This window comes from Molossus molossus, unplaced genomic scaffold, assembly GCF_014108415.1.
Source record: "Molossus molossus isolate mMolMol1 unplaced genomic scaffold, mMolMol1.p scaffold_m16_p_6, whole genome shotgun sequence".
Taxonomy (NCBI): Eukaryota; Metazoa; Chordata; class Mammalia; order Chiroptera; family Molossidae; genus Molossus; species Molossus molossus.
Genome location: NW_023425399.1, coordinates 58,007,886 through 58,079,974, shown reverse-complemented (window position 1 = coordinate 58,079,974; position 72,089 = coordinate 58,007,886). Strand labels below are relative to the sequence as shown.

Sequence of the window (72,089 nt, the reverse complement as noted above, 5' to 3'; positions counted from 1 at the left end):
TACCAGCCATTGTAGAAAGAGCAGCCCAGCAGGCCATAAGAGTCACCAATCCCAATGCTAGGCTGCACAGTGAAGAAAATGAAGAGACAGATTGTGTACACATTATATTTGTGTTCATAAAACCATAAAATCCTGCCCCCAAAAAAGAAAATTTTCTAATTGACAATCTAACCCTACAACTTAAAGAAGTAGAAAGTGAACAAAAAGAGAAACCCAGAGCAAGTAGAAAGAAAGAAATAATAAATATCAGAGCAGAAATAAATAACATAGAGACTAAAAAAATAAAAATCAAAAGATCAATGAAACAAAGAGCTGGTTCTTTTAAAAAATAAACAAGATTTATGAATCCTTAGCCAGACTCACCAAGGAACAAAAAGAGAGGACCCAAATAAATAAAGTCAGAAATGAAAGAGAAGAAATAACAATTGACCTCTTAGAAATACAAAAGATTGTAACAAAAAGAAAATACTATGAAAAATTTTGCACCAACAAATAGGACAATCTAGGTGAAACAAATTTAGAACAAATTTCTAAAATCACACAATCTCCCAAAACTGAACTGGGAAGAGACATAACTTGAACAGACCAATAAGAGCTAAGGAAATAAAAGATGTAATCAAGAAACTCCCAACAAACAAAAGCCCAGGCCTGAAGAGCTTCACAGGAGAGTCTTATCGAACACTCAAAGAACAACTACACCCATTCTACTCAAACTATTCCAAAAAAAAAATAAGAAGAAAATTTCCAAACTCTTTTTATGGATCCAACATAATTCTAATTCCAAAACCAGATAAAGACACTACAAAGAAAGAAAACTACAGGCCAATATCCCTGATGAACATAGATGCCAAAATCCTTAACAATATATTAGCAAATTGGATCCAGCAATATGTTAAAAAAATTATTCACCATGAGCAAGTGGTATTCATTCCAGGGATGCAAAGCTGGTAAAATATTCACAAATCAAAAAATGTGATATACCACATAAACAAAATTAAAGATAAAGACCATATGATTATATTAATAGATGCTGAAAAAGTATGCGACAAAATCCAGCACCCATTTCTGATAACAATGCTCAGCAGTGTGGGAATAGAGAGATCATATCTCAACATAATAAAGGCCATATGTGAAAAACCTACAGCCAACATCATACTCAATGGGCAAAAACGAAAATCATTTCCCTTAAGAACAGGAACAAGACAGGGATGCACACTTTGCCATTCTTATTTAACATAGTACTGGAAGTCTTAGCCAAAACAATTGGAAAAAGAAGTCACATTAAAAGGGATCTAAATCAGAAAGGAGGAAGTGAAACTTATCATTCACTGATATTGTACATAGAAAACCCTAAACACTTCATCAAAAATTTACTAGATTTAATAAATGGATTTAGCAAAGTAGCAGGATACAAAATTAACATCCAGAAAGTGATGGCATGTTATACACCAATAATCAACACTCAGAAAGGGAAACAAACAAACAAAAAACAGTCTCATTGACCATTACAGCAACAACAACAACAACAAAATACCTAGGAAAAAAACTAACCTAGAAGGTAAAAGAGCTGTTCTCAGAAAACTACAGAACATTGAAAAAAGAAATAGAGGAAGATATAAAAAAGTGGAAACATATACCATGTTCATGGATCAGAAAAATCAACATCATTAAAATGTCCATACTACCCAAAGCAATCTACAGATTCAATCCAATCCCTATTAAGGTACCAATGACATATTTCATAGATTTAGAACAAACACTCCAAAAGTTTTTATGGAACTCTAAATGACCCCAAATAGCCACAGCATTTTTGAAAAACAAGAACAAAGTGGGAGGGTTCACAATACCAGATATCAATTTATACTACAAAGCCACCATAATCAAAACAGTTTGGTACTGGTATAAAAATAGATATATAGATTAATGGAACAAAATAGAGAACTCTGATATTGACCCAAGACAGTATGCACAATTAATATTTGACAAAGGAGGCAAGAGCATACAATGGAGAAAAGACAGTCTCTTCGATAAATGGTACTGGAATAAAAGCTATGTGCAAAGAAATGAATCTAGACCACCAACTTACACTATACACAAGAATAAATTCAAAATGGATAAAAGGCTTAAATGTAACCCTTGAAACCATAAAAATTTTAGAAGAAAATATAGGCAAGAAAAATTTCAGACATCTTATGTAGTGGAATTTTCATGGATACATCACCTAGGGCAAACGAAACAAAGGCAAAAATTAATAAATGGGACTACATCAAGCTTAAAAGCTTCTGCACTGCAAAAGAAACCAGCATCAAAATGAAAAGGGCACCCACTCTCTAGGAGAACATATTTGCCAACAATATATCTGATAAGGGGTTAGTATCCAAAATATATACAGTACTCATACAATTCAACAAAAGGAAGACAAACAATCCAATCAAAAAGTGGGCAGAAGACCTGAATAGATACTTCTCCAAACAGGACATATGAAAGGCCAGGAGATATATGAAAAAATGCTCATCATCTCTAATCATCAGAGAGATGCAAATTAAAACGACTATGAGATATCACCTCATGACTGCCAGAATGGCAGCCATCAACAAATCATCAAACAGCACATGCTGGCGAGGATGAGGAGAAAAGGGAACTCTAGTACTCTGCTGGTGGTAACGCAGACTGGTGCAGCCCTATCAAAAACAATATGATGTTTCCTCAGAAAATTAGTAATGGAACTGCCATTTGACCCAATGATCCCACTTATTGGAAAATATCCTAAGAAGCCTGAAACACCAATCAGAAAGAATATATGCACCCCTCCCTATGTTCAGAGCAGCACTATTTACAATTGCTAAGATCTGGAAACAGCCCAAGTGCCCATCAGTAGATGAGTGGATAAAAAACTGTGGTACATTTACACAATGAAATACTATGCAGCTGTGAAAAAGAACGTTCTCATACCCCTTGAGACCACATGGGGGGATCTGGAGAGTATTATGCTAAGCAAAATAAGCCATTCAGAGAAAGACAATTATATGATCTCACTTGTTTGTGGAACATAATGAACAAAATAAGCGGTTGACCAAAAGAGATCTAGAGTCATGGAATTAGGGAACAGGCTGACAAACCTCAGAGGGATGGGGGGTGGGAGGGATGGGAAGAGATAAACCAAAGAACTTATATGCATATATACACAACCAGTCAACATGGACACTATGCTGAGGAAGGCAGTAGGGGAGTAGAAGTGGGAAGGAGGGGTTCAGTGTAGAAAAAAGGAGATATCTGTATACTTTCAATAAAAAATAAATGAATAAATCATCAATACAAAGGTTCAATACTTTTTCCATACACAAAGGAATAAGATTTTTTTTTTACCTTTTTTTTAATTATTTTTTTTATTAATTAATTTTTGTTACAGATGTTTCTCCTTTTTCCCCCACTGATTCCCCCTCCCCCTCCCTCCTGCCCTTTCCCCAGTTTGTTGTCCATGTCCACTGTTCATGCATACATGCATATAAGTTCTGTGGTTTATCTCTTCCCCATCCCACCCCTATTTAGGGGATCATCAGTGTGTATCCCACTTCCGCGTCTCTGGGACTACTCCCTTCCTCAGACTGTTATGTTCATTATATTCCACAAATAAGTGAGATCATGTGAAACTTGTCTTTCTCTGTTTGGCTTGTTTCACTTAGGATGATACTTTCCAGGTCCCTCCATGTAGTCTCAAAGGATAAGAGGTCTTTCTTTCTTACAGCTGCGTAGTACTCCATTGTGTAGATGTACCACAGCTTTTTTATCCATTCATCTACTGATGGACACTTGGGCTGTTTCCAGATCTTAGCTATTGTAAATAGTGCTGCTACAAACATGGGGGTACATATATTCTTTCTGATTGGTGTTTTAGGCTTCTTAGGGTATATTCCCAGAAGTGGGATCACTGGGTCAAAGTTCATATGGAATGAAAAAAGGCCTTGAATAGCCACAGCAATCTTGAAAAGGAAGAAAAAGGTTGGAGGGATCACAATACCAGATTTCAGGTTATACTACAAAGCCACTGTAATCAAAACAGCCTGGTACTGGCACAAGAACAGGCATATAGACCAGTGGAGCAGAACAGAGAACCCAGAAATGGACCCAAGGCAATATGCTCAATTAATATTTGACAAAGGTGGCAAGAGCATACAGTGGAGTAAGGATAGCCTCTTTAATAAATGGTGCTGGGAAAATTGGACAACTACTTGCAGAAAAATGAAACTAGACCATCAACTTACACACTACACGAGAATAAACTCAAAATGGGTAAAAGACTTAAATGTAACTCATGAATCCATAAAAATCCTAGAAGAGACTGTAGGCAACAAAATTTCAGACATCATACGCAGCAGAATTTTTACTGACACATCACCTAAGGCAATAGAAACAAAGGAGAAAATGAACACATGGGACTACATCAAACTCAAAAGCTTCTCCACAGCGAAAGATACAATCATCAAAATGGAAAGGCTACCCACTGTATGGGAGAGCATAATTGCCAATGATATATCAGATAAGGGGTTAATTTCCAATACATATAGAGTGCTCATACAACTCCACAAAAGGAAGACAAAGAATCCAATTAAAAAATGGGCAGAGGAACTACATAGACCCTTCTCCAAACAGGACATACAAATGGCCAAGAGACATATGAAGAAATGCTCATCATCACTAATCATCAGAGAGATGCAAATTAAAACAACAGTGAGGTATCACCTCACACCTGTCAGAATGGTCACCATCAACAAATCATCAAACAACAAGTGTTGGCGAGGGTGTGGAGAAAAGGGGACCCTAGTACACTGCTGGTGGGAATGCAGACTAGTTCAGGCACTATGGAAAACAATATGGTGTTACCTCAAAAAATTAAAAATTGAACTTCCATTTGACAAATGAATAAGATATTAAACTGAACAATTTCTTCAGGCACATTATGATGTTTAGTATTAGAATAGGTTCCATTGAACCCCTAGGTAAAGAGGAAATTTTGAGTCTGAAAGAAAAGAAAATGTTACAAAAAGTAAATTGGAAATAGAAAACAAAAAGAAAGAGGTGCTTTTTTCTGGAAAACTCTGATTTTTATGATATTTACATTTATTTTTATTTACCTTTTTTTTACTATCATTATAGATACAACCGCTTCATCTTTTCAGAGCTAAAGAAAATAGTTTTAATTTGCCGGAGGACAGGTTTAGTTTAGTATAAAGGAAAATTGCCCAGTGTTTTAGTGGTTAAATTTGCCCTCAGCAGTGTCTTCCCTGAGATGCGAAGACTTCATTCTCAGATGTTGGAGTTAAATGGTTTCTGTATACTTCTATCCTTTCCAAGAGCTTTGGTCTCAGAGAAGTAATTTATTTCTTGAATCTTTTTAATGGGGCTTATACAGGGTAGGGCAAAAGTAGGTTTACAGTTGTGAGTACGTAAAACACAGTGTTTATTTATTCTTGCTTTATTATTCATTAATTATTGTATTATTTTCTATATGATCAACTGTGAACCTACTTTTGCCCCCCCCTATAGATCGAGGTCCTTCTAAAAACAGGATTTGGCTCAGGGGTCACCCTTGGACCAGCCCTATTTGGAGTTAGCCTGATTAGTGGTTAGCAGATTTTGGAGTGAGACTTTCTGGTTCAAGTTCTGGCACTGCCATTGACTAGCTGTGTGACGTTGAGCAAGTTACATAACCTCTCTGTGCCTCAATTTCCTCATTTGTAAGATTGGGATAATAACTAGTACTCATCTCAGGTGATACTTGTAAGGCTCAACTAAATGAATTACATGGTTTGGAATGCTGCCTGGCACGCGGTAAGTGCTATATAAGTGTTAGCTATTATAGTTATTATTGTTGTTATTTGGGTTAAGTATCCTTTCTATGTGCTCCTACAGGACCCCATATATTTATTCATTTGTTCATTCACCTGCTCCATGCTAAGCACTCTTCTGAGTACTGCAGTGAGTCATACCAGTCTCACTATTTCATTGGCTGTTGCTCAGGACATGAACTAGAGACATCATGGACAAGGACAATTCCTGGTTTTCCTTGTATCCTCTGTTCCCTTACAGTGAGTGGCACATAGTAAGTGCTCAGCTCTAAAAACTGACATAAATGAGAATTCACTTCATGTTTTCAAAGGCTGAATTCAGTACCAGAGAGCAGTGATTCTTGTGTTTAAAGTATATGTGTACTAGACGAGTCTTAAAGTGCCAAACATGAAAAGAGTATAGTTATATAGCTCTGGCATGATTTTGGATTACCTTGGATTTTTGGCCTGTGATTTTTCTAGTGCTTGCCTTAGCATATGCTCTAATACACTAACTAATAATACCTTTGAATGTGCTTGATTTTATCTCAACTTATGAAGAAATTAATGCTTTTGAGAAAGACAGGAATCTACAGGCCTCAGAATTAACTGGATACATCCTGGAGTTTGTAAGCAAGACAAAGAGATGCTCCAGAGATGATAGTGTGACTGTTCCTCCACAGTCAGATTATTCAGGAAATGGGTGTGATTGCAAAGGTACCACTGCCTTAGAATCTTCAAGAATAATAGTCAGAGTTGTTCAATAATTTAGCAACAACACACACCAAATATGGATGCCATATGTGTGCCATATACTGTGTGTGTACAAAAATACACAATGTTTTCCTGGAGTACAGTGCTAATATAAGTGTGGTTTACATATCTCAAGGGGTGGTTAAAGTTTTTAAGGGGTTAAGAACTGGTAACTGGAATAGTAGTATCTAGGATCTGAGTTAAAACATCTGAGCCTCATTTTTATGAGCTTCCTAGAAATAGAATGACTTGTGAAGGTTATTCAGCCTTCCAGCTTTTGGATGAAATGAAGAAATGTAATATATTTGAAAAGCAGAATAAAATACTTTTTCTAAATAACCACATTGAATGTTTTAAGTATTTAATATTCAGTGTGATTTATATAGAATAAGTGTATATTTTACATGAAATACAAAAGGCCTAGAGTAGATCATTTCTACCACTCCTTTAAAGGGCTTCCTCTTGCTGATGATGTCAATTTTGTGAAGGCACCATCAATAGCCTTGTTGATAGGGAAAATCGTTTGAAGCTATCAGCAGCTGACCACTGGCAGAACACATGTAACAGAAATGGAACGCTGTTTCCGGAACTCTCCAGTGCCATGACTTTGCTTTTCTATCATCTGACTCTCTCAGAGAGCAGGGAGGCCAGAGAGGACATGAGAGAGTTGGGCCAGGTCCATAGCGGTGGACCAATGGCATCTTCATAATTCTGTCTGCTCATAGCATTTGAGTTTTTCCAAAAGGTAAACTTAGAATTCTTTCTTAACATATAGTAAACAGAATTCCTATGAGACTTCTGGAGTTTTTATAAAGAATGCTAAATATCCTAGAAATTATATTCTGACACCAGAGCCTTTGTTAACATAGGTTGGTTGGCTTTGCCATTCTTGTGAGCCCTGACAGCACCATCAACCCTTACTGTTTCTTCTAAAGGGTGTGGATGGATTTGTAACAGCCCATCAGCACAGGTGGGAAGACAGCAAGAAGCACCTTTGCTGTGTGGTACTGGGCCCTGCCCTTAGCCCAGAGGGCAGCATTATAATTTTACACACATGTGCACACAAACACTTGAATGCTGAGAACCATTTGACAAAGTCATTGTTGAGTAGCAATCACTTTGGCTCAAAACCAGAGACTTAGACTCTAGTCTTATTTCCTCTGTGTAATGTGCAAAAGCCACAAATTCTCTGAGCCCCGGGTTTGCTCATTTAGTCCAAATGAGTAGTTTAAATTAGACTGAAGTTTCGGAAGAAGCTTTCATGTGCAAATGAATCACCTGGGGATTTTGTTCAAGTACAGGCTCTGGTTTAGTAGGTCTGGGGTTGGGCTTAAGAGCCTGTCGTTCTAACCAGCTGCCAGGTGAAACTTCTGCTGCTGGTCTTTGGACCACATTTTAAGCAGCAGGATTATATGTGTTATTTAGGGTTATATGTGTTATTTATTTTATCCTCCTAACCACCCTACGATATGGATATTCTTAGCTTCATTTTAACGGAGGTTTAGCTCAAACTGACATAGTCAGATAGCAGGACTAGAAACTAGACTTGGGTCCATCTGGCCCCCTAATTTAGCCACTATAAAAACTCTATACTGCCTTTCATTTTCTTCTGAGACTTGGAAAAGTAGCTGCAGTTTTAAAAGGTGTATAATCCCCTTCTTAGGAGTAGCTTAGCCATTATGAAAATCTATATTGCCATAAACAAAGAATAACATAATTCTTTTTTCCATTAGAGGAAAAAATACTGTAGTGACATAGATAATGCATAAGGGAAACTTCAAACTCTTAATATAGGGATTATTGTTGCATATTAGGAACCTATTTCAAAGCTATTTAATTTAAACTAATTTAATAAACTTTTAATCCACCTTATCTTTCTAGCTCCATTGTGTCTCATATTTTATATTTGCAGGGATTTGTACACAATGATGCCATGTCAAGCGCTGTGTTTCAAGCACATCCAGAGCATTTACATTTCTACATAACAACCTCTCTGTGTTAAAATCTTTAAGCACCAAGAATACATTAGTAAATCATTTTATGCTATAGGCTAATGTCCACAAATATACCACCAACTATTACTGTGTTTTGAGTATATAGGAATGCAACGTTTGTGTTCTTTTAAAATCCTCATTCATGACTTTAAGCATAGCAACCTTACTTAAAATATACTGTTGTGTTTTCTAAAGGCCAAATTCCAGGGCTTAATTTTTATGTGGAAAATTTTATCTCAGAGCAGAATTTTACAGCATAGTTATAAACCTTATAGAATGAGAATATGTAAGGGGCAAGGCCATCAATTCTTAACAGGAGTCACATTAACAGGCACAGGAGACATATAAAATGGCTCCAAGAGCCTCTTGCAACATGTGAAGATATAGAATCTTTAACATGGATTTGCAAGTTAGTGCTTAAAAAGAATCAGACGTCAGGCTAAAATGATCCAAATAAGTCCATATAAATCGACTAACATCCTTTGGTTAGCTTCAGATTTTAGTTTGTTGGCTGTCAGATAATTCTGAGTCCACTGCCCACTGAGCAGAATGATGAGTGGTGGGTAGGAGCTTCTGAGTCAGACTGCTCAGGGTTCTGACTCCCATCCTGCCTCTTAGCAGCCATTTGACCTTGGACAAAATACTCACCCTCTCTGAGACTCAGCTGCCTCCTGTATAAAGTGGGAATAAGAAAGTGTGTCTCACAGTGTTTTAGTGCTTGAAAGTGTCTAGAACGTAACATTAGATCTTTATATCCTAATTCTATGCTGTGTGACCACTGTGAAAGTATTTCTAACTCGCCATATCATCTGTATCTGTGAAATTTTCTGTTTTGAGTGTGATACCTGTTGAAGGTGAGAGAATGGGCAGGTGGACAGCAGCACATGATCAAGAAGCCCATTGTGATTAAGTCAGGGGTTTGGACCAGGCTAGATGCTAACCCAGGTTATATGTGACAGAGAAAGATTCTGGTATAGCAGAGCACCCTTTACCACCCAGAGATTGTTTTTTTCTGAAACTAATGAGCTGTGAGTAGCCCTGAGCTAAAATCCCTGCCCTGTGCTGCCTCTTCTGGCCATTCAGGCCACAAGAACTTCCAGCCACCTCAGCTTGTCATATTCAGATCTTGGCTGGAAGCCAATCCTTAGAGCCTGTTCAGTTCCTTAAATAAGCAACTTTCTACAGATGGAACCTGAGGCAAGTTCAACTCTACAGTAAATGCTTGTCTGTCAGATTACATTGAAGGATTACATTAGTATATTTCCCCCTAAAGACTGTAACCGCTTAGTAAACATTTATCAGATGAATTAGTGAACTGAGACCTTTGTATAGGAACCCTGGAAGATGTTGGTAGAGTGAGCTTGTGAAGGCAGAAGCTCTTTAGGTCTTTGTTGCTATCACAGACCCTTGTGAAATGTCTCTTAGTTGTTACCCTTCCTTGCACCATCTCCAAAGCCTCTGCTGTACACAGGGAAACCTCGTACAGCTTGGGGACATTTTATTAACTACACAAAACTTACATTAGTTAAATCAGCCATCAGAGTAGTCATTTTAAAGATGCATGTTTAAAGACCAGGAGGGAGGAAAGAGTTCTTGAATGCAAATGTTTTTCTTACACTTTCCTGCTTGTATGTGTTTGTTCAGCAAACATATTACTTCCCATACCCTTCTACTGTGTGTGCTACTGTTTTCTCTGAATTAGGGGAAAAGAAATATTGGCACATATCTTTTAAAAAGCCCCAGTGATCCATATATTATTAGGGCCAACTAGAATAAGATGTTTAGAGGAGTGAGGGAAGATGGAGGAGGGTATGAGGGGATAAAGGGTGATGAACAGAGACTTGACTTGGGGTGGTAAACACATAATACAGTGTACAGATAATGTGCTGTAGAATTGTGCACCTGAAACCTGTATAATTTTATTAACCAGTGTCACCCCAATAAATTCAATAAATAGTAAAAAAAAAAAATAAGAAGTTTATCATGAGCTTTCTTCCCAGAGCATCCTCTTCAGGCTAGTGCTTAAAAGGAACAAAATTAAAACCATCACTTGGTGACTTAGCACCCGCAACCTTTCAGTGAATGCAGAAAAATGGTGTGGTCCCTGAGTTAAGCAAGCAGCATGGCAAACACGTGTCAAACACAGGCCAGGCAGCTCTGATGGACACTCACCTCAGTCTTGAGTACAGCATACATTGTAGAAATGTGTGCCAGCCGGCCTGTGTGAAGTGTGGGCAATATTTTCAAAGTAAGCTGTCATCCATACAGTCAAAGGCTTTTAAAGTGATTTTTTAAAACAGATTAAACATTGAGAATGATTAAACAGAATGAACAAATAGCTTAATTAAGATTGGTTTCCCATAGCCCAAATGCCCAGACGATAAGGAAGCCAGCCAAACAAAATAAGTGTGTCAAGGCAAAGTGGAATACCCTACAGCCGTTAAAAATGATTTATTTTATACATGAAACATGCATTTTAGATAATAGTCCCCAAAGAGGACTATTTGCCACCACGTTAAAATGCGAATATGTCTATTAGCAAATGACAGAACAGATTTTCAAGTCTCCTATGTTAACTAAACATCGTTTTCAAAAATAGACCTGCATGACAGTCATATGCAATCTTGTGAATATTCCTCTTGAAAGACCTGATTTTAAAGAGATCCTACCACCATGACTAAACAGACGAGAAACCACCATCCCTACACTGCAAGAACCGCAGAGCTGCGGGAACAAGGGAGAACTGAAGACGCCCAGCTCGAAGTAGGAACATCTCTTAATGCTTTCTGAAGCAGGCTCTTCTCTGAGGAGGGTTTCCTGAGCTGGATAACCGACCGTGTCCCAGCCCAATAGCTGGAGACTTGTCTTCTTCATTTACCCAGCTGTATGACCCAGAAGAAATCTGGGGAAACTATAACATAAGAGAGGGGACTTACATTTTAAATGTGGAAATTGCTCAAGAAAAATCAGGTTGTGTTGACTGGCACATGCAAATGTATACAACTGTTAATTTTCCTGCTGAAATTCCCATTTCTTTCATCCTCATGAAATTTCTAAGAAATCTCCTTGATGATTCTTTTGTTCCTTGCCTGCCCTCTTCCCCAGTCCTCAGTAATTAGAACATGAGATAGTGATGTCTTCTGGCTAACCTGAGAACCCAGAGGTGACATCAAGCCCAGGCGCTTTTCTTGGCCCCAAGTGTCGTGCTGGGGCAGACAGCAGGGACTGGCTGCTGACGCAACTATTCTTGTTTCTAATGCCGGTAGTAACCAACAGTTTAGTTTTGCTTTGACAACTCCTCCTACAGCCAAAACTATTGTTAAAGCCCACATCATTGCTATTTACCCTGAATAAGGAAAAACAAAGGCTATTTTGGGCACAGAGCAGTGCTTGTGGCTGGGGTTATTTGCAATATTACCATGGCATGCTGCCCTTTTCACTGAGGCCACAGCGTGACTTTTTCTGTACAGTGCTGTGGCAGACACTCAGCCTTCTCTGAAGTCTCTTCACACAGCCCCAGGGCATCAGAATGCACCGAAGATGTTTTATGCACAAATGAAACTGCTTAGCTCTCAGGGGAAAGAGGCTGTGCTTGCACAAAATGAACCAGGAAAAAGCGCCCTCCTGAGATATGTCTCTACTTTAGTATTTGAATTGCGTTTTCTCATTACCTGAGATTGTTTTCTGTAATTTCTGCACCTTGTAAACTAAAATTGCAGAGTAAGATTGAGAGTCCTGACTTTATAGGATTCTCTGGGGTATATTTGTAGTACCATGCATTGAGAAATAATGATGACAAGGGAGAGTGAATGAGGGAGGGAGAGAGGGAGTTAGAGAGAGAAGGGAGAGGGACCGCGGAGGGAGAGAAAAGACAAGGCAAGGGGAAGAACAGACAGGGAAGGGAGAGTGGGAGGGAGAGAAACTATGAGTGTTTCCTGCTGTGGTTATTACTTTGCCAGTTGCCAGTGCAGAGCTTAGCTGCAAGAGCCATGCAAGCTGCTCCCATCTGTGAAAGACTTTGGGGAGAGGAGGACCTAGAGGACAGCCCACGGCTTCCCTTCTAGTGTGAGGGACACTGTGCGCTCTGAGCCTGGACATGCTCTTGAAGCTGAATCCATAGCAGAGAAGCATGAGTAGCTAAGCATCCCTGACTGTTTACACATGCTGCATGCTGCCTCGGTAAGCTCTCTCCCCATTTCTTCAACTCTGAAAGCTTCTAGCAGAAATCATGGGAAGAAATATTGTGTTGCGATTTATAGATTTTCCCTTTCTCTCTTATCTGGCTTGATAGTTGCCTGTTAAAAATATTATTGAACATAATAGAACAAGAAGATGATCTGTCTCTACATTCTATATATCTGTGTGTGTAGCATGTCCCATCTGAGGCCAGACACAGAAATGCACGCTAGTCATTGCTCTGTGTTACAAAAACGCTGGGTGTTCAGATGCTCTCGGGATTTCAGACCCTGGATTTGTTACCTGTTGTGACATGACTGGCTTCCTGCCACAGGGCTCCTGGTTTCTGTGGATAGCAGTTGATAATTGGTAGCCACAGTCTGCGGTCTGAGCCACAGCACTGAAGTCTAGCACCTGGGCTGGGTCCCGCTGACATAGTAGAGAGAGAAACAGAAACACACACACACACGCTGACATAGTAGAAAGAGAGAGACAGAAACACACACACACACGCTGACATAGTAGAAAGAGAGAGACAGAAACACACACACACACACACACACACACACACACCACGCTGGCTATAACTGCACCTCTGAGTTGCCAGGAGAGGAGATTGCCTGAGGCTGAAGGGATGCTTTGAACTGGGGGGTGGGGGGCAGCGTCACGGTTGGACCTTCCCTTGCCAAGGACTCGATTATGTCCAGTGATCACCTGAACAACAGCACACTGAAGGAGGCCCCGTTTAAAGACCTGTTCTTGAAAAAAGGTACACTTCCAAAGGCCAGCTGTGGGTGATACCTGCTCCCTGGGGTTTGTTGTGGTTGTTCTTGGAATTTAGTCTGAGGATGGAGTTGAGAAAAGTTTGTTTCCCTAAGAGGGGTCTGTCAGCTCTGAGAATACTTCAGGGCTAGACTCTTTAGGAAGATGTATTTTAGGCTTTTCCATTTTTTTCTCATCTGTAATCATTTTGTTTGTGTTGGAGATATTATGCATAAATATAAATGTTTGTTGTTTTGGAGTTTTTGGTTCTCAAGTGCTTTGTGAGTGAGGCTATAATCTCCCCTGGATATTCTGTTACTCACTTATGGGTACTTTGTTTTCATTCTGAGTTACTGAAAACAGCATTTTAAAGAAAAGATGTATTTCTCAGGATGTGGGTGGTTCAATGGGTAGTTTCTCAGGTCACTCGTGCAGTAACTGTAGATGTTAGGAAAGAGAACTGTGACTCTGAGAGGGACAAGGAAAATGAGAGACAGACAAACTGACTACTAGCCAGGGAGCACTCACAAACCACTGCTCTTAATTGTGAATAAGACAGTTACTTATGCAGCTGTATTTTTTCTGACACACCTTTTCTAATTTAATAATGTGGGGGTGGGCGAAGGTGGACTTTGAATCATATAGAGGGAATTATGTTTTTATGCAGGTATGTTTTTCCATTTATAGCATGGCAGAGGGATAGACTTTTAAAAGGTTTGTAATTGCTTTTACTGCTCTGCTGTGTTTTCAGAAAATCCTGCCAGTTATCCTCGATTGGAACATATTTAGCAAAATTTCTTTCTGAAAAGATCATAAAACTCTAGATTCTAAAATGCATGGTGAAAATTTGTATTGGATGAGTGCTTAGACCTTAGTAAATTAAAAAGATGTTGTTCTACCTAGATGGACTCACAGTATCTGCATTCTGGGGATTGTATAGTCAATCTAATTATCTGTGACTGCAACCTGCTTGCCAGTGCCATCAAAGGCACCTGGCCTTGAACTGCAGCCCCGCAGATGTGCCTGGGCCACACCTTGCCCTCAGAGGGCCCTGTGCCATTTAACTATGCTCTGCTTTCATCTCTCCTCATGAGGATCATAGGTACATCTCCCACTTTTATTATCATACAAAACATGTATATGTTACTATAAATAGGATTCTATAAACAGGTAACTTGTAGCAACCATGAGGCTCTTTCCAGTGATAATTCACAGGGACTAGAGTAAGTAGTAATAGTTGAATAATTGTTACAGAATATGAAAACCTTTAGCAAAACTTTACCACTGAAGTTACTAATATATATTTGGTGGAATGTGGTTCTGTGCTAGACACTGTTCAAAGCAGATCAGGTCATTGGGGCCCCTTCCTTCCAGAGATTTCTTCATCAGTTATCTATCATGAACACCAAATTTGTGCCAGACATGCAGTACCTGCTCAGGATACTACAGAAGAACAAGATATTGCCCTGGAGCTCACTACATAGGGAAAGAAGACCAGAAAATAGGCACTAACAAGACAGTGATAAGTGCTGTACCAGGGTTCAGATACATGTAGGGGAGACCCACAAGGGTAGCGAGCCCATCATCAAGGGGTTAGTAAAGAACTTCTAAAGGAAGATAAAGCTGGAAGTGATACAAAATCTGGGTATTTATAAATCTGGGTGGCTCTTTTTTTCTCGTTGTTTTTCTTGTTGTAGGATTGATCAGAGTAGCCAACCCACCCCAAGGAAAAGAAAGTTTAGCATACAGGATTAGGCAAAAGTAGGTTTACAGTTGTTTATATGGAAAATAATACAATAATTAATAAATAATAATACAGGAATAAACTCTGCTTCACATACTCACAACTGTAAGCCTCCTTTTGCCCCACCCTGTATATAATATAGTCATTGCGATTACAGCTCTTACTGTTTTGCTTTTTGACCTTCAAGCTGCGAAGTTATTCATATAATACAGGCTGAATTTTCCCCCCTCAACCATGATGTTTAATGAGTGTGAATTTTCATTCAACCATTAAAGTCTCCAAGAGTATTTTCATACTAACAGTTCACAGACTTGAGACAATTACCATCTATATAGATTCCAACTTCTGCCCCCCCTCCATCTTCCTGCTCCCCCCACCCCGCCCAATATCTGTAGGATTTGGGAAAGGATATACCAGCCTTTAGGAACATTCAGCACTTTAAAAGTATCACAGAGCCATAAAGAGTAAGACAGACCAAGGTTGTCATCTTCTTACCACACCCAGATTTGACCAGGAAGAAGGAGAGGAAGGAAACGCAAACATATATTCGTGGTGCCTGAGCTACAGTGAGAGGGCCTGGGAGAGCCCTGGAGAATGGGGCTGCCTGCAGGGTAAGGTAGCCCTGGCAACTAACATACCCTCCAGTGGTCTCAGTGTTCCCAGCCAATTCTAGCACTTCAGGGAGTGCTGTGATGGCTAGGGTGGGAGAGGAACCACTCTTGGTGGTGTGCAGGGATTTATGGAGAGTACTCAGCCCTTTCAGTGCTGTGATGGTTTTCTCATCACAGCTTTTCCAAATGCTTCCAAGGTGTTTACTTGACCTGGTGGAAGGAGGAGGCTAATGAGAGGCACAGAACCTCCCCCATCACAGGGTCAGAAAGGGCATAACTTACATATCTGGAGCTTTAAAATAATTAAACATTAGAAAGTAGAATTTCTGTGAATGATGTTATATTAATGGAGGAAAGGCCAAATGGAAGATGGTGTTAACCATACCACAAATAGAAATGTTATATTAGGAACCTAAGGTGGTAGAACCACACTTCCCCCAGAGTTCTTTAAAAATAGTACAGATACTCATGCCTCTAGTATGAGTCAGTTTAGCTCTCCATTGAACCAGGGAATAGATCAACAGCCTCACACAATTTCTTCTGTTTCTGTAATTCTCTACTGCGCATCTTGGAATTTCTTGGAGGTGTTTCTATAAAAATACAGAGATGCCATTATCACTGTCGGCACTGTCACTGTTTTTACAGTAATAAAATAAGGTGCTGTGATGTCTTCCTGTAAATTTTAAACTAGATTTACTATAAATTTTCTTATGTGTGCATCATACTGACTCATCCATTACAACATCATGAACTATACAGCCCCATGAGAAGAAGGACAGTGTGAAAATTTGAGTTTGACCTAATACTCTCTGCTTGTGTGGCCTCCTTTTTTACATTCTTCTGCTGATATCAGTAGCTATTGAAATCAAGAACAACTGACCAGTGGGCTGTGATCAGAATCCCTCTCAGCACATGAAATTTTGGAAACCCTAAAGTATCCCTGTTATTCTTTCAGAACTCTACCATTACTGTAAGTTTTTAAAAAAAAACAAAAACAAAGCTTGAATAGGGTCTTAAAGGGAGAGGTTATTGGCATTTTTCCTTTCTATGCACTATTGCACATAAGGACTCCTCTATGACATGAAAATAGACAACATCTTGTAGGGCCAGACGTGAGCAGATCCAGTAACTTTTAAGAGTATAGAGGGGTCCTGAGACCAAAGTATTTGAGAGCTGCTGGTTTAAGCATATCAGGAGGGTAGAGCTGAGGAAGGGAGTGCAGCAAGTTTGGACACATAGTAGGGTAGATTGGGCCTTCCAGGTGCCAGCACCTCAGCAGGGGCAGGGCAAGGCCCAGCAGGCATGGCGTGTTGACAAAAAAGCTGGAGAAGTGCTGCTTAAGAGCAAGTAGTCCCCTGTAAAAGAAAGATGGTCGGCCTGGCCAGTGTGGCTCCCTGGTTGAGCGTCAACCCATGCACAAAGAGGTCACCGGTTCAATTCCCAGTCAGGGCCCATGCCCAAGTGGGGGACATGCAAGAGGCAGCTGATCAATTTTCTCTCTCATTGATGTTTCTATCTCTTTGTCCCTCTCCCTTCCTCTCTCTCTAAAATCAATAAGGAAAAAATATATTTAAAAAAAAAGAAAGAAAGAAAAATGGTGGGACTCTATACACTATTTCCCACAGCTGAGATCTTTTTTACTTACATTTGCTTTCAGTGAACTTTTTAATATGATATTAGATCAGAGGATTTGTGCTCTACAGACCATATTAAATGCTCTATCTGCTGGCTCAGACCAAAAAAAATCAAATGCAGAGTGAATAGAGATCTAAACACAAAAATATTAGCTACAGAAATCTTTGAAGAAAAATATTTTTTAAATATTGGAGAAGACCTTCCTAATCAAATAGGAAACTTAGAAGCCATAAAGGAAAAAGAGATAGCATTTAATGAAATAAAATGTATGTTTTCTTTTTTTTTTTTATTGTTGAAAGTATTACAGATGTCCCCCTGTATTTTTCCCCCATTGATCCCTTCCTTCCCTTCCCACCCTCCTCCTGCTTTCCCCAAACTATTGTCTGTGTCCACTGGTTATGCATATAAGTTCTTTGGAAAAATTTATACTTTCTATAGGGAAACTTATAGCAAAGTTTAAAGAAGTGTAGACTAGGAGAAAATATTTGCACCACATGTAACAGACAAAGATTTATAGCCATAATATGTAAAGACTGTTTACAAATAAATGAGAAAGAAATAAATGGGAAAACTACAAATAAACTAAAGGGATTATGAAAAAGAAAAATAATTACCAATAACTGTAGGGAAAGATCTAAAATTACTAGTAATTGGGGAAATTAAAACAACATACATATTTTTGCCCATCAGATTAGTACAAATAAAAAGGGTGAGTGTTCAGTATTAATGAAGGTGTAGAGGAGCATGCCCTCTCTTTGGCAAGCACCTTTTTAGAAAGCAGGGTCTTGGTAGCCATTCACCATTTAAAAGGATATATCCTTGACCCAGAAATTTCAATATTAGGAATCTTTTCTATAGAGATACTTACAAATATGGGGCAGAACACACATTGATACACACATACATCCACATGCACACACAATCTTTTGGTCATAATAGAAAAAAACACCTAAACATCCATCACTTGGAAAATGTAAGTTCTTCTGCCTAGCCAGTGTGGCTCACTGGTTGAGCATTGACTTATGCACCAAAAGGTCACTAGTTCGATTCCTAGTCAGTGTACATGCCCAGGCCAAATCTCCAGTGGGGGGCATGCAGGAGGCAGCCAATCAGTGGTCTCTCTCATTGATGTTTCCATCTCTCCCTCCCTTTCCCTTCCCCTATCTCTAAAAATCAATAAAGAAAAAAAAAAGATTTTTAATTTAAAAAAAAAAAAAAGAAAGAAAATGTAAGGTCTAGTATATTTGTATTCTGGAATAAATAGCCACAATAAAGACTGAGGTTGGACCCTGGCTGGTTTGGCTCAGCAGTAGAGCATCAGCCCATGGACCAATGAGTCACCGGTTCAATTCTGCCCAAGGGCACGTACCTCAGTTGCGGTTCATCCCCGGCCCTGGTCGGAGTCATGCAGGAGGCATCAGTCGATGTGCCCTTCTCAGGTCAATGTTTATTCTCTCTCTCTTTTCCTTTCTCTCTCTCTCTCTCTCCCCCTCCCTCCCACTTTATCTGAAGATAAATAGAAAAATATCCTTGAGTGAGAATTAAAACAAAAAAATTAAAGACTGAGGTTGGTCTACATATATTCTTGTAGAAGATGTCTGTGAAGTATTAAGTGAAAAAAACTAGAACAATATGTTTGTACAATGATTCCATTCATTAATAAAAAGAAAGCCCTTATTCAATACGCACATGCACAAATACACACAATGAGTAAACTGTGCTCCCCAGTCCCAGGACATCATGGCCCATAAAAGGAAACTTTTACTTTATAGACTATTTTCTTCTATATTGTTTAAATTGTCAAGGTCATTTTTATAAGAAAAATTATTTTCAAATGGAATACAAATATACCCAAATATGTCCATAAAGTTATGAAAATATAATTAGATTACTCGGCTATAAATGTTATCTGCATAGCTTTCTGTGTTCAGAAGAAGATGACCTAGGAAGACATTCTCCAAGTGAATAATTAAACCATGAAGACTTTGTGTAGGATCCCTCACTGTAGTTATCACTTTCCTCTCTTCCCATGGCTATAAAGCAATGAAGTTTTCTTGAAAATCAAAAACATTTGTCAATTTCAGGGCATTTTTTAACCTGAAAGGCAATTTATGAACACTCTGCTGTTCATCCACAAAATAAAAATAAAGGACAGTAAAACAACACATTATTTTGGGTTTGGTCTCTAGAGAAAAACATGATCTCTTGCCTCCCCAAACACACCCAATCTGGGATCTAACCCACAATCTAGGTATCTGCCCTGACCAGGAATCGAACCTGCAACCTTTTGGTATACAAGATGATACTCCAACCAACTGAGCCACTGGCCAGGGGTGGGTTCAGTCTTCATGCTACATCGGCCACCTTTGACCTAAGCAAAATTAACTCCCTGCTTAGGTCAGTGACTGCTCATCACTGGGGTATTGATAGTCCTTGGAGTGGTAGCTTATCCCTCTGCACAGATACTCACAGCTCCGCTGAGTCAGACTCCATGTGTTCTTCAGCTGCAGACTGCAGTCCTGTCAGCAGTAGCTGTCCTCACAAGGAGCACACCTGTGCAGGTGGAGCCATGCATCCCAGAAGAAAGGTCTTGGCCTTGACATATGTGCTCCAGAGTCATTCATTGATTCCCCTCTCAGTGATTAAGTCACTAACTACCTGCCAGGCACCTCCCCATGCCTGACATCAAAAATACAAAATAAATAGAAGTAGTTTTCTGATCATAGTTTCATGTGAGAGACAGACTGAAAAAGTACAGTCAACATCTCATGTCATAAGTGATGAAGAAAGGGATCCAACCACATGGCCAGGAAGGCTTAACACAGGTACTATGTAACATGGGCACCAAAAGACACAGGGTGTCCTGGACATGATGCAAAGGCAGAGTCATGAAGGCAGTGTTTATAGGTTAACAAGCATGTCACACATCCCACAGTCTGTGAGTATAAATGAGGTCACTTTTATATCTGTATCCTAGATGCAAAGGTTCCCAGCCTATTCCCTCTGATTGGGAGAAATTTCAGTCTTTTCCAGGAGGTTCCCATCATGAAGATTTCTGATAGTCCCTGGGAGGAGTTTGAGTATACATAACTTTGGTAGCTCCCTGGGGGCTTCCTCCCCATAGGAAGTAGATGCTCAAGCCCTTGGGGATGAACTGGGCACCCAGGCTCTCTGGAGGCCTTGCCTATCAGCCATTAGAACTCAGGGATATCCATGAAGTGACACTAGGAGGGGGTGGTGGGGAGCCCAGCACCTGGGTCTTGCTGACTTCCAATCTCTAGAGCCACTTGAGGCATTGCTGCCTGAGCTTCTTCAGTCAGCTGTGCCCACTGGGATCTGCCCTTTTACTGCCAGCTAGAGGTGCACCCAGCAAACCTACTTGGCCTCAACTGCTCACCATATGGAGCTCAACAGTTCAGTTCCCTCACACTCAGCTCTCCATTCTCCAAGGCACACCTCTGGACCAGTGCCCCTACAAGCCCAGTGCAGTCCAGCCCAGTCCAGAAGGTACTACATAAATCTTTGTCCCTCAGGTATGTAGGGTCCAAGGACAGGAGTAGAAGACAGTGTTACAGGACAGGACAGGACATGGTGGAATTCAGGAAGATGCTCCATCTACCCCCATCCCAGTCCCTGCCCCTCTGTTCCCAGGTTGTGGATGGTGGAGGCACACAGCATCATCCCAAGTGTGAGCCTATAATGCTTCCCCACTGGCCAGCAGCCTGAGTCCTGCTGCAGCAAGAGGGTCTGCATTGTGTGTACATGTACATGTGTGTGCATGTGTGTATGTGCGTGTTCATGACTTGTGAATGTGTACCCATACGTGTGTGTTTATATGCATGTGTGTATATGTGTGCATGAACGCTTTCTACCCATGTGTGTAGGTGTGTTTACATATGTGTTTTTGTGTGCGTGCATTTGTATATATCTGTATGTACATATATGTGTGTATGAGTGTACATGTATATATTTGTTGCAAATTTGATCCAGCAGCACAATTGAGAGAATTCTTCCCTCTTTCTCTTGCCCTTCATTATATCACCTCACAACAAAAGTTCTTACCATCTTCCTTAGCCTCTCACTGTTTTACTGTATGGGAAGACTGAGAGGAAAACAGATAGCCGCACTCAGCAGAGCCATGAGCTGGAAGCCAGAAAGCATAAAATCTGGGTTCTAGAGCTGACCTTGAGCACTGAACCTCTGCTTCCTCCCTGCAAAACTGAAGGGCTTGAATCACCTACCTCTCTAATTGCCAGTTCAGTGTGCTGTTATTCTAGAAGCAGCTTCACGGCACTTTACTTTTGTGTGAAGCATGTATTAATGGAATTTAGAAAAATATTTTGCAGTTTCTTTTATTAATTTCTTTTTGTTACAGATGTTTCTCTTTTTTCCCTCATTGACACCCTCCTCCCTATTCCTCCCTCACTGCCCCACCCCTACCCCCACCGCGTTGTTGTCTATGTCCACTGGTTACGGATATATGCATATAACTTTGGTTTATCTCTTTCCTTCACCACCCATGTCCCCCTCTTCTGAGGTTTGTCAGTCTTTACACTACTACTATGACTCTGGGTCTATTTTGTTCATCAGCTTATTTTGTTCATTATATTCCACAAATAAGTAAGATCATATGATACTTGTCTTTCTCTCTTTGGCTTGTTTCGCTTAGGATAATACTTTCCAGGTCCTTCCATGTTGTCTCAAAAAATAAGAGATCTGCCCTGGCCGGTTTGGCTCAGCGGTTAGAGCGTTGGCCTGCGGTCCGGAGAGACCCGGGTTCGGTTCCCACTAAGGGCATGTACCTTGGTTGCAGTTTGTCCCCGGCCCTGGTTGGTCGTGCGGGGAGGCAGCCACTCGATGTGTCGCTCTCACGTCGATGTTTCTCTCTCTCTTTCCCTCTCACTCTATCTGAACAAAATATCGAAAAATGTCCTCGGGTGAGGATAAAAAAAAAAAAAATAAGAGATCTTTCTTTCTTACAGCTGCCTAGTACTCCATCGTGTATATATACCACTGCTTTTTTATCCATTCATCTACTGATGGACATTGGGGTTGTTTCCAGATCTTAGCTATTGTAAATAGTGCTGCTATGAACATGGGGGTACATATATTCTTTCTGATTGGTGTTTCAGGCTTCTTAGGGTATATTCCTAAAAGTGGGATCACTGGGTCAAATGGAAGTACAATTTTTAATTTTTTGAGGTAACACTATATTGTTTTCCATAGTCACTGCACCAGTCTGCATTCCCACTAGCAGTATATTTGAGTCCCCTTTTCTCCATACCCTCGCCAGCACTTGTTGTTTGATGATTTGTTGATGGCAGCCATTCTGACAGGTGTGAGGTGATACCTTATTGTTGTTCTGGGGATTGTCAGTCTGTACCCCACTTCCACGTCTCTGGGACCATCCCCTTCCTCAGACTGTTATGTGCATTATATTCCACAAATAAGTGAGATCATATGATACTTATCTTTCTCTGTTTGGCTTATTTCACCTAGGAAATACTTTCCAGGTCCCTCCATGTTGTCTCGAAGGATAAGAGATCTTTCTTCACAGCTGCATAGTACTCCATTGTGTATATGTACCACTGCTTTTTTATCCATTCGTCTACTGATGGACATTTGGGTTGTTTCCAGATCTTAGCTATTGTAAATAGTGCTGCTACAAACATGGGGGTACATATATTCTTTGTGGTTGGTGTTTCAGGCTTCTTAGGGTATATTCCTAGAAGTGGGATCACTGGGTCAAATGGAAGTTCAATTTTTAATTTTTTGAGGTAACGCCACAGTGTTTTCCATAGTGGCTGCACCAGTCTGCATTCCCACCAGCACCCTTTTCTCCACACCCTTTCCAACATTTGTTGTTTGATGATTTGTTGATGGCGGCCATTCTGACAGGTGTGAAATGATATGTCGTTGTTGTTTTAATGCATCTCTCTTATGATTAGTGATGTTGAGCATTTCTGCATATGTCTCTTGGCCATTTGTATGTCCTGTTTGAAGAGGTGTTGATTTAGGTCCTCTGCCCATTTATATTTCCTTTATTGATTTTAGAGAGAGAGGAAGGGAGAGAGAGATAGAAACATCAATGAGACAGAACATTGATTGTCTGCCTCCCCCAAACCTCCACTGGGGATTTGGCTCATACATGGGCATGTGCCTTGACCAGGAATTGAACCAGCGACCACAGTGCATGGGTCAATGCTCAACCACTGAGGGACATAGGCAAAGCATTCTGCCCAATATAACTGGATTATTTGTCTTTCTTCTGTTGAGTTGCATGAGTACTCTATATATTTTGGAAATTAACCCCTTATCTGATGTATTTTTTGCAATTATACTTTCCCATATACTGGGTTCCCTTTTCATTTTGATGCTTATTTCTTTTGCAGTGCAGGAGGTTTTTAGTTTGATGTAGTCCCATGTGTTCATTTTTACCTTTGTTTCTCTTGCCTTAGGTGTTCTATCAGTGAAAATTTTGCTGCGTGTGATGTCTAAAATTTTGATGCCTACATTTTCTTCTAGGATTTTTATGGATTCACGAGTCACATTTAAGTCTTTTATCCATTTTGAGTTTATTCTTGTGTATGGTATAAGTTGGTGGTCTAGTTTCATTTATTTAAATGTAGCTGTCAAATTTTCCCAACACTGTTTATTTAAGAGGCTATTTAAGAGGCTACTGTATGCTCTTGCCACTTTTGGCAAATATTAATTGAGCATAATATCTTGGGTCAATTTCCAGGTTCTGTGTTCTGTTCCATTGATCTATATGCCTGTTCTTGTGCCAGTAGCAGGATATTTTGATTACAGTGGCTCGGTAGTATTATCTGATATCTGATATTGTGATTGCTCCTACTTCGTTCTTCTTTTTCAAGATTACTGTGACTATTCAGGGTCTTTTATGGTTCCATATAAACTTTTGGAATATTTATTCTAGTTCCATGCAATGTGTTGTTGACATTCTAATGGGGATTGCATTAAATTTACAGAGAGCTTTGGGTAGTATGGACATTTTAATGATATCCTTTTTTTTTTTTTTTTTTTTTATCCTCACCCAAGGACATTTCTGCATTTATCTTGAGATAGAGTGGGAGGGAGAGAGGAAGGAAGAGAGGGAGGGAAACAGATCGACTGGTTGCCACCCACACAACCCCAACCGGGGCCAGGGACTAACTGCAACCGAGGTATGTGCCCTTAGCGGGAACCGAACCAGGGACTCTCTGGTTCATGGCCTATGCTCTAACTGCTGAGCCAAACCGGCCAGGGCTAATGATGTTAATTCTTCCAATCCATGAACAAGGTATGTGCTTCCACTTTTTTATATCTTCCTCTATTTCTTTTTTCAGTGTCCTGTAGTTTTCTGAGAACAGGCCCTTTACTTCTTTGGTTAAGTTTATTCCTCAGTATCTTGTTTTGTTGCTGCAATGGTAAATGGGATTTTTTTTTAGTTTCTCTTTCTGAGTTCATCATTGGTGTATAAGAATGCCATCACTTTCTTGATGTTAATTTTGTATCCTGCTACTTTGCCAAATTTATTTATTAAATCTAGTAGATTTTTTATGCAGTTTTTAGGGTTTTCTGTGTACAACATCATGTCATCTGCAAATAATGACAGTTTCACTTCCTCCTTTCCAAATTGGATGCATTTAATGTTTTCTTCTTTCTAATGGCTATGCCTAAGTCTTTCAGTACTATGTTAAATAAGAGTGGCGAAAGTGAGCATCCCTGTCTGGTTCCTGTTCTTAGATAAATGCTTTTAGTTTTTGTCCCTTGAGTATGATGTTGGCTGTAAGTTTTTTATGTATGGCTTTTATTTTGTCCATATATGACCCCTCTATTCCGAAACTGCTGAGCATTATCAGAAATTGGTGCTGGATTTTGTTGAATGCTTTTTCAGCATCTATTGATATGACGATGTGGTTTTTTATCTTTCATTTGGTTTATGTGGTATATAACATTTATTAATTTGCGAATATTGTACCAGCCTTGCATTCCTGGGATGAATCCCACTTGGTCATGGTGAATAATTTTTTAATGTATTGCTAGATTCGATTTGCTAATATTTTGTTGAGGATTTTGGCATCTATGTTCAGGGATATTGGCCTGTCGTTTTCTTTTTTGTAGTGTATCTGTTTTTGGAATTAGAATTATGCTGGCCTCATGAATCGAGTTTGGAAGTCTTCCTTCTTCTTGGATTTTTTGGAATAGTTTGAGAATGGGTGTTAGTTCTTCTTTGAATATTTGGTGAAACTCTCCTGTGAAGCCATCTGGGCCTGGGCTTTTGTTTCTGAGAGTTTTCTTGATTACATCTTCAATTGTTGTTATTGGTCTATTGAAGTTTTCTATCTCTTCCCGATTCAGTTCTGGGAGACTGTGTGATTCTACAAATTTGTCCATTTTGCCTAGATTGTCCAATTTGTTGGTATATAATTGTTGATAGTATTTTCTAATTATCTTTTGTATTTCTATAGTGTTTGTTGTTACTTTTCTTCTTTTATTTATTAATTTGTTTATTTGGGTCCTCTCTCTTTGTTTCTTGGTGAGTCTGGTTAAGGGTCCATCAATCTTGTTTATCTTTTCAAAGAACCAGCTCTTTGTTTCGTTTATCTTTTGAATTATTTTTTTAGTCTTTATGTCATTTATTTCTGCTCTGACCTTTACTATTTATTTTCTTCTACTTGCTCTGGGTTTTTCTTATTGTTTACTTTTAATTCTTTAGGTTGTAGGGTTAGAAAATCAGTTAGAAATTGTTCTTATTTCTTAAGGTAGGCTTGTAGTGCTATGAACTTCCCTCTCATGACTGCTTTAGCTGTGTCCCAGAGATTTTGTATTATTTTGTTGTTGTTTCATTTGTTTCCAGGAAGTTTTTAATTTCTTTCTTTATCTCCTTGGTAATCCATTCCTTGTTTAGTAACATGACATTTACCCTCCATGTGTTTGAATGTTTTTACATGATTTTGTTGTAATTGATTTTTAGTTTCATGCCACTATGTTCTGAGAAAATGCTTGCTATGATTTCAATCTTCTTGAACTTGTAGAGACTTAGTTTGTGTCCTAACATGTGGTCTATCTTTGAGAATGTCTCATGTGAACTTAAGAAGAATGTGAATTGTGCAGTTCTGGTGTGTAATTCCTTGTAGATATCTATTAAATCCATTTGATCTCTTGCATCATTTAGAGTCTCTGTTTCCTTGTTAATATTTGTCTAGAGGATCTATCTAGTGATGTCAGCAGGGTGTTGAAGTCCCTTTCTATGATTGTACTGTTGTTGATTTCTCCTTTGAAGTCCTCCAGGAGATTTTTAATGTATTTTGGTGTTCTTATGTTGTGTGCATATATGTTTACCAAGGTTATATCCTCCTGTTGAATAGATCCTTTCAATATTATGTAGTGGCCTTCTTTGTCTCTAGTTATGGCCTTCTATTTTATCAGAAATGAATATTGCTACCCCAGGTTTTTTTTTTGTTTTTTGTTTTTCCTTTCTGTTTGCTTGAAAAATTTTTTCCATCCCTTCACTTTCAACCTATGAGTTTTTTGTTGAGAGGTTGGTCTCTTGTAAACAACATATATATGAGTCATATTCATTAAGCTACTCTGTGTCTTTTAATCTGAGCATTTAATCCATTTGCATTTATGATTATTATTGATATGTACTTATTTATTCTCATTTTTGTTCATTATTGTTATGTTTTGCTTCCTGAGCCTACTGCTTATTACAGCAGTCCTTTTAACACTTCTTGCAGTGCTGGTTCGGTGCTAATATATTCCTTTAGCCTTTTTTTTGGTCTGGGAAGCTCTTTATTTCACCTTCTATTTTGAATGATAGCTCTGCTTGGTAGAGTAGTCTTGGATTTCGATCCTTGTTTTTCATTACCTTGATTACTTCATGTCATTTTTTTCTAGCCTGTAGTGTTTCTATTGAGAAGTTACCTGATAGCCTTATGGGCGTTCCTTTGTAGATAACCTGTTGGTTTTCTCTTGTTGCCTTTAGGATTCTCTCTTTGTCTTTAATTTTTGACATTTTAATTATTATGTGTTATGGTGTGTGCCTCTTTGGGTTCTTCTTACTTGGGGCTCTCTGTGCTTCTTGAACTTGTATGCCTTTTTCTTTCACCAAGCTAGGGAAGTTTCTGTCACTCCTTCTTCAAATATATTCTCTAACCCTTGCTCATTTTCTTCTTCTTCTAGAAATCCTATGATGCAAATGTTGTTATGTTTTCAGTTGTCCCACAGTTTCCTTAAGCTGCCTTCCTGCTTTTTAATTGTTTTTGCTTTTTGGTAATCTGATTGGGTGATTTTTTTTTTTTTTTTCTTTTTACCCTGTCTTCTAATTCACTGATCTAGTTTGTGGCTTCCTCTACTGTGCTGTTTATTCCTTCCAATGTGTTCTTTATTTCTGCTATGTCATTCTTCATTTAAAGACAGGTTTAACTTTCCTAGAGAGATTACACTGGGAGAAATATCTTCAGTTTTGAGAGTCTTACTTAACTGCCCTAAGGGTGGGGGTGTGGTGTCATCTGTCAGAAACAGAGTTTAGGTGATGGAGATCACTGAGCTTTTCATACCCTAGAGATGGCCCTTAAGGGCTTGCCTGCCCAGTAGGAAGGGATAGCCCATGTGGCAGTCAGCCTGTGGCATGCACACTGGGCTGGGCTTTGAGTTTCATGTGTGAAATGGTGTCAGTTATAGCACAGCACCTCTAGAGGTCTTATGGGGCCAATGGAATACATTTTCTTAAGGTTCTTCTCTTTGTAAAATTGAAGAGACAGTTTTGTCTCAGATTAGGCCGAGCACCAAAGGTCTGCTGGAAAGTGAGCCCCATTCCTGGGTCTCCCTTTATTTAAATGTTATTAGAATGTCAAAATTTGGCAGTGGCCTTGGGCAGCAGACCTGGGGAAAAAATAGTTTTTCTCTCATGGAGTTCTGTGAGGACCAGATTCATGCAAGAGGCCTTCAACGCCTCGTGGTTGTCATGGTCAGAGTGTCTTGAGGAGATGGGGTCTGGAGAATTGAGTGAGTGATGGTGAAAAGGGACACATAGTTAACATGGTTTCCTCTTCTATCACAGCGGAGCTGGAGTTTGCCCAGATCATCATCATCATTGTGGTGGTTACGGTGATGGTTGTGGTCATTGTCTGCCTGCTGAATCACTACAAAGTGTCCACGCGGTCTTTCATCAACCGTCCAAGTCAGAACAGGAGGCAAGAGGACAGGCTGCAGCAGGTATGTATAGGTCTGGACCTCTTCATTGCTGCCTGGACCTCTGGCCCAGGTTCCAAAAGTGCGACTGGGTGTCCATGATGGCCACAAAGCAGGACGGCCTCTCCTGATGGTTCAGAAGTATTGAAAATTCTCTAATGAGGGTTAATGTACTTATGGAAAAGCATTGCATTATGAATGTTCAGCTCACTGAATTCTCACAAACTGAACACACCTGTGTAACCAGCACCCAATCAACAAAGAGACATGACCAGCTCCCAGAAGTACGTTCAGGCCCCACTTCCAGTATACCCCAAGGAAGATCACCACTGCCTGGGTGGCTATCAGCATGGGTTCATTTCATCTGCTTTTGAACTTTATAACAGTAGATTTATACAGTAAGTGTTCTTTGGTGTGTCTGCCTTCTTTCACTCACATTACACTGTGAGATCCATCCATGCTGTTATGAAGAGACCTGTTCTTAAATGCACTTATGTTCACTACCTGCATTTCTAAGACTCTGAGGAGGTTCAGGAGTGCCAAGGCTGTGAGTGAGCAGGAGTGGTGGTGGCAGGACAGCAAGGGTTCAGGGCATCAGGGCAGGTTGGGTTGTGTTGGAGGATCACAGAACAGCCTTTTAGTAAGGCTCTTCAGGTTGGTTTTTTAAGGTTTCTAGATACTTCTGAACCACCATTCTCTAGAAAATAAAACACTGATATTCAGCTAAGCTGCTCTATGATCTGTACCTGGTACGCCTAAGGCCACTGGAACTTTCTGTTCTGAGCTAGTTTTACAATCTATAATTCTGGTGGCTTTATATTTTTTATTTTATTTTATTATTTGATTGATTTTAGACAGAGGAAGGGAGAGAAAAAAATAGAGAGAGACATCGATGTGAAACATTGATTGGTTGCCTCCTGCACATGCCCTGACTGAGGATCAAACCTACAACCAGGGCATGTGGCCTGACTGGGAATTGAGTGTACAGGGCAATGCTCCTACCAACACAGCCATACTGGCCAGGCCTGATTCTGGTGGTTTTTTTAGAGAAAGGCTTGGGAGTAGGGAATTTAGGCACTTACAAATTTTTGGCTTTAGTGGTGGGCAAAGGAGGCAAAATTCCCCCACAATATGAGCCTCTCAGAGTGTGTGTCAGGATGAAGGCTGTCTGGTAACAGCTTAGGAAGACCATCATGAGTGTGGAGATACTGCTGTCCCAGTGGGTATGGTGCAGCCCAGCCCAGGGCCCCTGGGACCTCTTATGGGGTCAGAGTTGTGCTTCATTGGGGCTGCAGAGTTGTTCAGTGAGCCATCAGGTCGGCTGTCCTTGTGGGCAGAACTCAGGTTTGTCAAGGGTTCTGTGCCACAACATACAGAGGGAGAGCAAAGAGACAGGATTTTTGTGTGCTACTTTTCAGACCTGTGGAGGTGAGGTGGCATGCTATGGCAGCTACCAGTATTAGTCCTTCTTGCTTTCTCTCATCCTCTGCTATCCCCTTCTTCTATCTCTCCAGATCATCTGTTCAGTCCACAAGTGCCTTGCAGCCTTGTTAACATGGCTTTGATCACACCATGATGGTTTCCCTGTGGGCCCCCTGTTATCCCAGCAGTCTGATACCTGTGGGGTCCAGACTCAGGGACACTGGTGTCCTGAAGCTTATAGACTACCCCACTCCCCATTACCTGAAGGAGAGAACTAATTACTCTGAAGTTCTGATCACAAAATACACATAATTCTCCTGAGTTTAAAGAGCGAGGACACAGCAATAGTTTCAGAACTACAAAAGAACTGGCTATCATTGCTTTGCTGAAGCCTTAATGCAAGGACTATAAATACCAACCCCTACCCTTAGGGAGAAATAGGTAAAACTTGTGCACTCATTGTTATCATAAATATGCAGCTCTCAAGTTTCTGGGGAGTACCTGCCATGAATTGTCCAAGTTCCTCATCTTACACTTCCTGCTTCAAGCCCCAAAGTGCTTGGAGTCACTGCACCTGGGCAACTCAGGCTGCTTTTCCAGTGTCCAGCCTGAGCCCCACTACCACTGTCCTCCCCTCAGATTTGCTTCGGGGATCATCTTTCTTCCACCTAACTTACCTTGCCTTGGTTAGATGGGATGGCTCCTTCCTCCACGCCTCAGTGCAGACCCCAGCCATGCACCCTCTCACTGTCCCTAGCATTGTTGCCTTAGTACCTGCACACTGGTCTCTGTCCCCAGACTGGGAGCTGTCTGCCCAGTCAAGCGATGGGCCAGGCATACATACAGTGACACTATGTGAGCACCAGCAAAGAGAAGAGACCAGCAGAAAGACAGTTTTACAAAGAGAAAAACAAAAATTCAAATGTGATTTTACTTGGGATGTGTGTTCTGTTTCATTTGGAAGTGGGTCCCCATGGGTAGCAGAGCCTCCCATTCTCAAAATCAAGAAAGTAATTAAGTGAGTTTTAGAGGTTTCTTCAGGGCCACACACTGCATGACAAATAAAGATAATCAATAGCTAAGCCCATGTCTGCAGAGGTCTAATTGTTTTAAACAGACACTTGAACATTTTGCCCCTGGGAGCTCAATATTAATGTTGTTGTTTCCCAAAGCTTGATTTTTCCTTCTCAATAAAATGGGTATGTGAATATTTCACAGCTTAACAGTGTGCTCTGTTCAACGTTTCACAAACTCAAGATGCATTTTTACACCGTGACCAAGACAATTCAGGCCCAGTTCATGACTAGGACCGTTAGCCTAGTTTATAGTCAAAAGAGGAAAGAGAGTGAGAAAGAAACTTGACTTCCTTCCTGGACACAGATAGAAATACAGATACGCTGTGGGTGCAGCCACTTGTCACGTGGAATCCTTTTGCCCAGGAATGTGCTTCCTCACCAGGCTTCTAGCCTCCTTAGAACTTCTTTTAAGAAATACCCATTCCCACCCTGGCCAGTTTGGCTCAGCGGTTAGAGCATTAGCCCACGGACAAGAGAGTCCCAGGTTTGGTTCCTGCTGGGGGCACGTGCCTCGATTGCGGTTTTTCCCTGGCCCTGGTTGGGGTCGTGTGGGTGGCAACCACTTGATTTGTCTTTCTGATGTTGATGTTTCTCTCTGTCTCTTCTTCCCTCTCTTCCTCCCTCTGTATCTGAAGATAAAATGCAAAAATGTCCTCAGGTGAGGATAAAAGAAAAATGAAAAAAAAAAAAATACCCATTCCCTTGGGAGAGCAGTCTGATTCATTTACACTCATGGTTCCCAGCCAGGGTGGTTTTGCTCTTTAGGGGCCATTTGACAATTTCAGATGTTTTGGTTCCCTCAACTCAGAGAGTTGCTACAGGGATGCTCTAAACATCTTGCAATGCACAGGGCAGCCTCATAACAAAGAATGATTTGACCCCAAGTATCAGTAGTGCTGGAGTGGGGATCTCCTGATCTTACCAGGTGCTAAATGCCACCCTTTCCAGAGGCATTTCACTGTTAGAAGAGGATGCCTGTTAATATAAGTGGATGTCTCATGGCAGCTCAGTGGAAAATGTTGGGGGGTCCCCAGAGAAACTGTGTTCAAGGCGTCCTAATCTAGGATTCTGCCTTGGGAATAGTTTCTCCCCAGCTATTTCTGCCTTTTTTGTTCATTCAGTCATTCACTGTACTGGAGCCAGGTGCTGCCCATGACAATGAAAGAACAATGCAATGTGTCTTCACTGTGCTCTGTCCATGACCCCCCCCCCCCCCATCAGCAGCATCTACTAGGCTAATGCCAATTGGTGTTTTCTTGACCCGTCTCGCAGGTCGAGCAATGAGCAACAAGGACTCTAGAGGGGGAGTGAGGATGAGAAGGGACAAGGGACAAGAGACACGAGAAATGGAGACAAGACAGGGCTCAGATCAAGTCTCGTTTATTCTGGGGAGATCCACAGTATATATAGGGCAAGAAGCAGAAAAACAAGAACATTTGTTGCCAAGGGATAAGTTTGTGGTAACCACCCTGAAGCAATTTCAGGTAAATATCACGTAAATATCCCGGGTGGAACAAAAGATAAACAGAGCATAACTGGCTGAGTAAATGGTTACTTAAAGGAATGCAGAAACATTGTATACAGAGGTATCCTGCCTTGGGGCAGGAGATGGCAGAGCAGATTTTAGCAAAATGGATGCCATGCAAATAGTCTCCCACAGGTCCCCCTTTTCTTTAATTTTAAGGCCGAAATAATACCTTGAGGGGACTGTGCCTGTCTTAGGTCAGGAAACTTGCACACGGTGCCAACCTGTCCGAACCCGTCATTGGAATAGCAAGGCAGCATAAGGCCTTGTTCCTGTCTTAGGTGGTGGTTGGCGATGCGTGTGAGTTCCAGTTGCCCGTCTCTGGCTATCCAGGCCAGCGCACCAAGGTGACAAGGTTTTTGAGACTCACTATTTGCCATCTCGGGCATAGTCATAGCTCACTGACTCACAGCTACAGTGAGATTCTCTGTCGGCCATTTCAAGTCTATGATAATGGACCTGTATAGATTGCATCTTAATGGCATCTATCTGCTGCTTGATGAAAGCCACCACCTTATTGAAGAGGAAAGGTCCTAGTGACACAATCAGTAAAAGGCCAAGTAAGGGGCCCAATAGACGGAGAAGATAAGGCAGCACCCCATTTAGCTTGCTCCAAAGGGGGTTATCGAAAAGTTCTTTTAAGCAGCAGCGTTCCTGCAAGGCAGTCGCATGGGGGACCAAATTAGGCCCTCAGGAGCTCGCCAGGGTTTGGAGGAGGCCCAAAAGCTCTTTCCACAAGCAGGCAAAGATGCAGTAGTATCCCTAGCAGTAAGATTTTAGCCTTCCGGTCCATTCCTGAAATAAAGAAAAACAGGAAAAGCCTCTCAGGGTGAATTTTCGTCCCTGGAGTTATCTATATGGTTATCTGTTATTCCTTTAACTTGATCAATCTGTTTAACCAAATGCTCTGGTAGCCATCTAGCAGATTTCATTTTCTTTAGAGTAAGTGTATACAGAACCTCGGCTCCAGATGAGGATTGGGTCTGGGCCATGCCATTCCCTGTGGCAGAACGTGCCATTGGAATCTTTTCATAGGCGCTTTGAAATTTATAGCTGGTAAGCTGAATGCAAATCGCCTCTGATCATCTGGATGCAGAGGAATCGTGAAAAAACAATCCTTTAGATCAACGATGACTTTGAAATAACCCAAAGGTATGGCAACAGGTGAGGGAAGTCCTGGTTGTAAGGCTCCCATTAGTACCATAGTCTTATTTACAGCTCTTAAGTCTGCAATAGCCGCCATTTGCCAGATTTCTTTTTACTGACAAAAATAGGAGTATTCCAAGGGGAGTTACTAGGGACAATGTGGCCAGCATCAAGCTGCTCCTGTTCCAGCTGTTGTGCAGCCATCAGTTTTTCTGCTGTTAGAGGCCATTGATCAACCCACACCGGCTCCTCAGAGAGCCACATGATCTTTTCTGCATGGGTCACAGGAGTGTCAATGGCCCTTATGGAAAATGGCCTAATCCTGCCCTATCAGTCTTTGGGGAGGGCTCTATGGGTTCTGTTATACCCATATTATTTTTTCCCAACCCTTGGCCTGGTAGATATCCGGCTTTCAACATTTGGGTAGTAATAACAGCATTCGGACTTCCCATTATTAATCCTAATTGGGATAAGAGGTCTCTACCCCAAAGATTTATAGGCAATCCAGCTATAACATATGGTTGTATGGTGCCCTGGTTACCTTCCTGATCTTTCCAAGTTAATAGTTTTGAACTTCTCTCTGGGTTTTGACTTTGCCCTATTCCTTTTAAGTGGGTCAAAGTTACTTCTAAGGGCCAGGCTGTAGACCAGTCTTCCTTTTTAATTATTGTGACATCAGCCCCTGTATCTATAAGCCCCGAAAATTTCTTACCACCTAACCAGAGAGACATAATGGGTTTTTGTGCTGATATGACCTCTGCCCAGTAAACATCTGATGACCCAAAGCCTTGATCACCTCTTTGTCCTGATACTGCCCTATTTGTGGTGGGCATCAAAGGCAGGAGCAGCAATTGAGCAAATCTTTGTCCTGTGATGACAGTACTAATATTTTTTGGGGATGATACCATAACCTTAATTTCTCCGGAGTAGTCATTGTCTATGACTCCCGGAAGGACTTGTAGTCCATTCATTGTTGAACTGCTACGTCCTATTATTAGTCCAAATGTGTTTTCAGGCAGAGGGCCAAAAATTCCAGTAGGAAGGGCCTGAACTCCCATTTCAGGGGTTAATACTGTGTAGGTGGTGGAACTGAGGTCCAATCCTGCGCTTCCTGTGATGGCTCTGAAAAGGTTTGAAATGGATTGTTGTTTGCTGGAACAAAACTGACTGCCCCAAAGATTTGTTTGGGTTTGGGAGCCTGGGGCTGGCCCCTGTGCCCATTTTCCTGCATCGGGGGTAGTTTGTTACCCTGAACATCCTTTTTAGACCTACATTAATTAGCCCAATGTTTCCCCCTATTACATCTAAGGCAAACTCCTGGAGTCTGAGTTTTTGAGTTATTAGTGGGATTTCCTTTACAATTAATTCCTTGCAAAATGGCCAGTTTCCCCACAGTTAAAACATTTACTATTGTTTTGTTGGGATAAGAACTGTCTAACTGTACACCCTTGCAAGGCGGCAGCCATGGCAAGGCCCTGTTGATAGGCAGCCCCAATATCAGCATAGGCAAATATAGCCAGTTAAATCAGTCTTTTTCTTATAAGGTCTAATAGCGGCTTGACAGGCGGCATTAGCGTTTTCAAAAGCCAATTGTTTAACAAAATCCGTGCCGGCGTCTGAATTACTGAAAATTCTGCCTGCTGCAGTAATTTAGCAGTGAACAAAATCTGCAAAAGGTTCATCAAGTCTTTGTTTAATGTTAGTAAGGGAGGAGCTCATGTCACCTTTGGTGGGCAGTTTCCTCCATGCTCTAGTGCCTGCAGCCTGAACTTGTGCAAAAAGACCTGCATCATATTGCATTTGGGCATCACTATTAGCATAATTTCCCTGTCCTATTAACATATCAAAATTCCATCCATTACCAGCCTGCGCATTGCGTTTAGCAATGTCCCTGCAGTTCTCTATATATTCTGATTTCCATAGGAGATAGTCTCCTCCAGCAAGTGTCACTTGGGCTAACGTCTGCCAATCCCCAGGCGTAAGCCAATTCTCGGCTACTGATTCTAAAATTGCCGTAGTGTATGGGGCTGTGGCTCCGTATTGTGCTACAGCGGTTTTTAACTCCTTTATTAATTTAAAATCAAACCCACTATGGTGGCGCCAAGCCTGTCCTTGCGCGTCCACTGTTTCTGTTACTGGAAAAGCCTCTATATCATCTAGCTCTGGTGCAAGCTGCACGCGGGGAGGGATCTTTGGGGCAGCTCCCCGTATGCACAACCCCATTCTGAGTGGGCTCGGTTTCTTCTTCCTCATTATCACTATCAAATGACATGAAGTCCTCACATTCTTTACTTTCATTTTCATTCCCTTTTTGTTCTTTCTGTAATATACCCTCGCCATATTCTACTACATTGGCAACGAGAGGATCAGAAAGTCTCTGAGATAAAATCTCATCTATTAAATGCCAATAAGAAAAAGCAGTTACCGGGACCTTCTCGGGTCCATAAGTCTTATAATAATCTCTAATTTTCCATTGTTTTTTATCTGTAGTTCTCTCTGTAGGAAACCAAGGGCAAACTTCCTTAACATAATCAAAATACTGACACGAATGCTTAATTTTCACCTTTACTCCTCGTGCCTTGATAGCCTTTCCTAGTCCTTCAACGAACATCTTATCTTGGCTCAATGCTTGACCCATAATTGCCGTTCACTTACCCGAGGGGTGCAGACGCAGCAGGATCCCACGTCGTTCCCTCTTTTCTTTTCCTTTCTGCCGGCCACTCGAACGGCGTCCTTCACTGGATCCCCCGTGCTGGAGCCCCACATTGGGCGCCACTTGACCCATCCCGCAGGTCGAGCAACGAGCAACGAGCAACGAGGACTCTAGAGGGGGAGTGAGGATGAGAAGGGACAAGGGACAAGAGACACGAGAAATGGAGACAAGACAGGGCTCTGATCAAGTCTCGTTTATTCTGGGGAGATCCACAGCATATATAGGGCAAGAAGCAGAAAAACAAGAACATTTGTTGCCAAGGGATAAGTTTGTGGTAACCACCCTGAAGCAATTTCAGGTAAATATCACGTAAATATCCCGGGTGGAACAAAAGATAAACAGAGCATAACTGGCTGAGTAAATGGTTACTTAAAGGAATGCAGAAACATTGTATACAGAGGTATCCTGCCTTGGGGCAGGAGATGGCAGAGCAGATTTTAGCAAAATGGATGCCATGCAAATAGTCTCCCACATTTTCTCAGTCTTACTAGGGAATGCGAGGGGTCTCCAGTGGCCATGTGTGTATTTGTGGTGGGGTGTATATCAAGTGGATGTAAACTGTAGGAGGGATTTGGGACGGGGCATGAGGTCTCAGCATGGGCACTTCCAGGTTGCCCTTCCAGGAAGGTGATGTCCCTCAACATCCCAGGGTGACTGCCTGTGCCAAGCAGACTCCTCCTCTAAGGGGCTTAGAAGGAGCTAGGCAGGGCTTGGCTGGACAGTGATGGCATAATGGGGAAGGCCCTGTGCTTACTGATAAAGCACGTCAGTGGTTGCCTCTGGACGCCCCGTGGCATTGTACAGATTTGTACTTCTTGGTGAAGATGGATGTGTGTTTGCGGTTGTTGCTATGTGTGTGGTTTCATGTCTGTTGTTAGTGCTCCTGGAGTGCTTTTTACTTTGTCAACATCTAAATCCTGCCTTCCCAGGTGCCTGAGTGGCTGGGGCTGCAGCTCCAGCCAGTTGGTGGCTTGTGGGTACAGGATCCCACTGGAGGCCTCCCCATAGGTGAGCCTGTGCATTACTGGGACCCACTTACTTCTTGGGGGCCTTTTGGCCCATTTGTTCTAGACCCATTTGAGGTCTCCATAAGCACATAGTACAAGGTGTACTTAGTTTAGATTAGTGCGAGAAGGGTTGAGCATCTAATTTATCAACTTCTGGGTAACTTGGTTTAACATTATTGGTTAAATTTATTTGCATATATTTCTAGTGGAAGACTTGATAGTCAAGATGAAAAAATAAAGAACAATAGTTGGGTTTGTTTTTGAGGAGGAGGCTTGCTGAACATGTAGATATTATGGTTTGGTTGAGTAAACTTCACTACTCTGGTTGAGCTGCTCCCCTCCTCACCAGTGGGTTTTCTACCTATACCAAGAGCAAGACTGAGATTAATGAAATAACATCTTAGTAACTCTGAATATCCCTGGTTTTCACAGAATCTTGAGCCCAGGCTGCTCCTGACTCTAAAAGGTTTTCTTTGTACTGTCAAAGGCACCTTCCTCCGTGACGGGGGTGCCCTCACTCTCAACTTGATCAGGCCCGTCTTCCACATGCAGCGCCATCTGCCCTGGTTTCCTCCCTTGCTGGCTCCAACAGGGCCTGTTGAAATAACATACTTTCTGTGCCAGGTCTCCTCTGACCAAGGGAGTGATAGATGAAGTTTGCATTGGCTGAGCCGGTCAGCTTTCATCACCCCAGTGTCTCTAAGGTTCTGTTCTAGGGGTGTCCAGGGGATGGGACATACTGACTCTGAATTTAGTGGAAGCAGTCATTTCTGAATGAAAATGAAACTTAACTTACAGAAAAAGTGAGTGTTTTAAATAATGGCAAACAGCAGTGAGTGGGTTTGTGATATAAACCTGATGTGCTCTTTCTGAGGCTTATTTTACAGAGCCTGATTAGTGTGATTTCAGAGCTTTGAGACTATCTAGATTTCTTTTCATTACCTTAGATCACCAAGTAGTAGAAAAACAATAAAGGGGCATAAATAATCCAGATGCAACCAACCCTGAGAAATGTTTACATCAGCCTTTTTTGCCACAGCTAGCAGAGGCCCAAGCAGCCTTTTCTGACACTCTGTAACCCAGCCTGGTGGTGCCAACTAAACCCACCTGGACAGCCCAGGGCTTGGTGGATAGTGGGCAAGGCTTAGATGGCCAGCCATTTACTGAGGGACAGAAAAGAAACAGGAACAGTTTACTTAGTTTGAACCTTATGAAATTGTGCATATCTAGTCATTTCGACCTATAAAAACAGCAATTTTAATTAAAAATTAACAAAAGGAGTCACATCAGGCATTTCTTTATTACCAACTGCTGCAGGGATTAAATCAATTGTGAAAATATGGGTGCTGCCCTGGCTGGTTTGGCTCAGCAGTCAGAGTGTTGGCCCGCGGACCAGAGAGACTGGGTTTGGTTCCCGCTAAGGGCGCCAACCTCAGTTACAGTTTGTCCCAGCCCCAACCAGGGCTGTGTGGGTGACAGCCACTTGATGTGTCTGTCCCACATCAATGTTTCTCTCTCTCTCTCTTCCTCCCTCTCTTCCTCCCGCTCTATCTGAAGATAAATGCAAAAATGTCCTCGGGTGAGGATAAAAAAATAAAAACTAATATGGGTGCCTGGGCCTCCCTGGGAGACAGAGCAGTGTCAAGCAGGCACTCAGTGCAGTCTGTGCTACACTGGCGCGGTGAGGGGATAAAGTAGAGGAGGACGTGTGTTCTCCCAGCTGTTGGGAAGAAGGATGAGGACAGCAGCCACCAGCTTGTTGGCACAGAAACTCGGGTTCTTTGGATCCAAAGCACCCTTCTATAAGGGAATTCTGTACCCAGAGACACTCTCTGCAGAACTTGAAGATTTGGCCTCGGCTGTGTAGATTTTGCCTCACAAGGTGTTAAGACAAATCTTTATCGAACTTATAAAAATGAGATTTCACATAAATATTAGTATTTATATCTTTTCTTGAACAGTCAGCATATCAGGCCACACTGGCTTCTATTCCTGCCTGGCACTCCCAGTCTGGGGCTACAAAGCAGCTGCCATTCAACATAGGCTGGTGCCTACCTTTTGGCTATGGCCCCATCTCTCTATATAGATTGTTTAAAGAAAATATCATTCTGTACTCACGCCTTTACCACAAGGGTAAAAATAAAAAATAGAGGGCCACTTGTTTTCAGAAAAATGACAGAGCACTTCCTTGTGGACATAAAGATTGTTGCTACAAGATTAAGATTTCAACCTAGTATTGTCTGGGCCAAAAGAGTATAGCATTTCTTGCACCCAGCATGATGGGCTTGTCCCTGGCTCTTGCTGTCCAGTCATCTTCCCAGGTCAGAGCCCTCCTCTCTGGGGCTAGAGTCTGTGGCCAAGAGGGCAGAGTTGGCTGTGGGCTCCTTTCTATTGATCTTGGGAACAGGGGTAGCCTAAGGACGGACAGTTCTAGTCACTTCTGAGAAGTAGTTCAGGAACCTATCACACTGGGCTCAGAGCTTGCAGTGCTTAAGAAGCTCACAGGCTGTGTCCTGAGGTTCAGTGAAGGGCATAATGGGTGGAGGAGTCACCACCCATATGGTTCATTACCACTGTGACTGAAGAGCTAGACTGCTAAGCACCTGCCTTTTCTCCTTTCTACCTACTTCATCTGCATTTAGAAAAGCACTTCTAAAATGATAGAAATAAAATATTTTCATTCAGTAAGATACAAAAAACACACACAAAAAAACTGAAGAGTTTGACTATGCAATTATAGTAGGTATGTCTCTAACATTCCAGACTAAAGGGGAGAGAGCCACAGGCCTCGTTAGCATCGAGGTGGGATGAAAGATGGAGGCGACAGTTTCCCTGGGGGTCAGGCAGGTTGTTGCTGTGCCACAAGACCAAGGGGCATTTGTTGTAACTGTGCTCAGTAACTATTCTCTATTATTCATGAGCCACTGGCACTGCATTTCCAAGTGTGAAGGGACTGCAAGGGACAGGTCAGTTCCTACTGTGAACTCCAAGCACGGGTTCCCTGTCATCAGCCATGCTGTTTTTGTCTCTGAATGAGCAAGGGTGTTCACATAGTCAAGCTGCCAGACTGGTCATTTAACAGGTTTTATCCTTTAGTATGTCTAGTTGAGAGAGAGGTTGATTTTTTTAACAGCTTCAAAATGAGAATGTCCCCTTCAAGTAAGAAAAACAGAAGGCCAAGATGCTGGCAAAAATTTATTAAAGATGCTGAGCCATAGCTGTTACACAGCAGATTCACATCTGAACAAAAGTAGCCAGGTTTGTATTTAAAGCAATATAAGTAGTTCAAATTTTCCTCCTAATGTGGTCATTGCTCACAACAGTTTTGAAATTACCATCAGTACTTGCAGTTCATTTTTAGGAAAATTTTTAGGGGAATTTTTAAAATTCTCAATAATGGCAAGTCTTTTTTCTTATTTGTTTTCTGAGGATGGATTTGATTTTTTAGTATCAACCAAAATCCATTTAGAGTTAAATCTTATGAATAATGTGTCTGATCAAGCTAAATGATACAATTTTGGTGCAAAGCCAAGTATGACAATTAGTAAAAATGATGGTGTCCAAGTTACAAACTGATACTGTAGAAAAAGGTCAGCAAACTGATGGCTTCCTCTGGGGAGGAGTCAGGATGGGAAGAAGTGGACAAAAGGAGTCTGGTCTGTATTGTTAAGTTTTTTATGGTACGAATGAATGTATGTATTTTACAACTAAAAAAAACCCTCTGTTCACATAAACTAATGCTGATGAAAGTTCCAATAATGTTCTGAGCATCTGTAGACTCCCAAGGTAACTCACTTGAACATGGTTTGTATTGTGACCAAAGCATGCTAAAATAAGAGTTTTAAGTAAAATTAATGAAAAAGTTTAATAATCTTCTAAATTGGCATTAGCATTAATAATCTAAAGGTAAATTTTTATTTGTTTGTTTTATACTTACTCCTTGAAATTTGGTCTGGTTCATTTTGAAGAGGAAAAGTTTTCTAAATTATTCTAATTCTGAGTGGCATTTGTTAGGGAGACTCCCCAGAGCTGTTAAAGATGCCAAGGGAGTTAGCTGGGTTCTGGCTCTGTTTCATTCCCTACCAGCTCTATAACCTTGGGGGAAAGCATTCAGGCTGCACCTTAGCTTCCCTTCACAGCCTAAAGGATGGGATTGTGCCTACCTAGGCTGATAGTGTGTGGTTCCACATTTCCCTGTTGCCCTGGCTTTCTGATCCCCAGGCTGGTTTCTAGTGAAGTCTTAAATGGCTCACTCTCCTCTAGCACCGAGCCCTGAAGAGGCACCTGCATACCTCATTTTCTGTTTGCTCCTTGGGGCCTGCAGACCTCCCTGATCTATTATATTATTCTGGAAATATAAATGATTTCCTTTCTTTTCTTCCCAACATACCTTCCTGGATTATTTGTCTTTCTCTTAAGAGACATGCCCTAGATTAAGTAGAGTTGGGAGAGAAATAATTGAGTCTTGAGAAATCTGATGATGGATTCCCAAGGAGGAATAAAATGGGAAATGCTGGAGAGAACAGTCATTGACATCTAGAGGTATTGCCTTTACATCTAAGCTGTTACTGCCATCTAGGGTTGAAAAGATAGGAATACTATAAAGCATTTGGATAGTAGAGAGGTTGCATAAAAGGGAAGAAAAGAAAGAAAATTGATTTTATCAGAAGGTAAAGGTGTTGCTGAATATCCAAAGATCAGTTTTACCTATGCTTTGAAATTCTCACACTGGGACAAGAAGAAAAATAGATTTTCAAACATTTGAGGCTGTACAACACATTCATTCATTGGGAGGAACCCTTGGGTGGAAGCCAAAGTATCCACCAATGGCCTTGCTTTACCACAAACTGTGTCACCTCCAGTGAGTAATGTACCCTCTTTGGGCCTCAGTTACCTCCCATGTAAAATGAGGGATAGCCCTGGCCAGTTTGGCTCAACAGTTAGTTAAAAAATAAATTAATAAAACATAAAATAAAATAAGGAATAACTGGCTTAGATCAAATCCTTCAGATTTTTTTTCACCAAGAAGAATGGTAAGAAACACATTTTTATACCACAATCTACAATACTCATATGCACAACTAAGGCAAAAGTTTCACCAAACAATACTTACAGACAATGATATTTTCTATTCTGTTTAGTTTTTTCAAATGCTAGCTGTGACTCACTTAAATTGATTTTTCAGCTATCCAAGAGGTTGCAATTCAGTTTGGAAAACAGCGTATTAGGTGTTTTCAGTCCCCAAATCTGATGATTCTATGGTCCTTGGTGTGTAGAAATGAGAGTTTAGCTGAGAGCATAAAACCAAGAAGGTTCAGGGTGTGGGAGTAGCCTTGCATATGGTCACAGTGCACTTGAACTCAAGGCAGCAGGCCTCAGCACAGCTCACAGTGGAAGTGTTAGTAAGTCATGGTCACAGTTTACTGTCTTTTAATGCTATAAACCTATCCTTTGGGTGGAAAAAGATCCAAGAGATACAGAAATAAAAGAAATTATAAGAGAGTACTATGAAAAATTTTATATCAACAAATTGAATAACCTAGATGAAATGGACAGACTCCTAAAAACACACCTTACAAAGATTGAATCATAAATAAACAGAATATCTGAATAGATCTATAACTAGTAAGGAGATTGAATCAATAATCAAAAACCTCCCAATTAAGAAATCCCTAGACCAGACAACTTAACTAGTGAATTCTACCAAACATTTAAAGAAGAATCGACACCAATTATTTTCAGACTCTTCCCCAAAAATGAAGAGGAGGGAATATTTTCTAATTCATTTTGAGTCCAGCATTACTCTAATACCAAAGCCAGACAAAAACACAACAGGAAACAAAAGTATTATCCCTTATGAATATGGATGAAAAATCCTCAAGAATGCCTGGCTGGTGTGGCTCACTGTATGCAGCAAAATGGCACCGGTTTGATTCCCAGTCAGGGCACATGCCCAATCGCCAGTTGTGGGCCTAATCGCCAGGGGGGGCATGCAGGAGGCAGCCAACCAATGCTCTCTCATTGATGTTTCTAACTCCCTCTTCTTCTCCCTTTCCCCCTCTCTCTCTAAAAATCAATAAAGAAAAAAAAATCCTTAAGAAAATACTAGCAAAAAAATAAATTTGGCAAACTAAATTTGGCAACAAGGATTATATACCATGACTAAGTAGGGTTTATTTTTATAATACAAGGATGGTTTTACATATAAAAATACACCACATTAATAGAATGAAGGGGAGGAAAAAACGACATGATCATCTCATCATGCAGAAAAAATATTTGACATAATTCAACGCTTTTTCACGATAAAAACATTTATCAACTTAGAATAGAAGGAAATTACCTCAACATAATAAAGGCCATCTATGGAAAGCCTACAGTTTACATTGTAGTTATTGGTGAAGGATTGGAAGCTGTTTCTCTAAGATCAGGAACAAGACAAGGATTCATGCTTTCACAGCTTCTTTCCAACATAATATTTATTGGAAGCTTTAGCTAGAGTAATTAAGCAAGAAAGAAAAATAAAAGATATTCCAACTATAAAGGAAAAAGTAAATTTATCCTGTTTACAGATCACATGATCTTATGTGTAGGAAATGCTAAAGATTCCAACAAACAAAGATCACCTGCTAGAACTAATAAACAAATTTAACAAAGTTGCAGGATACAATACTGACATGCAAAAATCAGTTGCATTTATTTACACTTAACAATGAACAGTCAAAGTGGAAATTAAGAAAACAATCCAGAAGGACTTCTGGTCAAGATGGCAGCATAGGTAAACACGGAACTCCCCTCCTTCCACAGCCACATCAAAATTACAATGAAACTACAGAACAAACACCCTTCAGAACTGCCTGACATCAAGCTAAATGGAAGTCCTACAACTACAAAATTAAAGAAGAAGCCACATTGAGACTGGTTGGAGGGGTAGAGGCATGGACGGGCTGGTCCCACACCCACATGTGCTGGATAAAAATCAGGAGGGATACCTCAGCTGTGAAGGTCCTCCCTGAAGAATGAGGGGTCCCTGTCCCACACCAGGTGCCCAGCTCAGGGTTCCAGTGCCAGAAAGAGAAGTCCCCATCACTCTGGTTATAAAACCAGCGGGAACAGGCTAAGGGAAGCTGAGACTGCTGAAACCCCAGGAAGTTCCTTTTAAAGGGCCCAGGCACAGACCTATTCTGACCTGCTCCTTCTGGACTCCATTGCAGAGGATAAGGAGCTTGAAAGGCACCAGAGACATATGGGAAAGAACTGAGTTGTTTGGCTTTGGGTGAGAGCTGGAGAGGCAGCTTTCTCCTGAACAGACATGCTGGTGGAGGCCTTTGTTCCTTTGGTGAGCCCTTCCCCCACAAGACCAGCAGATGGGTGCCATATCTGGGATTCCAGCAACCTGGCTCACACTGTTTTCCCCACCCTTGTGATTCCCGGAAGGCCTGCCCCACCCAACTTTTGGGCTGTTTCCAGTGGCTTTACCATAGGATTGGCCTGTTTGGGCTCCTGCTTCAGATTTTCCTAAATTCTCTTAAGCAGTATCTGACTACAGCAAGCGCCATACCTCACACTAAGTGGCCCCAGGCCTGGCACTACAGGCAGCCTGCCTTGGTTCACAGCTTGGCTTTGCCTGGGTATCTCCAAGCCCAGCACAAGAAGGAGCCATCAGCAGATCACTTTGTAGCTTATGCCTGGTGGCCCCGGGGTAGAACACAGGCAGTGGCTGACCTTGCCCCAGAGCCAGCACTTGTAGTGGACAATTTCAGACCACGTCCAAGCACTACCACCCAACCACCTCTACAAGTCGACACACTCAAGGAATGGACTCAGTGGGTACCAGAGCCCTACTGGAGTAAGTCTTGCTCTGTGTGGTGGGCCCCTGTACAGCTGATCATTCAAGGTAGTCAGAGGTTGGTGGTTAGTGGGCACAGCCAGTCCTTGCAGCTGATCAGATTGAGTAAAATCCTCTCATTGACATGCCAAAAGCAATCAAGACTCAATTACAACAGAAGGGTATAAAGTCCACATGAGGGGTACACTTCAAGGGCCCAGCTGGGGTGTCCAGGGAGGCTGTGCCATTGGACCCAACAGGACACCTACTACAACAGGCCACCCTTGAAAGCCTAGGAGTCATAGCAACTCTATCTAATACATAGACACAAGGAGGCAGCCAAAATGAGGATACAAAGAAACATGTCCCAATGAAAGAACAGAGCAAAACTTCAGGAAAAGAACTAAATGAAATGGAGATAAGCAATCTAACAGATGCTGAGTTCAAAACACTGCTTATAAGGATGTTCAGTAAACTTAGAATTTCAAGGAACCTCATGCGGACCTCAAGAGCATGATAAAAGGTCAGTCATAAATGAAGGATGCACTAATTGAAATAAAGAATAATTTATAGGAAATCAATAGTAGAGTAGGTGAAGCCAAGAAGCAAACCATTGATTTGGAATATAAGGAACCAAAAAACACTCAATCAGAACAGCAAAAAAAAGAAAAAAGAATCCAAAAAAATGAGGATAGTATAAGGAGCCTGTGGGACAACTTCAAGCATGCCAACATTTGATCATGGGAGTGCCAGAAGGATAAGAACGAGGGCAAGAAATTGAAAACCTATTAGAAAAATAATGACAGAAAACTTCCCTAACTTAGTGAAGGAAAAAACATACAAGTCCAGGAAGCACAGAGAGTCCCAAACAAAATGAACCTAAAGAGGTCCACACCAAGACACATCATTATCAAAATGCGAAAGATTAAAGACAAAGAAAGAATCTTAAAAGCAGCAAGAGAAAAGCAGTTAGTTACCTACAATGGAGCTCCCACAAGGCTGTCAGCTGATTTCTCAAAAGAAACTTTGCAGGCCAGAAGGGAGTGGCAAGACATATTTGAAGTGATGAAAAGCAAGGACCTACAGCCAAGATTACTCTATCCTGCAAAGCTATCATTTAGAATTGATGGCCATATAAAGAGTTCCAGACAAGAAAAAGTTGGGTTCATCAACACCAAACCAGTATTATATGAAATGTTGACAGGTCTTCTTTAAAAAGAAGACAAAAAAATATGAGCAATAAAATGGCAATAAATATATATCTATCAATAATTGAATCTACAAACCAAATGAGCAAACAGACTCATAGATACAGAGAACTTTTTATTGTTTGCCAGATGGGAGGGTGGGTGTTGGGTGAAAAAGATAAAGGGATTAAGAAGTTCAAATTGGTTGTTAGACTGAAGAACCTCAAAAAGAAGCGGGGAGCTGGGGCCAGAAGAGAGAACTTATACGCATATATGCATAACCAATAGACACAGACAATAGTGTGTAGAAGGCAGGAGGTGGGGTGGAAGTGGCAAGGAGAGGGTCAAGGGGGAAAAAAGGAGGGGCATCTGTAATACATTCAACAATAAAGATAAGTCTTAAAAGGGAGGGTGGGGGGAGAAAACAATCCAGTCCAGCCTGTGAGGCTCAATGGATTGAGCGGCAGCCCTTGGACTGAGCTGTCCCACTTCCATTCCTGGTGGGGTCACATTCCCGGGTTGCAGAATCGACCCCCAGTAGGGGGTGTGCAGGAAGCAGCCAATCTATGCTTCTCTTTCACATCAATGTAAAAGAATATAAAAGGTAAAAGATTACACTGACAATTGTTTAATGTTGCTGAAAGAAATTAGACACACATAAAGGAATCCATCTATTCATGGATTAGAAAACCTGATATTGTTATGATACCAGTGCTACGCAAAGCAATCTACAGATTTAGTGCAATCCCTATCAAAATCTCGATGTTTCTTGCAGAAACCGAAAAGTCCATCCTAAAATGCATGTGCTATCTCAAGAAACCCCCACCCAAAAATAGCCAAAATAATATTGAAAAAGAATAACGAAGTTGCACATCTCACACTTTCTGATTTCAAATTTTACTACAATATCAAAAACAGTATAGGATTGGCATAAAGAGAGACATACAGCTCTGGCCGGTTTTGCTCGGTGGTTAGAGCATCAACCTACGTTCCAAAGAGACCCAGATTTGGTTCCCACTAAGGGCACGTACCTCAGTTGCAGTTGTCCCCGGCTCTGGTTGGGTCGTGCAGGAGGCAGCCACTCATTGTGTACCTTTCATGTCGATGTTTCTCTCTCTCCTCCTCTCTCTCCTATCTGAACAACAACAACAACAAAATAGAAGAATGTCCTCAAGTGAGGATAAAAAAAAAGAGAGACATACAAACCAATGGAATAGAAGAGAAAGCCCAGCAATAAACTTTCCCCTATATAATCAAATAATTTTTGACAATGGTGCCAAGACTATTCAAGGACAAAGGACAGTATTTTTTCAAAAATGGTGCTGGGAAAACTGGGTATCTACTTGCAAAATAATGACACAGAGCCCATATTTTATGCCATACACAAAAAATTAACTCAATATGGATTAAAAACCTATATGTAAACACTAAAACTGTTTAAGAAAACAATGGGGAAAAATTCATGACATGGGATTTGGCAATGATTTCTTGGATATGACACCAAAAGTACAGGCAACAAAAGAAAAATAATAAATTGTCCTCTAGAAATTAAAAATGTTGGTTTGTCAAAGGACATTATCAAGAGTAAAAGACCACTCATAGAATGGGAGAAAATATTTGCAAATCATATATCTGATGAGGGTTAATATTCAGAATATTTAAATAACTCCTAAAACTCAACAACAAAATAATGGACAACCTGATTTAAAAATAAGCAAAGGACTTGAATAGACATTTTTACAAAGAAGATATACAAAAGCACATGAAGAGAGCTTAGTATCACTAATTATGATGGCTAATTTTACATATCAACATGACTGGGCTAAGCGATGCCCAGATGGCTGATAAAATATTATTTCTAGATATCTCTGTGAGAATAATTCCAGAAGAGATTAGCATTTGACTCACTATACTGAATAAATAAAATCTGCACTCACCAATGTGGATGGACATCTTCCACTTCCCTGAGAAACTGAATAGAACAAAAAGGTGGGGAAAGGCAAATCTATCTTCTTGAGCTGAGACATTCTTTTCTCTTACCCTGACATTGGAGCTTCTGGTTCTTGGGCATTTGGACTTTAAGACTTACACCAGTGGCCTTCTGGTTCTCAGGCTTTCAGACTCAGATTGAACTATACCACCAGCTTACCTGCTTCTCCATCTTGTACATGGCAGATTGTGGGACTCCATAACCACATGAGCCAATTCCTATAATTAATAGATAGATGATAGGTAGATTAGATGATGATGATAGATAGATAGATAGATAGATAGATAGATAGATAGATAGATGATAGATGATAGATAGATAGATAGATAGATAGATAGATAGATATAGATAGATGATAGATGATAGATAGATAGATAGATAGATAGATAGATAGATATAGATAGATGTATATATGTACATATATATACACACATCTTATTGGTTCTGTTTCTCTAGAGAACCCTGACTTAATACACTAAATCATATACAACTTAAAACCATAATGAGATACCCATTGGGATGGCTACTATTAAAGAAACAGAAAATAACAAGTGTTGGCAAAGATATGAAGAAATTGGAACCCTGTGCATTGCTGGTGGCAATATAAAATGGTATAGCCGCTATTGAAAACAGTATAGTGGCTCTTCAAAAAATTAAACATAAAATTATCATATGACCTAGCAATTCCACTTCTGGGTGTATACCCCAAAGAATTAAAAACAGAAATTCAAAGAGATATCTGTATAACCCTCTTCCTAGCAGCATTATTCACAATAGCCCAAAGGTGGACACAACCAAATGATCCATCAATGGATGAATGAATTTAAAAAATGGTATATTCCTACAATGGAGTATTATTAAGCCCTAAAAAGGAATGGTACAACATGGCTGAACCTTTTAAAAAAATTAAATGGATTAACCTTAAGGACATCATGCTAAATGAAATAAGGACATAGTATTGTATATGTCCACAAAAGGACAAATATTATATAATTCCACTTATATGAGGTACCTAAATATTCAAATTAATAGAGACAGAGTATAATGGTGTGATTGCCAGAGGCTGAGGGGAGAAAGGAATGGGAAGTTAGTGTTTAATGGTTGTAACATTTCAGTTTGGGAAGATGACAAAGTTCTGGAGATGGCTGGTTGCAATAGTGGCACAAGGATTCCAATGTACTTAATGCCGCAGGACTATACACTTTTAATGATTAAAATGGCAGGTTTTATGTTATATGTTTTAGCACAATAAAAAAAGAAGACAAGTCAATTATGATTTCCCACCCACCATCATGCCCCTCACAAGTGTCAAATGGTCAGATGTAAAGGGGAAAAAAATCGGTCATGTTCCAGGTCTGTAAAAAATAACACCATTGGCATCATAAACACAAGATCAGTTTTTTTTGTTTTGTTTTTGTTTTTTGTTTTAATCTTTAATGCAGATGTTTTAGTGTCAAGCAGATTTAACTGATGGGAAGTTTTTCTGTAAACATGGCTATTCACTGACCATTAAGAAGACAGAAAATACAAAGCCAATTTCTCAAGTGTAAAGGAGTCTGAAAATGCGTGTTTTCAAGCCTTTAAGATTCTGAGCTGTCCTAAGCAAAGCAAGTCAAACAGAGAAAGACAAGTATCATATGATCCCACTTATTTGTGGAATGTAATGAACATAACAGTCTGAGGAATGGGGTAGTCCCAGAGATATGGAAGAGGGGTACATACAGACTGACAATCCCCAGAAGAGGGGGTGGGGGGAGAAATAAACCACAGAATTTACATACGTGTATGCGTGAACAATGGACATGGACAACAAAACTGGGGACAGGGTGGGGAGGGAGAAGAAGGGGGAATCAGTTGGGTGAAAAGGAGAAACATCTGTAACAAAAATAAATTAATTAATTAAAATAAATAAATAATATGTAGATTCAGTAGAGCCTCTTGATGACCAGCCAGCCCCTCAGGGTGATCCAGGGAATTCATAGGCCTGGGTTCTAATGACTGTGCTTATCAGGGGGGGCTTATGGAGGCTAAGTTAGGGAGAGGGAGGCCAGAGCACAAGATGTATTGATTCAGAGTGTACCTAGCATAGGAGAGAAATTGCACATGTGCACTCATGCATATGCTGTGCTTGTGCTTTTTATGGATCTAGGCTTGGCAACACTCCTAACAAACAAAGCCTCTTCCATGGCACGTTTACAACAATCCAAACTCTGCACACAACTTGCAGATTTAGAAGAAACATGTTGTCACTGTCAACGTAAGAAACGTTCAAACCTGTGAAGAATTTTATGAGTTTATTTGAGCCAAATTGTCACAAATGCAGGGAAGCGAAACCTCAACAGATTGATATAATGCTCCGGGGAATGGCCGTTTTGTACCTTAATTTATACATGACAATCCGAAGATTTAAGTGGGTTACATGAATCCACTGGTGACAGATTAGGGAGGTGGGAGAAAGCAAAACTGGGAAATCTCTGAGACTGAATAAAAAGTAAAATAACAGACACACATTTCCATATGTGGGTACTGATAGTTAACAGTCAATAATTAACATGACAATAATAACAATGAGGGGATTTGTGTTTCCCACCTGGTGCATAGGTTGTGCCCTGAGGGGTCTGGAGAAAAGGAAGTTACCCCCCTTACAAAGATATTATCTTAGATACAAAAAGACAATAGATAGGCTCCAATTAGGTAAAAATTTGACCTTTGTTAGGGAAGATGCTGGCCTAGGATAGGACTACCTGCCATAAACTACTCTTAGTTAAAAAGTTTTAATTTCAGACCATTCTTTGTGGTTATTTTAGGTCTGACTTTGCAAGGCTGTCACACAGAAGCCTTCCCTGAGCTTGTCAGGTTAGCATGTGGTCCCTTTTCTTTTTTTTTTTTTTTTTTAATCCTCACCCGAGGACATTTTTCTAGTTTTTGTACAGATAGAGTGGGAGGGAGAGAGAGGAAGAGAGAGAGAGAGAGAAACATCGATGTGAAAGGGACACATCGAGTGGCTGCCACCCGCACGACCAACCAGGGCCGGGGACAAACTGCAACCGAGGTACATGCCCTTAGCGGGAACCGAACCAGGGTCTCTCCGGACCGCAGGCCAACGCTCCAACCGCTGAGCCAAACTGGCCAGGGCGCATGTGGTCCCTTTTCATCCACATCACCCTACTCAGAGATGGTCAAACATGAGTAATTGCCTGACCATGACTAAATTAGCAGGAAAATAACAAATAATAATGTATTTATTAACCATAAAAACTTCATTTTAGCAAATAAAAGAAGATCCAAGAGAAAATAAAAGCTTGTCACAAAACTGAATGCTATAAAGTTGTTTCTTTTAACCTGCGTACTGTCTCCCTGCTTTCACCTCATAACATTAGAAGGAGCCCTACATGGTATAGAGGTCATCTGCTTATGTTTGTACTCATGGTGATTTCTGCACTGGATGGACAACCCATTTCCAGGCTGAGCTAACAATTTAAAAGCACAGTCATTATGCAGTGTAAGCCTTTGTTCTTTGTGGCACCTGAGAAGCACTGGGGAAGACCCTTCTGTGAAGAGTCTCATGGGTAATGCTGGTTTTATCAATCAGCTCCCAAATTTACGAGAAATGCCCTGAAGAAATCTGAGATAAATGCAACTTTACTTAAGCCTCTCTCATGCTTTCAGCCTTTCCATTCAGAATGCCAACTTTTTAAATAGATAATATTGGAAATAGACAAGCAAACAAATAAGGAAATTACAATGAACTCATTATTTTATGAATTTTTTATTTATTTTTTTGTTACAGATATTTTACCTTTTGACCCCACTGGCACCCTCCACCCCACCCCACCTCCGCCCCGTCCCCGGCTTAGTTGTCCATGTCCATTGGTCATGCATACATGCATATAAGTTCTGTGGTTTATCTCTTCCCACCCCCTCTTCTGAGGGATGTCAGTCTGTGCCCTACTTCCATGTTTCTGGGTCTACTGTATTCCTCAGACTGTTATGTTCATTATATTCCGTATATAAGTGAGATCATGTGGTATTTGTCTTTTTGTGCTTGGCTTCTTTCACTTAGGATAATACTTTCCAGGTCCCTCCATGTCGTCTCAAAGGATAAGAGATCTTTCTTTCTTACTGCTGCATAGTACTCCATTGTGTATATGTACCACAGCTTTTTTATCCATTCGTCAACTGGTGGACACTTAAGCTGTTTCCAGATCTTAGCTATTGTAAATAGTGCTGCTATGAACATGGGAGTACATATATTCTTCCTGATTGGTGTTTCAGACTTCTTAGGGTATATTCCCAGCAGTGGGATCACTGGGTCAAATGGAAGTTCAATTTTTAATTTTTGGAGGTAGCACCATATTGTTTTCCATAGCGGCTGCACCAGTCTGCATTCCCACCAGCAGTGTATTAGAGTCCCCTTTTCTCCACACCCTCGCCAACACTTGTTGTTTGATGATTTCTTGATGGCGGCCATTCTGACACGTGTGAGGTGATACCTCATTGTTGTTTTAATTTGCATCTCTCTGATGATTAGTGATGTTGAGCATTTCTTCATATGTCTTTTGGCCATTTGTATGTCCTGTTTGGAGAGGTGTCTATTCAGGTCCTCTGCCCATTTTTTAATTGGGTTCTTTGTCTTCCTTTTGTGGAGTTGTATGAGCACGCTATATATATTGGAAATTAACCCCTTATCTGATATATCATTGGCAATGATGTTCTCCCATACAGTGGGTTGCCTTTCCATTTTGATGATTGTTTCTTTTGCTGTGCAGAAGCTTTTTAGTTTGATGTAGTCCCATGTGTTCATTTTCTCCCTTATTTCTGTTGCCTTAGGTGATGTATCAGTGAAAATTCTGCTCCGTATGATGTCCGAAATTTTGTTGCCTACATTTTCCTCTAGAATTTTTATGGATTCACGGGTCACATTTAAGTCTTTTATCCATTTTGAGTTTATTTTTGTGTATGGTGTAAGTTGATGGTCTAGTTTCATTTTTTTGCATGTAGCTGTCCAATTTTCCCAACACCATTTATTAAAGAGGCTGTCTTTACTCCACTGTATGCTCTTGCCACCTTTGTCAAATATTAATTGAGCGTATTGCCTTGGGTCCATTTCTGGGTTTTCAGTTCTGTTCCACTGGTCTATATGCCTGTTCTTGTGCCAGTACCAGGCTGTTTTGGTTACAGTCGCTTTGTAGTATAACCTGATATCTGGTATTGTGATCCCACCTACTTTGTTCTTCTTTTTCAAGATTGCTGTGGCTATTCGGGGTCTTTTTTGGTTCCATATGAACTTTTGAAGTATTTGTTCTAGTTCTATGAAATATGTCGTTGGTATTTTGATGGGGATTGCATTGAATCTATAGATTGCTTTGGGTAGTATGGACATTTTAATGATGTTAATTCTTCCAATCCATGAACAGGGTATGTGCTTCCACTTTTTTAAATCTTCCTCTATTTCTTTTTTCAATGACCTGTAGTTTTCTGCAAATAGGTCCTTTACTTCTTTGGTTAAGTTTATTCCTAGGTATCGTAATTTTTTTGGAGCGATGGTAAATGAGATTGTTTTTTCAGTTTCTCTTTCTGTGAGTTTATCATTGGTGTACAAGAATGCCGTCGATTTCTTGACGTTAATTTTGTATCCTGCTACTTTGCCAAATTCATTTATTAAGTCTAACAGATTTTTGATGGAGTCTTTAGGGTTTTCTATGTACAATATCATGTCATCTGCAAATAATGACAGTTTCACTTCCTCCTTTCCAATTTGGTTCCCTTTTATTTTTTCTTCATGTCTGATTGCTGTGGCTAAGACTTCCAGTACTATGTTAAATAAGAGTGGCGAAAGTGGACATCCCTGTCTTGTTCCTGTTCTTAATGGAAATTTTTTTAGTTTCTGTCCAGTGAGTATGATGTTGGCTGTAGGTCTTTCATATATGGCCTTTATTATGTTGAGATATGATCCCTCTATTCCTACATTGCTGAGCGTTTTTATCAGAAATGGATGCTGGATTTTGTCGAATGCTTTTTCAGCATCTATTGATATGATCATGTGGTTTTTATTCTTCATTTTGTTTATGTGGTGTATCACGTTTATTGATTTGCGAATATTGGACCAGCCTTGCATCCCTAGAATGAATCCCACATGGTCCTGGTGAATAATTTTTTTGATGTATTTCTGGATCCGATTTGCTAATATTTTGTTCAGGATTTTGGCGTCTATGTTCATCAGGGATATTGGCCTGTAGTTTTCTTTCTTCGTAGTGTCTTTTTCTGGTTTTGGAATTAGAATTATGCTGGCCTCATAGAACATGTTTGGAAGTCTTCCTTTTCTTGAATTTTTTGAAATAGTTTGAGGAGAATGGGTGTTAGTTCTTTTTTGAATGTTCGGTAAAACTCCCCCGTGAAGCCATCTTGGCCTGGGCTTTTGTTTGCTGGGAGAGTCTTGATTACCTCTTCAATTTCCTTAGTTGTTATTGGTCTGTTCAAGTTTTCTATCTCTTCCGGGAATAGTGTTGGGAGACTGTGTTTCTAGAAATTTGTCCATTTTGCTTAGATTGTCGAATTTGTTGCCATATAGTTGTTCATAGTAGTTGTTAATGATCTTTTGTATTTCCGTGGTATTGGTTGTTATTTCTCCTCTTTCATTTCTGATTTTGTGTATTTGGGTTCTCTTTCTTTGTTTCTTGGTGAGTCTAGCTAAGGGTCCATCAATCTTGTTTATCTTTTTCGAAAAACCAACTCTTTGTTTCATTGATCCTTTGAATTGTTTTTTTGATCTCTATGTCATTTATTTCTGCTCTGATCTTTACTATTTCCTTCCTTCTACTTGCTCTGGGGTTTTCTTTTTGTTTGCTTTCTAATTTTTTAAGTTGTGAGGTTAGACAGTCAATTAGAAATTTTTCTTGTTTTATGAGGTAGGCCTGTAGTGCTATGAACTTCCCTCTCAGAACTGCTTTTGCTGCATCCTATAGATTTTGTGTTGTTGTGTCTTCATTTTCATTGGTTTCCAGGAAGTTTTTAATTTCTTCCTTGATCTCCTCGGTGACCCATTCATTGTTTAATAACATGCTATTTAGCCTCCATGTGTTGAAATGTCTTTGCATGTTCTTGTTGCAATTGATTTCTAGTTTCATGCCATTGTGATCTGAGAAGATGCTTGATATGATTTCAATCTTCTTGAACTTGTAGAGATTTAGTTTGTGTCCTATCATGTGGTCTATCTTTGAGAATGTCCCATGCGCACTTGAGAAGAATGTGTATTCTGTAGTTTTGGGGTGTAATTCTCTCTAGATATCTATTAAATCCATTTGGTCTAGTGCTTCATTTAGAGTCTCTGTTTCCTTGTTAATTTTTTGCCTAGAGGATCTGTCCAGTGCTGTCAACGGGGTGTTGAAGTCCCCTGCTATGATTGTATTGTTCTCGATTTCTCCTTGGAAGTCCTCCAGAAGATTTTTAATATATTTTGGTGCTCCTATTTTGGGTGCATATATGTTTATCAAGGTTATATCTTCCTGTTGGATAGATCCTTTCAATATTATGTAGTGGCTGTCTTTGTCTCTAATTATGGTCATTTTGAAATCTATTTTATCAGATATGAGAATTGCTACCCCAGCTTTTTTTGCTTTCCATTTGCTTTGAAAGTTTTTTTCCATCCCTTCACTTTCAACCTATGTGCGTCTTTTGTTGTGAAGTGGGTCTCTTGTAAACAACATATAGATGAGTCATGCTTTCTTATCCAATCAGCTATTCTGTGTCTTTTTATGGGAGCATTCAATCCATTTACATTTAAGGTGATTATTGATATGTACTTATTTATTGCCATTTTTGTTTAGTGTGGTTCTATTTTTCTTCCCATTTCTACTGCTAATTACAGCAGTCCTTTTAACATTTCTTGCAGTGCTGGTTTGGTGCTAATGTATTCCCTTAGCCTTTTTTTGTCTGGGAAGCTCTTTATTTGATCTTCTATTTTGAATGATAGCCTTGCTGGGTAGAGTAGTCTTGGATTCAGATTCTTGTTTTTCATGACTTTGATTATTTCATGCCATTCCCTTCTGGCCTGTAGTGTTTCTTGTGAGAAGTCAGCTGAGAGGCTTATGGGGTTCCCTTTGTAGGTAACCTGTTGCTTATCTCTTGCTGCTTTTAGGATTCTCTCTTTGTCTTTAATTTGTGGCATTTTAATTACTATGTGTCTTGGTGTGGGCCTGTTTGCGTTCTTCTTACTTGGGCTTCTCTGTGCTTCTTGAACTTGAATGCCGTCTTCCTTCACCAAATTAGGGAAGTTTTCTCTCACTATTTTTTTGAATATATTCTCTATCCCTTGCTCATTTTCTTCTTCTTCGGGGACTCCTATGATGCGAATATTATTACGTTTCCAGTTGTCCCATAGTTCTCTTAAGCTGTCTTCCTGTTTTTTAATAGTTTTTTCCTTTTGTTTTTCTGATTGGTTGATTTTTTCTACCCTGTTTTCTAATTCACTGATGCGGTCCTCAGCTTCCTCTACTCTGCTTTTTAAACCTTCCAATGTGTTTTTCATTTCTGATATGTCATTTTTTATCCCTTCTTGTTGGTTTTTAATTTCCAATTGGCTTATTTTCAGCGTCTCTATGTCCTTACTCATGCTGTTCAGCTTCCTCAAGATCATGGCTCTGAATTCTAGCTCTGTTAACATGCCTAATTGATCCACATTGATCTCATCTTCGGTGGAGGTCTCTTGCTCTTTCATTTGGCTTCTGTTTCTGTGTTTCACCATTTTGGCTATCACTGTGGGCTTTGGAGCCTGTGAAGTTTTCCCTGTGGGTGTTGGTGTTCTGCTGTTTGTGGCTCCCTCTCCTGTGTTTAGATGAGCGAAGGAGAACCCACGTTGAACACCACTGTCAAGTCTTACTTTCCTGGTTAAAGTTGCCAGCCCAGGAAAGGTACTGGAAAGCTTTTTGCCTGGAGGCTAGCAGTCTAGGTTACTTGATGAGTTTTGGGTTGTCATTTGATTGAAAAGCTCCCTCAGGTGCTTAGCACAAGGGGATTTCCCGAGGGTGTGGCAGATGCTCGTAGTTAGTGAGCCTCAATTAGCACTTCAATGGCCCACAGGGTCGGGTTGGATCTCCGAGGGAGGGGCTGCTGCCTCTCTCAGAGCCCTGGGAAGGAGCAATGTGGCCACCGTCCTGAGTGGCTGCACTAAGCCAAAGCTCTGAGCGCCCTCCAGATTCTTAGTGTCCCGACACAGCTGCAGTCCGGTCTGCCCTCCCTCTGCCGGAGCCCAAGGTGAGTGGCTGTGGCTGTTTCAGCCTCTGTTCCGGCTCTGCACTGCGGAGCCGCCTGGGAGTATAACCCAAGGGCGCCGCTCCCAGCTAAGGCCGCTGCCTGCCGAGCTGCCGACCGTGGGCTCCCAGCCCCCGTCTCGCACCTTTGCAAGCCTACCGGGATGGAGTCAGTGTCCCTCGTTATATGGTCCTCCAAGCTGCTTTTCTGTTGCTTTTTCCCGTCGATTTGTCTGTGTTATAGTTGTAGTTCTAGTTTGGTTCTGGGAGACCGTCTGTGTAGCTTCCGTTCACTGCGCCGCCATTTTCAACTCCTCACTCATTATTTTAAAAGATCATTGAAAATTGCCCCCACTTTAGTTGTGTATAATAGCAGGTGATCATTATGTGTAATGTTAAGAGCTATCATATAGTGAATACTCATGTGCAAGGCAGTGTGCTAAGGAATTTACATACATTGTTGTACTTGAGCCTCCCAACAAGGAATGAAAATGAGGTTTGGAGAAAATAAGCTGCCAGAGATCACAGATTGATGAATGGTGGCCAGAATTCTTCTGGCCTAGAGCTTTCCCAGCTCAGAATCCATTGCCTTCACAGATCCACATTATGTTGATAATGTGTCATCCATATGGGTAATATTAAGTTGTCATCAGATATTCAGCCATAACTTTTCTTGTTATAGAACCTTTGTTGCAAGGAGAAAACTAGAGAATAAAAAATATTGATCCCTGGTCAGTTTGGCTCAGCAGTTAGAGCATCGGCCCATGGTCTGGAGAGACCCAGGTTCGGTTCCCACTTGGGGCAGGTACCTTGGTTGTGGTTTGTCCCCGGCCCCGGTTGGGGGCGTGTGGGTGGAGGCCACTCACTCTATGCATCTCTCTCACATCGATGTTTCTTGTTCTCCCTCCCTCGTGCTCTATCTGAAGATGAATGCAAGGATGTCCTCGGGTGAGGATTAGAAACCAAAAAAAAACAACATTGTATGCAAGGCACTGCACCGACAGACAGGGCTGTGAGGCCCACTTCCTTTGCCCCTAAGATTGGATGACCTTTTTATAAGCTTCTTGGAATAGGTGTGACAGTCCCCTATGTGTCCTGGTCAGTTTAATTTGTGTTTCAAGTAGCTGGTACCAATAGTAGATGCAACATGAATAATTTTAGAATAATATACCTTAAAAATAGACTAGAATTGATTCAAAGTAATCCTTAGAATAATGTCTCGCTAACTCACTTGCATTCCGGAATTTCTTCTTGAGTGGAACAAAGAGGTTGAGTGACAGCTTCATCCTTGGGATTGTATGGGACCCCTGTTCCACCTCTACCACCTACCCCATGGGAAAGTGTGGCACAGTACCTGTAGCTTATGTGTGCACATTATGTCATTCATTGCAATGGAAAGGATTGAGACCCATTGCCAGGAAGTACTCAGTAGATATCTAGTGCAGTAATGAATGAACAGATGGTGGATACTTCCTTTCCTTTTGGTTGGTATTCTTACAAGGAAACAGCTGTAAGAGAGGGAATGAATTTAAGCCTGTGTAAAAATATTAGCAAAATTTTGATCCTGTTGCTCAAAATTCTGTGAACTACTTTAATTATTATCTTATTTCACAGCTTATTCTGAGTATGACATAATATAATAATACAAGCATTAGCCAAGAACATCAGAACCTTCATTGTTGAGATAAAAATTGAATCCATAATGAGGATTCAGAAACACAGCCATTTGAGCAGATGCCAGCCATATGATGAGTCTCCTCCCTGAAAATGTGATCACTAGCATTTGAAGATGAAAAAACTAAGAGGTCTAGACAGAAAGGCCCACATCTTTGAATTCAGCTATACACAAGTTCTCAGACATTACAGGCTGACTCGTTGGAGAAGTCATATCATAGTCAAAGGACTTCATCTCACTGAGGAGTGCAAGAATCAGCAGGCTGTACCAGCAGTGTGCTAATGAGGATGGTCTGGCAGGAGCAGCGTAGTACAGCCCAGAGAGGAGTGGCCAGAGAAGGCTGAGGTGTGAGTGCCAGTTTGAAGCAGTTCTCCTTCCATCAAGACCACTAGGATCCACCCTTTCTAAAACTCTGGTCATATTCCATGTCTGGATTCTTTACATATTAGCCCTGTGTATGACATGTAAAGAACTGGAATGACAGCTTTCTGGGCTGTTGGCATTAACCAGTTCCACCACAGCATCTTACAGATCTCATAGTTTTAACGACTCCTGAGAACCACATGGATGAAAGACCTAAAAAATCAGTGCTCTATAAAAGTGAATAAATTGGAGGAGGGGAAATTATCAGTGAATATTTAAATAAATTACATCATTAGCAAAATACTAATGGTGACAATAGAGGGAAGTGGAATGAGGGTGAGGGAGAGTGGTAAGTTGATGAGACCACAGCAGTCCAAAGGAATGAGAGGTTTGGAGGAGTTCCACTTTAGACATGTTTAGTTTTGGGAGTTTGTTGGAATCCAGCAGGCCCCCATGGTTAGACACATCTGGAGCTCATGGAAGAAGCTGGGGCTAGAAGTAGACACATCCCCATATGGGTGTCCCTGTAAGCTGTGGAGGGAATGAGATGGCTTAGGGAAACTGCACTGAGCAGAGAGGGGCCCCAGACAGGGCTCTGAAGAACTCCAACATTTAACCAAAATGCAGAGTTGGGGCACCCCCCCAAAGAACAGGCAAACTGGCCAGAGAAGTCAAAGGTGTGGACCAGGAGAGGTGATGTCTCTGATCCAACAAGAGAAGGAAGGTCTAGTGCTGCTGAGAGCCAGATGAGAGGTGGGCCAATAAGGAGGTGGATGTGAATTTGGTGATATATGAGATTGAGTGTGCACAAGGCTAAATCTCTTTAGGCATTTTTCCAAGTTTGCTGCTTTCTAGGGAAATAAAGCCATTGAAGATAGTTATTACCATTTTCAGAAATCGTGCAACCCCAATTTCTGGATCACTTCCCTCTCACTTCATTTGGTTTCATTTCTGGCCATTGTGCTCCACACTGTGTCTCAGTCTGCTGTCTTTGCTGTTGCCTGGTGTCAGTTCTCTGGGTGGAAGGTTAGAGCTGACATCAGTAACATGGGCAGGAGGGGTGCCAAGCTCCGTCTGAAGGAAGCAGAATTATGAATCTTAGAAACATCTGAGAATGAGTTGTTATGTTACAGAAAAGACTCAGACCAAACACCAGAGGAAGCGAAGTTTCCTTTATTCACGCATGCAGACCCAGAGGAGGCAGTCTCCAAATTCTGGGCCCTGAGTTGTATGTAGGGTGTGCCTAACTTTATAGCAGACTGGGTGGAGCATTCTTTCCATGCAAAAGTGGTGGGCGGGACATTTTTTTTGGCGCAAAAGCAGTAAGCAACTTACAGAAGCAGGAAGCAAAAGGGGTCATGTAATTTCTAAGATAGTGGCTCAATTAAAATGGTGGTTTACTTCCTCTATCATTACCCCCTTTTGATGCTATTAGCTGCTGTTGCTACCAATTGCATCATGATACAGATCTCTATAATCTGGGTCTTCAGACCTCTGTAGGAGTTGATATCTGTACTGTTATTGTTGAAGGGCCAATATTTTGGCCATGGTTTGCCTGGTTACACTGGACTCTAAAGTTTGGACTATGGTTTGTGTTATGCATGGTCCAAGGCTTACTCCTAGGAGAATAATGGCTAACGATCCAATTAGTGAAAGTAGCCATCGGAGCAAGCACTGTGAGTCTATTCCCCAATTCCAATTTTCTAATTCTTTGGCTCTGTGTTTTATGTTTTCTCTGAGTTCTTTGACCTTTTGTATTACAGTTCCAGACTGGTTTACAAAGTAGCAGCATTCTTACCCTAAGAACGTGCAAGTTTCTCCTTTTTCTGCTGTTAGCAGATCTAGATCCCCGTGGTTCTATAAGGTTACTTCTAGTGAGTTAATTTGTTGTTGGATGGTGGTCAAGGAGTCTGCTACTGAGGTCATGTCTGCATTAAGTTGGGCAGACAACTTATAGTAGGCAGAGGCAGACAACCCTAGGCCCCCTACTCCTGTCCCTATCCCAGCTGCAATGCCAATTCCACCTGCAACTGCTATGCCTACCCCCCTTTTGATTAGGGTAGATCCCTTTTGGCTCAATCGGAGTAGGAGTAGGGGCAATATTTCCTGGTGGGTTCAGATGCTGAGGTTAGGGGTAAAGAAGACCTCTAGACGTCTCCTGGTCCAGTTGGCGGGGGGGGGGGGGGGCACCTATAGACCTCCCATCCACACAGGAGGAATAATCCTGGCTCAGTAGATAAACTGCTGTTATTGGGGCTACTGGGGTTACTGGTACATGTGTTCTACCTTTCCTGAGCTCTGAGGGCAATAGGCAGTGTGTAGCTTCAAAGTAATTTTTAATTGTGTTTCTAGTTCCTGGAGCACTTTTGCAACAAACGCTGGCTTGTTGTTGCTGCCAATGGTCATAGGCAACCCAAAGCAGGGGATAATTTTCCTGAGGAGGGTCTTGACTACCTCTGCTATTTTCTGACCTGGTGGGGAATGTTTCTACCCATCCAGAGAAATACAGACTAATACGAGTATCTATATCGCTGGCTTGGCCTGATCTCAGTAAAATCAATCTGTAGGTCCTCAAAAGGCTGTTGCCCCCCTGTGTTGTATTCCGGGAAGCCTTTTCAGGTGACCTGCTGCATTGTTCCTGGCACAGGCCAGGCATTGAGTCGCTGCCACTGCACATAGTCCAGGCATGTTAGGGAAGTAGTAACACCTCCCACGTAAGGCCTCTAGAGATGTTGTCCCTAGGTGTGTGAGGGCAAGGCATTGCCTGACGAGATTGCTGGCCTGGCCTTGGGGTATGTAGAGCCGTTCGTCCAGCAGTTTCCATTGCCAGTGGGCGTTCGGAGGCAGTTTTCTTGTATGGCCCATTTCTGTTCCTCCGGGGTGTAGTCTGGCTGATTGAGGTTCAGTTCTAATAGGGTACCTTCTATGGCTGGAGTATTTGTCAGGCCTCCCTTTCTGTAGCTGCTGCCTTTGCTGCCTGATCTGCCCTTCTGTCCCCTTGGGCTGTTTCTGTCTCTTCCTTCTGGTGGCCCCTGCAATGCGTTACTGCTACTTCCCGAGGGGCCCAGACTGCTTTTAGTAGTCAACCGTATTTCTGCCTTGTTTTTAATTTCTTTCCCCTTGGCTGTTAAGAGTCCTTTCTCTCGGTAGATTGCCCCATGAATATGTATGGTGGCGAAGGCATACCGAGAGTCTGTGTAAATATTGAACCTTTTTCCTTCTGCTATTTCGAGTGCCCTAATTAATGCCCAGAGTTCTGCATTTTGGGCAGACCAGGTTGCCGGCAGGGAATTTGCTTCAATTATTTTCTCATTGTCCACAACAGTGTACCCCGCCGTTCATTTCCCCTCAGTCATGTAACTGCTCCCATCGGTGTAGAGCATTAAGTCTGGCTTGTCTAGAGGCTGGTCCCGCAGGTCTGGTCGGCTGGCATGCACGTCTTCAGTTGTCTCGAGGCAGTCGTGGTCTGGTCCTCCCAGCTCAGCAGGGAGAACGTAGCTGGGTTTATTTGCCGGAGAGTGCTGACTTTCACTCGGGGATTCTCATGGAGAAGTCCCCGTTACTGTGTCAGTCTCTGGTTGGAGAGCCATTTGTGTCCCTGTCCAGCCAGAAGGCTAGATACTGCTTGGGGAACAAATATGTTGATCTCTTGCCCAAGTGTTAGTTTGTCTGCCTCCTGTAGGAGAGTGACAGCTGCAGCTATGGCCCTCAGGCAGGGTGGCCAGCCTGCTGCTACATTGTCCAGTTGCTTAGACAGGTATGCAACCGAACTTTGCTATGGTCCCATTGGTTGCGTAAGGACCCCTAATGCTATTTTCTCTTTTTCGTGCATGTAGAGGTCGGAAGGCTGACTGGGGTCTGGCAACCCTAGGGCCCACGTGCGCCCAAGATGATTTTTTATAGCCTGGAAGGCTTTCTCTTGTTCACCTTCCCATAAGAGGGATGCTGTGTCTGGGTCTTTTAGCACTTGGTAAAGTGGTTTGGCTAATGCTGCATACCCTGGTATCCAGATTCAGCAGAACCCGGCCACCCCTAGGAACTCTCGAAGTTCCCTTCGTGTGGCTGGAGTTGATAGGGCCATTATGACCTGCTTCCTTTCCTGGCCTCGGACCCATTTCCCTTGGGAAATGAGGAATCCCAGATATTTTACCTGGGGCTGGCATATCTGTGCTTTCTTCCATGAGGCCCAGAACCCTGCCTTTGTTAGCAGTTCAAGCAGCTGGCAGGTACCCTCCCAGCACTGGTCCAATGTGTGGGCATCTAGTAGGAGATCATCTACATATTGTAGCAGGACTAGGTCCATTTCTGTATCAGCAAATGGCTTTAAGTCTCTGGCCAGGGCGTCTCCAAAGAGAGGGGGTAAATTTTTAAATCCTGTGGCAATCTGGTCTAGGTCAGTTGGGTCTTTGCCACAGTGTGGGAGACTTCCCATTTGAAAGCAAAGAGTGGTTGGCTCACCTTCACAAATCAGAAGCAGAAAAGGCATCCTTCAAGTCCAAACAGGTGAACCAGGCCATCTCTGGCAGGAGCTGGCTGAGGAGCGTGTATGGGTTCGGTACCATGGGGTGCAGTGCGATTGTTGCCTTGTTCACTGCTCACAGGTCTTGTACCGGCCTGTGTCCGCTCCCATCTGGCTTCTTCACTGGCAGCAAGGGAGTGTTCGTGGGGACTGGCATGGGACAAGTATACCTTCCCTCAAATGCTTCTGGATGACTTCTGTGATGCCTAGCCTGACCTTCCTGGGGATGGGGTACTGGTGGATCTGTGTTGGTCCGGCTCCTGGCTTCAGTTCTATGATTATAGGTGGATGGTTCCCTGCCAATCCTGGTAGGTTGTCTTCTGTTCAGACCTTTCAGTATCTCTTTCGAAGGTCAATCCCTCTTCCCTCTGTGGACTCCCATTGGCCTTCCTCTCCTTCCTTATATAGTCGATATTCTTCTTTCCAGAGAACTAAGACTTCTATGAGGTGTGGGGTGCCAACTTGAAAGTGAGCCTCTTACAATGGGAAAAAGGAGACCTGGGCTCCTAGCTTAGAAAGCAGGTCGCGTCCCAGGAGCAGAACCAGGCACTCCGGCATGTACAGGAATTCGTGCTTTACCCGGTGGCCCTGAGTTCTACAGTTCAGGCTTGACAAAACTGTTTAGGGCTACTAGGCTGTCCGGTGGTGCCAATGATATAGATCTCACGCCCTGAGGGAGTTGCAATTGTGGTTGTTACTACTGAATGTTCTGCCCCAGTATCTACCAAAACCGGGAGGGTTTGGCCCCCTACTATCACTTGGACCATTGGCTCATTGGAGCTGAGGTGTAGTGAGCCTGGTCTCCCCTAGTCCAAGTCTAGGCCTGCCAGACTGAGGATAGTAGGCACCTGGTTCTCAGGTCCCAATCGCCTATTGGCCTGCCTTTTCTTCTTTCAGTTGGGACATTCCCTTTTCCAGTGTCTCCTTTCTTTACAGTATGCACATTGGTTTGATTCCACACGCCAGTGTGTATGCTTGTTTTTCCCTCTGGCTGCTGGCCTTTCCTGGGTGGCAGGGGCTTTTCTAGCATGGCTGCTAGGAGGGCTGCCTTTTTCTCCATTCTTTTTCAAGCCCCCAGCTTGGCCGCCTCCTCTCTGTTATTGTACACCGTGTTGATAATCTCTATTGGCTTATGTTTATTCTGCCAAAGCCCTCGAGTTTCTGAAGCTTCTTCCTGATGTCTAAAGCTGATTGGGAGACAAACGCCAGGTTGACCATTCTCTGGTTATCTGGCCCTTCAGGACTGAACAGGGTGTATATCCGATAGGCCTCATACAGACGTTTGTAAAAATCCCTAGGACATTCATCAGGCTACTGAGTCACATTAGCTACCTTTGACATGTTAGTAAGCCATCAGGCCCGGATTCTGTGGAGAAGGGCATTTCTGTATCTTTGAAGTGCGGCCCTTCCTTCTTCTGAGTGGTGGTCCCAGTCAGATTGGGCCTCAGATGCTGCTGTTCTTGCCCATTGGACTGGGTCTAAAGTGCCCATGGGCGCCGTGGTCTTCATATATCAGTGGGATTCCTGGAGAATGCACCTTCGCTCCTCAGTGTTGAACAGAGTGAGGAGTAGCTGTCAGCAGTCGTACCAGTTGAGACGATGCGTCTGCATGATGGATTCCATAAGGTCAGTCAGGGCCTGGGGTTTCTCCAAGTAGGACAGAGTATGGTGCCTCCAGTTTAAGAGGTCAGTGGTGGTGAATAGTTGGTAATAAATGATGGTCCATCCTGGCTGCTCGGTACCATCTGAGGTACCAAGGCCTGGGTCTCCCTGAGAGGCATCTGGAGTGGCTGCCATTGTCAGCACCTTGTCAAGACTGGGGAGGCCGGGGGCACTTCTGGAGCTGGTGCTGGCAAGACAGATAGTGGTGGAATTTCAATTTCGGGGGCCCAGGGGACTATCTCAGGTGCATATCGGGAGGTAAGTGGATGGGCAGTTCTTCCTCTGGGTCGCCTTTGAGAATGGGGGTTGGCACCTCCTTAGATTGAGCCACGAGGACGTGGGCAGGGACTACCTGGGTTTGGCAACGTGAGGTCTTTCTTTTTGTTCCAGTTACCCCTGTCAATTTTGGCTTCTGCACAGCACAGCGCTGGGGCCACTTTAGCATGTCTTGAGCTAGTTCCTGCCAACTATCTATGTAGATGTACTGGTCTGGGTGTCACAGCCTCCCTGTTACTATCAGATGTACTGCTTGTATTATTCCTAGATTGAGGGTTCTCTCAGGGGGCCAGCCTACCCTAAAACTAGGCCATTCGGCTGAACAGAAGGTTTCCAATTGGCTCAGGGTCATGCTTGGATCCTGGCCCCAGAACCAATCAAAATTCTGCAACATGCAGTTGAGTACTGTTGATGGGCCTCTTCCCATGGTTTCTCCTCCTGTAACAGTGCAGACAGACAAGGAGTGGGGATTTTTGGTTCGCCCGCCTGGCCGCTCCCCTTGTGGGGATTTAGGTGCCTCTTAGCTTTGGCAGGTCAGTACAAACCCCTGACTTGGATCAGGTTCGCAGGTAGGGAATGTGTCCCCCAGAACCTAATACTGCCCTGAGCCGTATAAGGTCACCATGGTACTGCAGATTGGGGCCCACTCAGACTCCGTAGATTGGTACTGGTGGAGCCACACAGACATTCACACTCATTCACACACTGACATTCAAACGCGTTTAAACTGTCCCTCCTGTTAGGGTTTGCCCTACCTGGTGGCCGGAAGGCCTGAGAGGTGATCAGTCTCTCCTACCTCAAGGGTGGACTTGTACTCGAGCTCGTGGTCCCGAGGGCACTCACTAGTCCTGAAGCTGTGCAGGTCCCGAAACTGGACCCGTTTGTTTCCCCTGGTAGCCCGGGTGGGGTGTGAACCTTGCCAGCAGCTGGCTGCGGATCCTGGAACGGGCAGGAACCCAAAATGACCAGGGCGCGTGCTTCCCTGCGTCACAGGGCTCCACGGAGCACCTGTGGGGCCACCTCACCGGTGGCAATCGGCTGCTCATGTGAGTTGTTTCCCGGTCAGGGAACCAAATGTTATGGGAAAGACTCAGACAGAACACCAGAGGAAGTGAAGAGGTTCCTTTATTCACACATGCGGACCCAGAGGAGGCAGTCTTCAAATTCTGGGCCCTAAGTTGTAGGGTGTGCCTAGCTTTATAGTGGCTGGGCGGGGCATTCTTTTGGCGCAAAAGCAGTAAGCAACTTACAGAAGCAGGAAGCAAAAAGGGTCATGTCATTTCTAAAATGGTGGCTCAATTAAAATGGCAGTTCACTTCCTCTATCAGTTATGCTGTTTTCCATATGAGAGGTGCTATAACAACCCAGAACTGCAGGGATTGTTTCACTTTGATCTGGAGGAAAACATGCTCTCAAGTGCTGTGTGACCTGCCTCAGCCTGGTGAAGGGCTGCCTATGGGTGTGGCTCAGCCACTTCATTAGATTCAGATCTGTCACCTGTCACCAAGCCAGAACTGTAAAGGCCCATTACATAATTTTAATAGTCAATCCTTAAGCCCAGACATCCTCTAAATGCTGCTGGATCTGGTCATATTTTTGCTGCTGAGTCCATGATGTCTTACAGGTATCTTAGGGACAGAATGTATGTATTGCACAAACACCCTGTTGTCCAAGTGGGGTATTTATATTAGAATGGTGGCCTACAAAAGAAAGCAAGAAAGACTTAGGGGTGTTTTACCTTGCAGGTCTACTTGTGGACACTTCAGGTTCTTAGGAGGCTCAGTGATTGCACAAGATCATATATGAATATTCCTGGGAATCCAAAAATACAGACATCTACTCCTGCTCCGTCCTAGTTCTTATCTTTATTACAATAACAGGCCTTTAGCTAAGAGTCCAACAGACCTTTGCTAGTAGCCAACAATTTGGATTCAAAAGGGAAAACATATTGAAGTACTTTGTAAACAAGTTTATGGTGTTTGAAAAGCTTGTCACCTTGACAGTCTGGCCAAACATTTTTGAAAAATGATGTTACACAACTAGATGTCAAGTTATATCTGCCTTGGAAATAAAGAGACTGAAGAATAAATTGACCAGAAGACTCTCAAAGGACAGTCAGGCTTTAGAAACTCAGTTTTGAGTTTAAAATCAACCTGTATGACTGGGCAGTGCTTTACTTGTGTTGCTGTTGACCTCAGCGCCAAGCCCCAGTTCTGAAGGGCCTTGGCTGGCACACTCAGCTGTAGTCATGCACATCTGCATAAGAGCTTAAGCATCCAGACTCTACCCAAATCTAGGCAGTGACTGAATATGGTTTGATGACATTTGGAATGTGTATCAAACACACAAGCGAATAGTTTGAAGTCCATTTCAAATCTGGTGGAGGCCTAAAATGTCTAACTTTTCCTCTTGGCCACAATACTCCTTTTAGATATTCAGTGTAAAAAAAAGGCTTGACTCAGCAGTTAGAGCTTCGGCCCTCGAACCAAAGAGTCACAGGTTCTACAGGTTTGATCCCCTGCTCAGTCAAGGTCCTGTGGGAGGCAACCAGTCAATGTGTCTCTCCCACATTGATGTCTCTGTCTCTCTCTCTCTCTCCCTTCTACTCTACCTAAATATCAATAGAAAAATATCCCTGGGTGAGGTTTAACAACAACAGAGGACCAGTTCTTTGTTGTTCTTTGACTTAAACAGGTGTGCTACTGTCCAAGAGGAATGTGGTTCCTTGATTTTAGGTGCTGCTGCATGAAACTAATGATTTTCTTGTGATGTGTCCTCCCACCCCCTGCCAGGAAGGGCGCCTGTGGCCTGCAGACAGCTCCAGTTCTCGGCCAGGTGCCTCAGAGGTAAGGGTTGGACAAGGAGGAGTGTGGATGACTGGAGGTGGCTGCTCAAATTGATATGCATGGAGGAAGGGAGGGGGGAAGTAAACCAATACAACAAAATAGATGAAAAGTCAAATGTATGACAATATAGATTAAGTGTCATTTAAATTAAGGCATATACCTATAACTTTGGTTTTAAAAAGTGGGAGAGGAGATTTTTAGAATCTCATAGGGATTATTTGTGGTAGTCTAAAGAAAACAGGTTGAGAATCACTGATCTTTATGTGATCCAATAAGCTGCTAATAATGAGGCAAAAGTGATGAGAAGACTGTGTAAGAATTCACTTTGGAAAAAGACTCTATAATCATATTTACTTTGTAATACGAAGCACTTTTCATGTCAGTTACTAAAAGTAGCTACAGGAAACTTTTATCTAGAAAGAAATAACTGTAAAGGTTTAGAAACCAGAAAGAAAAAGAGGTCACTTGTTCCATATTTTTCTAAGTACTTGATAGGGTAACAAGCTCCTATAAATAATTCATAGCTCGGCCGGTGTGGCTCAGTGGTTGAGCATCAACCCATGCACCAAGAAGTCGCTGGTTCGATACCCGGTCAGGGCACATGCCCAGGTTGTGGGCCTGATCCCCAGTGGGAAGCATGCAGGAGGCAGCCAGTCGATGTTCTTTCTCATTGATATTTCTATCTCTCTCTCCTTCCCCTTTCCTCTCTCTCTAAAAGCAATAAAGAAAAATATTTTTTTCTTTAATAAATAAATAATTCATATATTGACCCAGTGCCTCCTACCTGTCATAAGTACTATCACGTGAAGTTATAACTTAATTTACAATGAGCTACTGCACCCTCTTCTGAATCATAGGTGGGAGAGTGGGAAGGGACCTGAGAAAGCCAGCAGGCCAGCCCTCTTCCTTTACACAGAAAGGAGTGTAGGCCTGAACCAGGTCCTGTGCTGAACAGACCAGGGCTGTCTGCACAGCACTCTTCGATATTGCTGTTTACTGCCCTCTGGAAGTTATAGTTGTATTCTACCTGACCCAGTAGGAAATGTCTACATAGCATATGCAGCAACTCCCATTAAATCCATATTTTCAGTTAACCACAATTGTCCTTTGTCGAACCATCTTAGATAATTTTAGTTTGGCAAGGTGAGTGGTCTAACACATTAGGAATAATAAAACTACATTTTTTTCTGGGACAGCCTTTTGTTTTGTTGGAGGAGGAAAAGTTTCAGACAGGTGAGAACACAGACCAAGTGTGAATTTTCTTGATATAATCATGTTTGTGATTATTACTGTGCCAAGAATGTCTTCAAGCCTTTGTTCTTTTCCTTGCAGATCATGTATGCCCCTCGGTCTAGGGACAGGCTTACAGCCCCATCCTTTATCCAGAGAGACCGGTTCAGCCGCTTTCAGCCCACCTACCCCTATGTGCAGCATGAGATTGACCTTCCCCCTACCATCTCCCTGTCTGATGGGGAGGAGCCACCTCCTTACCAGGGGCCCTGTACCCTGCAGCTCAGGGACCCCGAACAGCAGATGGAGCTCAACCGAGAATCTGTGAGGGCCCCGCCCAACCGGACCATTTTCGACAGCGATTTGATAGACATTTCTGTGTACAGTGGGGGTCCATGCCCTCCCAGCAGCAATTCAGGCATAAGTGCCAGCACCTGCAGCAGTCACGGGAGGATGGAGGGTCCACCCCCAACGTACAACGAGGTGATGGGCCACTACCCAGGAGCCTCTTTCTTCCATCACCAGCACAGCAACACACACAGAGGGAGCAGACTGCCATTTCAGCACGACAGCTCGGGGAGCACAGTAGTGCCCATCCAGGGCAAAGACAGGAAGCCTGGGAATCTCGTCTGATCCTACAGCATGCACTTGAGAAAAAGAAACCAAGGAGGGAGGAGAGCCACACGCTCCTTCGCTCTGGCCACAACGTTGTTCAGTTTTACATGTTACAACTAAGTAAAACAAAATGTGCATATGTGGTCTTTGTTTCTGATTCCTTTCAGGGGAATTGCATGCAAACCAGACTAAAATAATACAAACTTCCATCCCATCTGACCATAAACCAGGTTTGTTTAGGGGCAGGCATCGAAAGGGTGGATGGCTTTGGCAAAGGGCGGGCATGGGAACACAGAGAAAGGGATGCTTTGAAGATATCATGAAATAAAACCCAGAGGTATTTGATTTATTTAATTATGAAAGGAGCCTGCAGAGAAAGAGGCCAGAATGTCCTGTTTTATAATTAACTAAATAAAGAAGAAAGCATAATCATGGGGAAGAATTCGCCCATTTGCTTTTTCTCCCAAGGTGTGAAACTTTTATTTTGTTATAAAAATATGATTCAAAATTCCTGTTTTTTGTGCCAAGGTATAAAGTGGAGAAGTTAGATGAATGCAAGGAGTTAACTTGTGTGGTTATGATGATGTGTTCTTAAAAGTTGCACTATCTTAACGTTTAAAATATATATGAGGGAACTGTTTTATGTGACATTCTGTATGTTGTCTTTTCACCTGTGGATTATTATTAGGCCTAAGGAATACCCTAGAGTGCTTCCCATAATCGTGCAAGAAAAGATGTTTGGGGATGTAGCCCAACATGACAACTTACGTAAATCCAGAAAGTCATTGTAAGAGTTTGCATCAGATAGCAGTGCATCACTGAAGCATTAGAGACCTTTGGATGGATGATAAGAAATACTAAATTTCAGCATTTCTGACTTGTTGAGTTACTCTGCTAGCTTAGGCTGCCTATTTTATTAAAAAGGTCTCGACACATGCATTTACGTGTCCAGTATTGCAGCTGCCCTCATCCTCCAGCAGTGCAGTTCTTCAGTAATGTAGATTTTTTTCTATAGCATGAAATATACTCAGATACATACATTATTTTATGCAATAAATTGTT

General features: G+C 41.8%; 1 protein-coding gene and 1 pseudogene across 1 annotated transcript; both read left to right on the top strand.

The window, feature by feature from the left end:
* The window catches only part of LOC118619218, a 449-nt pseudogene extending 321 nt beyond the window's left edge, over nucleotides 1–128 (top strand).
* A 28,439-nt stretch (nucleotides 129–28,567) lies between these two features.
* LDLRAD4 (low density lipoprotein receptor class A domain containing 4) lies at nucleotides 28,568–71,111 on the top strand. The gene is made up of 3 exons (XM_036245052.1): nucleotides 28,568–28,723; nucleotides 69,129–69,182; nucleotides 70,515–71,111. The coding sequence occupies exons 1-3, from the start codon at nucleotides 28,619–28,621 to the stop codon at nucleotides 71,043–71,045; spliced, it is 690 nt and encodes a 229-aa protein (XP_036100945.1). The 5' UTR covers nucleotides 28,568–28,618; the 3' UTR covers nucleotides 71,046–71,111.
* The last annotated feature ends 978 nt before the right edge of the window (nucleotides 71,112–72,089 follow it).

Excerpts from the sequence above, each read along its gene's own strand:
- LDLRAD4 (XM_036245052.1), top strand. The coding sequence starts at position 28,619 with ATGGTTGTGGTCATTGTCTGCCTGCTGAATCACTACAAAGTGTCCACG. Across the intron at positions 28,724-69,128 it reads AAGAGGACAGGCTGCAGCAG|GAAGGGCGCCTGTGGCCTGC; the intron begins GTATGTATAGGT and ends ACCCCCTGCCAG. Across the intron at positions 69,183-70,514 it reads CTCGGCCAGGTGCCTCAGAG|ATCATGTATGCCCCTCGGTC; the intron begins GTAAGGGTTGGA and ends TTTTCCTTGCAG.